This window comes from Mustela lutreola, chromosome 8 (genome assembly GCF_030435805.1).
Source record: "Mustela lutreola isolate mMusLut2 chromosome 8, mMusLut2.pri, whole genome shotgun sequence".
NCBI lineage: Eukaryota > Metazoa > Chordata > Mammalia > Carnivora > Mustelidae > Mustela > Mustela lutreola.
Genome location: NC_081297.1, coordinates 140300567 through 140370629, shown reverse-complemented (window position 1 = coordinate 140370629; position 70063 = coordinate 140300567). Strand labels below are relative to the sequence as shown.

Genomic DNA, 70063 nt, shown 5'->3' with positions numbered 1-70063 from the left:
CCTCTCTCCCATCTCCCAGAGTTGCTCTGCCTCTCTCCTTGTCTTAACTCTCCCCGATGGAAGTCTTGAAAACCAGACTACATTTTTTTTTTCCGTAGGACAGTCCTTTAGAGTCCATTGCTTCTGCCTAACACACTGGCAAGGGGCTAACAGAGGGAAGGCTCAAAGCTCGCCATGAAAGATGAAGAGGATTCTCACGGGCTCCTTGACCACAGACACGCGACTCACTTGTCTCCTGCTTGGCCCACGGCAAGACCTCATCATTTTAGGAAGTGAATAAAGGTGAACGGGATTGAAGTGAACTTAGTTGGGTTGGACTGGATTGGCCTCAGCTGAACTGTAAGGCTGACTGGAGGGAGGATGAGTGGGTAGGGAGATGGACAGATGGATAGGTGGACAGTCGTTGGTTGGACAGAAGGGCGGACAGATGGGTAAGATTGGATGGTGTTTAGATGAACGGTTGGTTGGATACCTGGGAAAACAGGTGAATTTTTAGATGCTAAGATGATGGATGGATGGATGTGGGTTTAGTGACTGGTACTGAGGTTGGAAACACTGAATAAATCAGTATGGCAGGGGCAGAGAGCTCATGCCAGGGAGAAATAGAAAAAGAAATTCTCCCTCCTATAGGAACAGACGGAGGTTCTGGGGAGGGTGTGATATACAAGTCACCTGCTCCGTGGCTGCTGGAAAGGGAGGAGTTAACAGCAGGATGACTCCCCCACCACCGGCGACCACGGTGACACTGACAGATTACAGCGTGTCCTCCGCACTAATAACACTGCGGCGTCCTCCTCCTGCCGCTGCCCAGCCAGTCCGGCTCCAGTGGATCGATACCAAAAGGCACACCGAAAATCCTCCGCCGACTCCCTCCAGGGCCTGGACACTTGAAAGTACAGAACTGCAGAAGGGACCTCGGAGATCAGTTCATTCCCTGGGTGCTCCCTGGGCTAGGACCGGCGTCCCATTCACCTTGGTATCCCCTCTCTCATCCTCGGTTTGGGCAAAAGGACCGGGAGGATTTCAAAAGTTTGCTGAGTGAATAAATCAACCTCCCGGCCTCACAGAAACCTATCTGTGCCAATGGTCCCTCTACCCCTCTGCCTCTACTTACATACTTCTAGCCACAGGAGGCTCTCCACCTTTCCCAAGCAAACAGAACTTTCCTTTGTTGGACAGATCTGACCGTTAAAATCATCTTCCCAATTTGGAACTACCTGCCCCCCCCCATTTATTTGTCCACAAACATCTATTTCCCAGTTTCTTCCTCTTCCCTAGTCACCTCCCTTCCCTCGTCCCAAACCATGCAGCAATCCGGTCCTGGCCTCCTGGGATGCTGAAGTCCCGTGGTCGAGGAGGGATGAGAAGGGAATTCACACTCCCTGAGCCCCTGCTCTAAGCGAGATGGGTCAGAAATCAAAGCTCGTTGTCTCCTGTCATTTTCATGCTAACAAGAGGTAAGTGCTATTGTGCCCATCTCACAGATGAGGATCCTGAGGCTCAGAGAGGGTAGGTCACATGCCCGCAGACACTCAGACACACATCAGCAGAGCTGGGGCTTGAATCCGGGTCCATGGCAGCCCAGGGGTACATAGCTGGAATATTCCCCATGTCTTTGTCCTCGGCTTCAGATGAGTCTGGAAAGGCCCTAACCAGACCTCCAGTCCCCCACCCCCAGGGGAGGTGGAAGGGGCTGCCAGACTGTGGGCTCCTCGCCCAGAACTTGCTGCTTCTCTCTGTCTCCCCAGCCCAGAGTGTGGCCTCCGACTGGCGTTTCTCATGGAAGGGACCCAGGGCTCCTCAGAGAGATGGCCGATTCCAGGACTTGGGAAGGAAAGGCACAAGATGTTCTTCCAGAAAGCCAGGAAGTTATCAAAGATGACGCAGGCTGGGTCACAAGCCTCAGTGTCAGCTTGAAGGGGCTCCCAGGAGCCACAGAGGAGACCATCTCAGCATGGAGAAGGGGAGGACACTAGAGAGACCAGCATGTTATTTTGAAAACTGGTTTCACCCCAGGAGGAGGAGACAGTCCAACAAAATAATGTATATAGTACATATGATTCCTGCATTACGCATATATTAGATGTAATGTGGAATAGTGTGTCGACACAGAGGCGCCCACCCTCCCTAGGAGAGCCCTGCAGCTGGGAACACTTGCTCAGAGGCAGCCTGGAAAGGTCCAGAGAAGGGTCCCGTGCCCCCAGCCCATTCAAGCCCGGGGTCTCTCTCGAGCCCTTCCGCTCCCCACCACGGTGAAGAATGACCGGGTAATGAACCTCTGGGAAGCGCTAACCAGCCCTGAAGCTCGGGGAGGGAAGCAGCTTGTACAGAATTCCCTGCAAGCCACTCAGGCTGGACCTCTCGAACTCCTGAGTCCATGGCCTTGCCGTCAGCCCAGGACCAGCAGCTCAGCTCTGGTGTGTGTCAGACGAGCTGGAACTGCTCCAGGAGTCATGATGAGGGACTGTCCCCGCCCCCCCATGGGCCACCGGTCTCCCTTGACGCACCCCTCCAGCCCTGCTAGCCAGCTGCCTTTGGTGGCGCCCCGCAACAATCTGCCCCCCCAGTCCCTCTTTGGGCCCCGCTGGTCCATCATTCCTTCTCCTCCTTCCCTTCCCCCCAAGCCCACCCTCTGACACCTCTCTCTCTCTCTCTCTCTCTCTCTCTCACACACACACACACACACACACACAGATACACCTTGCCACGTGCCCCTCTCCCTCCAAGCCCTCCTGCCCCTTGCTCAAACCCTAATTTAGGGATAAGACTCTTCACAATCACCTGAAAAAGTCAGGATTCAATCCCCCACGGGCTGCTCCCAGAGCCCAGGTGTGTGAATAGCATGCACTTGGCTTTTCTTACCCTTCGGGCTTCAGCCTGGGTAGAACATCTCTAAAAGAAAACACCAGTAACTACAAAGAGTGGTCCCTCTCTGGGGAGGGCAGGCTAGAAGGGGTTGTAAGCAAGAGCACCTTCACTGGGCACCTTCTAAATTTTGTACAAACGCATGAAAAATCTATATAAAATTAACGACTTAGCTTTCGTAAAGGTGACCGTTGAAAAGCAAAAAAAAGGCAAGTCCTGGCTCTAATTCTGTGATCTCAGACAAGTCGCTGAAGCATATCCAGCCTCCGATTACTCATCTGCAAAATGGGAAGGATAACAGCACCCGCCTTGTGAGGTCAATAACAAGCCAGCGCCAGGGAAGGAGTTAGCATCACGCATGGCAAACCGGCGGCGCTCCGTAAAGGTGAGCCAGGGTCTTCTCTTTGACCACGTTCTCCAGGATGTTCTAAGCTCCTGATGGCAAGAACCACAGCGCTCAACTCTGGGTCTCAAGTCCAGCACGGCTCCTGGCGTGACTGTTAAAAGTCTTAAAATGTTTTCTTTTGTCCATGAGAGGGCAATCCACTGTCCTTGGGATGGCTTCGAGGCCCCTCTGTGGCTGCCCCACGGTCTTTCTGGCTGCATCTCCTCCTGGTCCCCAAATGCACGATGACTTTGACAACTCTTGCTTCTGTACTATGCACAGCATAGTACAGAGGATCTCTGATCCTCCCTTCCCTCCGCCTGCAGGCTCCTTTGGCCGGTTTAATATGCAAACGTGTCTCATCCTTCGAGATCCCTTGAAAGGCTCCATCCCCTGGGTAGCCTGCTCCCTCGGCCCTGGTAGACCCCCCATGAACTTAGAACAGACCTCCAAGCCACACCAGCCAAACTCTAGTGTTCACTATTTGCCCTCCCTCTTCCCCATGGCTCTGAAAGTCCCAGGAGGACAGGGGCTGTGTTTTGCGTCTCTGTGTCCCTCGTGGTGGGCACATAGTGGGCTCTTAGGGAGGGCTTGTTGAATGAATAAATGCGTGAATGGATGAATGAATCATTCCCCACCGCTCGGTCACCTGGCAGCCTTCGGGGGCCAAATTATGGTGAGTCACTCACACACTGCCCATGCCTCGTGGTGAAAGCGGTGACCTCTCCTTGCGGTCTCCTCACAGGCTCCAACCCAGACACTGCACCTCTCAGCCTGAGAATCCGGAGAGCCTTCCAGGCCTGGCCTGGAAGATGCAGCTGGCGCGCTGTTGGGCTCTGCAGCTTCGGGGAGGCTGAGTGGCCTGAGGGAGCCCGCCTGCCTCTCCTCTCCCTGCTACAGACGCCCGCTGAAGCCCTCGGCAAGCGGACCAGGGATGGGTGCAGACAAAGAACCCAATACGGCAGCCCCGTCCTCACAGACCTAGACTGGCAAGGGAGACGTGTCTGGTCTCCCCCGTTCAGGCTACCACCTATGATTCATTGAGTCCCCAGCGTGGACTCTGAGCCTTTATGCAAGCCCTGGCACCTCTCTGAGCCTCAGTTTCCTCCTCGGATATGGTTGGACTGACTTTCCACAGCCGATATATCAGGGTTATTTAGCGAATGGAACCAGGTAATCTATGTTCCGGCAGCACTGGTTTTGTTGCTGTTGTTGTTGTTCATGTATCTTAATAAGACAATAGTGACTAACTGAAGCCGTCTTCTCAGTGACCGCGGTGACTTAGCACCCAGTAGGTGCTTAATTGATATCTGAGCCTTTGAAATGCCGTCCTGGTGAGGGGCTGGACTTTTCATGGCTTGGGGAGCAGCGCCACCCTGTGGCCAGAACTCGAAACACATGCACCTTCTGGTAAACGGGATCAGGCTGGGAGGGGGCTGCTGGGACCCCTCCCCCCCAGGTGGTTCTAGGACACAGACCAGGAAAAGTCAGTCTGACACCACAGCACAAGGAGAAGTTTCTACACACACACACACACACACACACACACACACACACAAACACACACACACACAAACACACACACCCAGAGGTGGCATAGGCTCAGAGTATAAATATAACAAGGATTTGAAGCAATGCTCCAGATTATTTTTCCATAAAGCGGTCTTTAGAAGAACCGGAGTGGCCAAGGAGCTGCCCAAATACATAAGCAGGTGGTCTGGCCTGGCCCTGTAGATGACACTGCACACCCTTCATCTGAGAAGTCTTGAACTGGCTCTCCCATTCACGTGCTGTGTGACCTGGAGCAGACTGCTACCCTCTCTGGGCTCCAGTGTTCTCACCTGTGCAATGAGGTCATAATCCCTGTACAAAGAGTTGTGAGGGTCGAATGGGATAAGAAAGGCACAACCAGTTCGTAAATGCTTAAATGCTGCACAAACATGACATGTGGTTTTTATGACTATTTCCAATAACAATTATATTTGGCACTTATGGAGCCACTCACTATGCCAAGCCCTTCACCATATAATTTCACTTACTTCCCACAAAGCCCTACAAAAGAGGTACTTTTAGGAAGCCTATTTTGCAGATGAAGGCACTGAGGTTTAGAGAAGTTTAAAACTGTGTTCAAAAGCACACTCAGCTAACAAGGAGGAAAGTCAATATTTGAACTCAGGACAGTGGAACCCCCAGATCAAGGTAGTCAATCACAATGCTATGTTGTGTCAATAGTTTAAGCCACTGAACAGAGATTTAAAGATAGCCCCTAGGGGCGCTTGGCTGGCTCAGTCTGGTAGAGCAAGACTCTCGATCTCGGGGTCATGAATCCAAGCCCCACACTGGGCACTGAGCTTATTTTAAAAAATAAAAGATAAAAAATAAATAGGGGTGCCTGGGTGTCTTGGTCCCGTAAGTGTCCAACTCTTCATTTCCGCTCAGATCATGATCTCAGGGTCATGAGATCAAGCCCCGCAGCAGGGGGGATGTCTGCTTGAGATTCCTTTCCTTTCCCTCTCCCTCTGCCCTTCACCCCTGCTCATGCTTGTTCCCTCATAAACAAACAAACAAACAAAATAACAGTGGCCCCCGATATGCAATGGTAGATGTCTTAAAGAAAATACTTATTGACATTTATCATCTTTTCCCCAGGGAATTTGGCTTCATTCTCATCCCGATCTCAGCATCTCCTTTGACCTTGGAGCCTCCTGAAAGAGGGGAGCCCTTAGGCTCTGCACCTGGGATCCCATTCACAGTCAAGGTCAGAGAATCCCTAAACATTCCTCCTGGGTCCATGCCTGGAAAAACCCGTTCATGTTCCCACATGCAAAGGAGTGGGCAAGGGCGTGGCAAAGGAGGGGGCAGGGGAGCAGGTGTCTGAAGGGGGACCCTTCAAGTTGTCTGCTGAACTGATGTGCCAAATCTGTTGGAAGAAAGTGGCTATATCTCAACAGTCCCGATGCCCCTCACAGGTCTAGAGTCCTTTTGAACTTATGAGTGTCCCCCTATCCATTTTCTCATTATCTCGTCCCCAGAACACTCCCTTGAGGTCAGAATCCTTAGCCCTACTCCACAGGCAAGGAAACCGAGGCTTAAGGATATGAAATGAGCTACCCACGGTCACACTGCAGGTAAGTGGCAGAGACAGGATCAAGATTCCCGAGTACAAACTGCAGACTCCCAAGACCCAGGGATATTTCTGGTGGAAATTTCTGGTCCTTGTTCTAAGCTGGGTGTGCCATCAGCTGGCTGTGTCATCACACAAGCCACTGAGCCTTGGTTGCTTTATGGCAGAGATCCCCGTCAGCTCAGAGGACTTGGTGTCCTCTGTTCACATCCTTGAGCCATAAAGACAAGGGTGTTCAGCAGCATTCACAAGTAGTATAGAGAAGCAGCTGGGACGTGGCCTCCCCTGGGAAGCTTTTCCTGGCCGCTCACAGCTGAGTTATTACCCCTTGTTGTACTCCCAATGCACTCACAGCATCGCGTTGTAATTTACCTGCAAATTCCCAAAAGGCCAGGCTGCAGGCTTGAACATGAACATGAAGATGGGCAGGTAGAACGCAATAGGGAAGAGTGAGGAGTGAGGCAACGTAGAGAGACCCCAGCCTGGACAGCAGTACCTGTGCTGCTCCAGCTTCTTACCATCACGCACGAAAGCCAACCTGCTGTTGCTAGATCATAAAAGAAGCCCAAAATCTGGGTGTTTATGTGAAATCTGCTTTTGAAATGTAGACTGAAAATATTTCATTAAGCACTTTATAGGTATTGTACTCCCTGAAATGGCCATACCCGCTTTCCCACTAGACTTTAAGCTGCTTCAGAGCATACTGGTTCTTTCTCTGAACTCTGAGTGGCCAGCTTGGGGCGTGGATCCCCTAAAAGTGACCAAAGATTGCTTTTGGAATGCTGCAAGATCTTGCCTCCATCAAAGCCACCACAGGCTTCTGGTAACCATGCTAATTGGACTGGCATGGATTAAGAGTTTATTTGCATACTAGGCATTGCTTTAAGCACTTTTCACGTCATCTGACTTAATTCTCACTACCTACTTACTATAATCCCACCCATCTTACAGATGAGGAAGCTGAGACTCAAAGGGTTACATGACCTGCCCAAGGCCACGCAGCTAGTGGTAACCTGGGTTCAGATGCAGACAGTCTTGTCTCCATGGATGCCTGTTTTCATTGCCATGATACTGTATCGCCCTAAGAGACCTCCTTCAGTAACCCCCTGCAGTCACTTGGCCCCAACAAGTCTCTCTAGGCACCCACCAGGCACGGTTTCTAGTCCTAAAGCCATGGGGAGCCAGGGCAGGTAGCACGAACAGAGGAAGAGAGCAACGTCTGTGCCGTGGAAAGTGGGCCTGGGGTTCAGAGACGGGTACCTATTAGTTCAACAGCCACACTGAGCCCAAAATCGGTGTTTGCCTTTGTCCCCAGGACACTGCATCTCAGCTTCCATTTGAAGAACAAGTATAGGGCGGAGAGAAGGAGCCAGGGAGACGCCTGGTTATTGCTCACCCCAGTGAAACAATCAAGCCGTCCCGAAACCAGCTAAATGGTTCCGAAGGAAATGGGAGTCTATTTTGTCTCCTGTCACCAGAGCTGCAAATCCTGATATATCTCGGGCCCCGGCGGAGAAGCGGATGGCTCAGCACTTGGAGAGATGCCCGCACGAGGCAGGAAGTGGGGTGGCTGGTTCAACAGGTAGTTCTCCGTTCTGACAGCTGATGCTGTGATGCGAGAGTGTATCCCCCGCTGAGATAAAAAATAAATTTGAATGCAGACCATCGGACATGCAGTAAGCCTCCCTTTCTTCCTGGGGGGGGACTTGAAGCGCCCTTTGGGGCTTTCATCCCTCCAGGTTTTCTATTTTTAAAACTTTGCTGGGGCAACAAGGCTCTTCGGAGGCCGGGGTGAGATGGTGACTCAAAGGCTTCCCTTCCTCCCGGCCCCCGCTCCGACAGATGGTAAAATGCTGTGGTTCTATGGAGACGGCCTAGGGCACCCTCCGTCTTTCTCATCTGTAAAATGGGGCAGTGGTCTCTATATTCTCACTGAGACAGAAAAGGTTAGTGTGAGTCCCCAGTTTCTCATCTGAAACCCTTGGTGTTTGCATTCAAAAATGCATTTTGCAAAAATGCTCTTTGCATTCAAAAATGCATATGGAGAGTCTCTATTATGGGATATACCCAGTGAGCTCTGGGGCGTTTTAAGGGACCATGGGTACTCCATAAACTCTTTAATTTTTATGCAGCAAAATGTAAAAATGGTCATACTGGGTGGGATAAGATAAACGTTGTAAGTAACATCCTGTCCAGTTCACATCCGGTTGGCCAACCAGGGCTTGCCCCAACCTCATGAGAAAGATTCTGGTTTTCCGAGCTTGTGGGGGTCTGGGGATTGTGTCTGAGTGCCCGCTTTGGTTTCAGGCCCAGCTGGATTCTCATTCCAATTACAACTCTCCCAGCTGGCTGCCTCGTCACTGAGTCTCTATTTTCTCACCTAGAAAATGGGGCAGTAATCCCTGCGGAGGTTCATGGAAGACACACAAGGAGGGGCAGGTCGCCGGCCATGCTGCCGGATCACCACCAGGAGACCTGGGGGAATCCAACAGAATAGTTTGGGGTCTCTTTGCACACAAGGCAGGGGGCAACTCCCTTTCACCAATCTCTTGAGGCTGCCGGGTAAACAGAGGATCCATCTATTAACGGAGAGCTCAAGAAATGCAACCACTAGCAGGACAGGGCGCTTTTGTTAGGCTGCCCAGCATCCCTCCCCCCCCCCCCCAGTAAAAGCTCTTGGAGGATTCACGTCTCCTGGGGGCCTCGGGGCAGGAGGGAGACAGAACAAGGAATAGCATTATTATTCTGAAGAAGCGTTTCTCAGCAGAGGCAGCTTGAGGGGACAGCCCGGCCCAGGAAACAGGGGTGCTGTCCCAGACGGTGCGGCCAAGAACCCCCTCCCCGGACAAGGCCTGCCCCCGGCTCTGTGACTCTCCATTTCTGTGCCTCCTTCCAGCCAGATTTCATCAGAAACTCTCTAGTCACACATTTGCTGAAGACCAACCGGCGACTCAGAAAAGGCCAGTTTGGGCCGCCTGGGAGGCACACGTGGTTGAGCATCCGACTCTCAGTTTTCGCTCCGGTGGTGATCTCAGGGTCATGGGATCGAGCCCCATGTTGGGCTCCGCATTCCATGTGGACTCTGCTTGGGACTCTGTCTCACCCTCTCCCCCTGCCCCTCCTCACTGAGCGCGCTCTCTCTCTCTCAAAATAAATACATAAATCTTACAAAAAGAAAAGGCCAGTTTACAACAGTGGTGGATTTTAGGTTCCTCAGATGGTGCCGATGGTATCATTCCACACGTTCGTCCAGAACCTTATGCCTTGGCTCTGGGCAGGCCTGTGACTCGCTGGTAACCAACAGGACCGATGCTGCCTGACATCTGAGACTGGGCTCATTAGCCAGGGCTCTTGCTCTAGAAATCTTCAGCCCCGTGTACGTGGTCTGACTGCCCTGAGGCTGTCACTTCGTGAAAAAGCCCAGCTCTTGGGGCGCCTGGGTGGCTCAGTGGGTTAAGCCTCTGCCTTCAGCTTAGGTCATGATCTCAGGGTCCTGGGATCGAGCCCCACATCGGGCTCTTTGCTCGGCGAAGAGCCTGCTTCACCTTCTCTCTCTGACTGCCTCTCTGCCTACTTGTGATCTCTCTCTCTGTAAAATAAATAAATAAAATCTTTTAAAAAAAGAAAGAAAAAAAGAAAGGAAGGAAGAAAGAAAGCCCAGCTTTCTGCATGGACTTGCCACATGGGAGACCCCAACACTAAACAGAGACGGAGAGAAAGAGAAGGTTCTAATCACCCCCCAGTGACTCCAGCTCCACATGCATCCAACTAACACAGCCTAGGAGACCCCAGGCTAGAACCAGCCAACCCCCTCCCAAACTCCTGACTCGCAGAAACCAACAGAGATAACGAAAGGACTACTGTTGTTTTAAGCTGCGTGTTGTGTGACACAGCAGCAGACAACCAGAACACAGGGCCATTTTACTTCCCTCCTGCCTAGGGTCACCAAACTCTCGGTTTGCCTGGAACGATCCCAATGCATACCTTTTGTCTGGTATAATTTTTGATAGGGACCCCTTTGTCTCTCAAAAGAGCCCCCACATGGACACCAAATGATATGGTCTGGTCAAGCTCTCAAACACACCACAGATCCTGACAACTCTTCACCTCACAGTCTAGAATAATCCAAATACGAGAGACGCCTCATGTGTAGGCAGCCCTCGAGAAATTGATGCTTGCTTTCCTGTCCCTTCCCCTTGTCCCCGTTTTGTTCTGTCTGAATGCTCGGCCAAGGGATGTCTTCAGGAACAGCCCCCTCACAAGCTCCAGAGTGCCTTCCCCCCCAATAAATGGGCTTCAGGGAAAAGAGGGGATCTGCTAGCAAACGCAGCTTCAAGACAAGCCCAGGGCTCCCCCCTTTGCACCAGATTCCTGTCACTGAGCCCCTCCCATGGGAAAATTCCAGAGCTACCACCAAGATTCAAAATAGGAAGGGTATGAGCAAACTGGAGATGGCAGAGGCAAGAGACAGAGGAGGGGAGTGAGAAAGAGAAGCTTCCAAGCCTCAGGAAAGGCCTTCCCCACCACCCTGTAAGGAATGGAAACTTCTGAGTCCACAAAAGTGTTCTCAAATCCTGGCTTGGCTGATTCTCACTGGGCCAAGGACCTAACGTGCCTGAGCTTGCACCAATGCGAGGGTGGATGCCTGTCTCAGAAAGCTCTCAGGGACAATCGAAGAGATGATTAATGATACGAAGCACGAATCCATTGCCTGGCACATAGTAAGCACTCAAAAATGCTACTTCCCTTTTGAAGGTATTGGGGGTTTCTATTAGCAAATGACTTTGCCCTACCTGGCAGGGACAGGCCAGGACAGACTAGCACAAGAGGCTGGTCCTAAAAAAGGAATAAGGGTGCCTCCCCCTTCTAGACATGACATGGGGGGGGGGGGGTCGGGGGGGGGGGGTCTGCCGGTCACCTATGGCTCTCCCTTTTTCAGTTTAGGAATTGCTTTGCCAGTCACTAACTCAGTGGGACCGGAAGCTATTTGAAGACAAGAATCTCACAACCAATCATTATATACACAGAGTCCTGCTGCAAAGGGATGCCTTTCAGTGATACCCATTGAAGGAATGATCACAGACCAGTTCTGATCCTTTAATCCATTGACTTAGTCAACCAATACTAATTGGGCACCTTATTTGATGTCAAGCACAGTTCTAGCCACTGGGAATACAAGCCCTATCCCCACCTTCTCACGGTGCTCCATGCGACTGAAGAGACACGTGGATCAAATAAGTACACACATAATCATTTAATTACCACTGCCCTAAGTGTTCAGAAGGGAAAGCACAGGGAGCAGGAAGGAAGGTGTCCCCAAAGAAGAGACATTTGACCAGGAGCTGAAGGAACAGAGATGCCCTCCAAGCAGAGGCAACAGCTTTGGGGGAGACCCCGAGGAAGAAGGAATGGAGGAATCTGGGCACTGGAAAGAATGTGGGCCAGCCAAGCTCAATGAAGATGCCTGAGCCAGCCGCTGGGAAGGAGCTCATCTACCCGGGCACTGAGCAGACTCCAAGGAGATGAGGGTGCCCGGATAGTGCCAGAGAGGTCAGAGGAGAGAGAATGGGTTCATGTGCAGGAAGGGGGGTGTAGAGAAGGAAGTTAAGAAGTCCCCCAAAAGGAGGGAAGAACCAAGCAGGAATCAGAGATCCCAGAGGAAGGGAAAAGAGTGATTCCAGAAGTGGCCGTTTTGTTAGAATTCTGGCAAAGAGGAAGGCATGGGGAAATGAGGACCAAGTGGCACTAGAGGTGACACCCAGAAATAAACAAAGGAACTGGAGGGGCGCCTGCGTGGCCCAGTGGGTTAAAGCCTCTGCCTTAGGCTCGGGTCATGATCCCAGGGTCCTGGGATCGAGCCCCACATCAGGCTCTCTGCTTAGCAGGGAGCCTGCTTCCTCCTCTCTCTCTCTCTCTCTCTGCCGGCCTCTCTGCCTACTGGTGATCTCTGTCAAATAAATAATAAATAAAATCTTTTAAAAATAAAAAAAGGAACTGGAAATGTTAACCAAAAAGAAGTCCGTAGAGGGTAGAGTGGCATCAGAGAATGAGCTCCCCAGCACAGGGGACATCCAAGCGGAGGTAAGCCGTCTCCAGGCTCTTCCTCACTCGCTCCCTTTTACCCCCCAGTCTCTGCTCAAGTGTCACCTCCCCAGGGGGGGCATTCCTGAACTCCACCCTCATAAGCACTGCATGCCAGACCATTCTTGAACACAGAGCCCTGCTGCAGCATCTTCACCTACTGGTCACATCTCTATACACCTGCCCCCATTTAAAGTATCCTGCATGAGAGCAAGCCCCTCACTCAGTCTGCCGCCTGCTGCATCCCACACCCAGGCACGTGGAAGGTACTCTGCAATTTGTCTGTGGGATGAGAAAATAAAATCCCAGCTTTGCCTCTCACTGGCTGTGTGACCTTGTGTTAGTGACTGTACCTCTCTGAGCTTCATCCTATCAACTGTAAAATTTGTATTAAAATATGGTCGTCATGAGGTTCAGATGAAATTAAGGACCGTGTCACTTCTCCGTTGCAATGCTACTGTGAGCCACTGTTGCTAATGATGAAAAATTGGGCACTCAGTCACCCAAAGGCAGGGTTTGTGCCTCTCCACCATGGGAAGACACTGTGAAACCTTTTGAGAAATGGGGATCTGCCCTAAAAACCTATACTTTCTGGCAAGAATGTTAAGGTTTTTATTTTATTGCCTCTAAAAGCAGGATCCAAGGGTGCCTGGGTGGTTCAGTCATTAAGCGTCTGATCAGGTCAAGATCCCAGGGTCCTGGGATCAAGCCCCACATCGGGCTCCCTGCTCCGTGGGAAGCCTGCTTCTTCTTCTCCCACTTTCCCTGCTTATATTCCCTCTTGCAGTCTCTCTCTCTCTCTCTAATAAATAAAATATTTAAAATAAAATAAATAAAAGCAGGATCCAGAAGCCCTGGATTCATTAGGCATTTCCTGGACATGCTCTGTGTGCCAGGCCCTGTGCGGGGCCAAGAGGAGGAAAGGATCTGTCCACAGAGATCACTGAATGAGACAAGTATGACCCACCTCTCGTGAGGCTCCCATTTTTCCTAAGGAGATTAAAAAAAAAAAAACTAAACAAATAATTTTTTACAAGACAAATGTTAGTCCCCCAGTTAAACACTAACAGTGAAGCAAAAGAAGCAGGAGCCAGGTAGCATCATGAGTACGAGACCCTGGTTTCTCCAGTGCTGCTCAGCCTAGAGCACTCCTCCACAGCTCCATCTGGAAAATGGGAAGACGAGTAGGCTCGACCTCACACAGCTGTGGTGAGAATTAAATGAGCTCATGTAAATCCCCAGAGTGCCAAGCCCATGGTACAGAAAAAGCACGGTGCCGGGCTCCCGGAGGGGTGGTGAGGAAATGTCTGTTTGATGAGGACACGAGTGCATGAAGATCTAGGGGAGATGCATTCTGGGCACCAGAGGACTGCAGGTAAAGAGGTCTCTGGGCAGTGATGAGCCTGGGACCCAGAAAGGGAATGCTGCCAGTGAGAAGTGGCCATTTCAAAATCTGCAGGCCACAGAACAGAGTGCAGGATTTTATCCCCAGGCTAGAGGTAAGCTACTAAACTGTCTTGAGGAGGGAAGACGGGAGGTCGGGTCCACTTCGATTTAATGTCAAGGAGGGTCATCCCGGCTGCATGTGGACAGTGGGCTAGACAGAGAGAGGCAGCAGGGGTGTTGGTTGAGAGAAGGAGTGAAGGCAAGATCTCCCACCCAAGGCCAGGGACCCGCTACTGAGAATGAGACAGGACACTCCAAATCCTTCTCCATCTGGGGAGACGTCTGGGCCAAAATATGGGAAAGATTATTAAACTCTGACACAAGGGAGAAACGGAAGCAGATGGCCTGTGAACCCATAGCAAAAAAAAAAAGAAAGAAGACATGATCTAAGCCCTTGAGCAAAAATACATCTCCCCTTACATTTTGGAACATATCACAATTAATATTTTTTTTAAGATTTTATTTATTTATTTGACAGAGAGAAATCACAAGTAGATGGAGAGGCAGGCAGAGAGAGAGAGAGGGAAGCAGGCTCCCTGCTGAGCAGAGAGCCCGATGCGGGACTCAATCCCAGAACCCCGAGATCATGACCTGAGCCGAAGGCAGAGGCTCAACCCACTGAGCCACCCAGGCGCCCCCATATCACAATCAATATTGATCTTAATTACACTAACGTTAGTCGAGTGCTTATTTATGTGCCCAGAATAATGGGCTAAATTTACTTTCTCATTCAATTCCCTTAAAAGCCTCACGCCTTCATTCAACAATTCAGTAAATATGTATTACTGGCACTGCTCTAGGTGAGAAAAACAAAGCGTCTACTCTTATGGAGTTTATAGAGACAGAGACAGAACCCAAACAAGGAAACAAAAATATTTCAGAGTGCGATGAGAACTGGGAAGAAAACAAAGCAGGGTAAGAGGCGAAGAGGGATGTGGGAGGAGTAGCCTTTTTAGGAACAGCGGTCAGAAATCTCATGGAGGGGATAACTCTTGGAACAGAGGCATAAATGATAAGACCAAGACACCCATGGTTAAACCTGGGAAAGGGTGTTCCATGCAGAAGGCCCGGCAAGTACAGAGGCCCTGCTGGACTAGGTGTGGGGCTGATGTACTTGAAACATAGAAAAAAAGACCAAGGTAGCTACAGCACAGTGAGTAGAGAAAGGCAGGGTATAGGGGTGCTGGGCTGTAGTGTTGGTTAAGCATCTGCCTCTTGGTTTCAGGTCGTGATCTCATGGTCATGATATCAAGCCCCTGTAGGGAATCCACACTCAGCGGGGAGTCTGCTTCAGATTCTTTCTCCCTCTCCCTCTGCCCCCACCCCTGCTGTGCTCACGTGCTCTCGCTCTCTCTCTCTCTCTCTCTAACAAATTTTTTTTTAAAAAGAGAGGCTATAAAGTTGAAAGGTAGCCAGGGACCAGACAAGCCACAGAAGACATTCATGTTTCACTCTAAGCACATAGTAGGAAGGTGCTAGAAAACTGTGAACTGATTGCCTTGGGTACCACTAGGGCAGGAACACTAGAGAAGCAAGAGTGGACACTGGAAGTCTAAATAGGAGGCTGGATATGGTGGGGAAAGGGGTAGCATTCAAGATGTATTTTGAGGGGCATCTGGGTAGCTTGTTAAGCATCTGCCTTTGGCTCAGATCATGATCCCAGGGTTCTGGGATCAAGCCTAGCATCCAGCTCCCTGCTTGAGGGGGAAGCCTGCTTCTCCCTTTCCCACTCCCCCTGCTTGTGATCCCTCTCTCGCTGTGTCTCTCTCTGTCAAATAAATAAATCTTAAAAAAAAAAAAAAAAGATGTATTTTGAAAGTTGGGATGCAGTGGCTCAGTTGTTTAAGTGCCTGCCTTCAGCTCAGGTGGGATCGAGTCCCAACAGGCTCCTTGCTCTTCAAGGAATCTGCTTCCCACTCTGCCTGCTACTCCCCCTGCCTGTGCTCTCTCTCCCTCTATGAGGGAGATGAAAAAATAAATAAGATCTTTTTAAAAAAAAATGTATTTTGAAAGTAGAGCAAAGAGCATTGGATAAAGGACTTAATGTGGAAATGTGGTGGGAAAGGGAAAGGGAAAAGGGACTATTAATGATGACTACAAGGCTTTATACTGGGCACCATTAACCAAGTGCCATCAGCAAAAATTAGGAACATGAGCAGGTTGGGAGAAAATTTATGGAAACAAATGCACTTATTAAAAAAAATGTTTTAATAAAGATCTTATTTATTTATTTGACAGGGAGAGGAAGCATAAGCAGGGGGAGCTGCAGAGAGAAAGAGAGAAGCAGACTCCCTGCTGAGCAGGGAGCACATGAGGTTGGATCCCAAGACCTGAGATCCTGACCTGACAGGAAGGCTAACCCACTGAGCCACCTAAGCGCCCCCCCCCATTAACATTTTCATTTCACAGATGAATAAATAGCTTGAGAATGATCAAGTTCACACAACTGGTAAGTGGAATTACTATTGTAACATGAATTTATTTTTACCCTCATAGTGCCCAATTATTAATCATCTCCAATTTACAGATAAGGAAACAGACCCAGAGATGGGAAGCCTACACAGCTAGCAAGTGGCAGAGGCGAGCAGATATCAGATCTAACAGATTTATTTTCCAATAAAGGAGTCAGTCAGGCTGAGAGACAGATAAGGAATCCCAGCCGACCAGATAGAAAAGAACATGAAGTTTGAATAAAAAAACATCTTCAGATTCTCTTTCAATGTTTTGAAATTCCCGAATATGATTCAAGGACAAATTCCAGAGGCCAAGAACTGCGGAAAGGACAGCACCGTGGTCCTTTGTAGCAAAGTGGTTCCCCAGCCGCCACATCAGAATCACAATCGCTACCTAACGAGCAGGTTCCCGGCCTCCAGCCTAGCGGTCGCTGAGTAACCAATGGAAGTCAGACCCGGAGTCTCCATTCTACACACTAGCGCTCCAGAAATCGTCGTCGTAGGACAAGGCTTGAGAACCGTGAAGTATGCATTGAATCCCGGCTTCCACCCCTACACTACCAGCCCTGCTACTCAGGGCTCCGGGCCTCAGTTTCCAAAACGAAAAGAAGGGGCGGGAGCGGGGCAGGGGAGGGACGGAGGAATGGTAACCATAACCTCTGTCCCGGACCCTCGACCTGCCCCCAGCTGTGAGACCCGAGCCACACCACTGGCCAGTGCAAGCCGGAACCCCGGCCACGCTGCGATACAGAAGGGCCGAAGCGATACCCGTGAACCGCTACGGGACCGGGAGAGGCTGTCACCTCTCCCCGCCTCCAGCTTCCAGTGCACCGCCGCCACGTTTCAAAAATTCTGGACGCCCTCTGGGGGCGTCGCCGGATGCGCCCGTGACGTAACTGTAAACACACCCCCGGCCTCTTAGCTCCTCGAAAACCGTGTGTACACCTCTCAAAGAAGAGTGACGAATTTCCGGGTGTGCCGTCGCTTTACGACTCGTGCGCTCTGCCGTGGATTCCGCAGGAAGCTAGAAGGCAGTTTACGACAGCGCCGATTGTGTTTACGGCGCCGGCCGGTGCGCGCGCATCTTTCTTCCTTTTCCCTGTTCCTTGGAGGGTAACCGGTGCGCCGTCTTCGGCCTGGACCATCTCTCGCCATCCGGGCCCGGCAGAGGCCTTTACAGGTGAGTGGAATGTTCCCTAGGGTTCCGTGGATCTCTGGAGCCGGCTTGGGCTAGGCCCGGCCTTCGGAGGCCTCCCGGAAGAGACCTCCCGTACGTCTGCGGCCGCCTCGGGCCCCCCCGCTGGGCGGGGCGGAATCCGGACCCCAGGCCGGACACACTTAGGGATGCGGCTCACGGCCTTGTGGGTGAGGTCCCCTGGCCTTAGGCTTCGCTTTGCGGCCACGGGCTGAGGGACTTTGATAGTTACCTGTTCACCCCGTTGGGTCTCAGGGTTTTCAAAGTAGCCAGAGGCTCCCAGACTGTCTGTGAAGGAGGTATTTGGGGGGGTTCCAGGCTGAGCAGTGTTTGAGCCTAACGTGAGGAATTCACAGTCCAAAGGTTTTCTTCCCTTTTCTGTGAAATGGAAGGCTGTGGTGGCATAAGTTTGATCTCTGATCTGAAACTCTCTCCCCTCTGGAATGATGGCATCCGATCTGGAGTGGCTGTGATAGTCTGTCTACACAGCACCATGGCCTGCCAGCCACAGGGCACCTTCTGAGTGCCCTGGGGTGCCTCCGCTGCCCAGGGTGCAGCTGTCACCCCGATGCAACTGACCGGCTGTTTGTGCTTCTGGTTCCATTCTGCTCATGGGGTATGCGTTGAAGTCCAGCGAATTCTTTCCACCTGCTGGAGAAATGCATGCCAAGCCTTGGGTCTGCTTCCTCCTTGAACTGTAGCAGAACAACTGGATTTTTTTTTTTTTTACACCTTTTTGAAATATTGTTGACTGGGCTACTAGGTAGGGATACAACCCCATTTCTTCTCGGGTGGCTGCCGAGCTATAACATAATGGGAAGAATGCTGGACTTGGGGCAGACAGCCCTGGAAATCAGCTGTTTTGAAACAGTGGCCAGATCAACAGCTTAATTGGCCAAGCTGCGGACTTTTAATCTCTGAAATGTGGGGTGTGGGGGAGTTAGTGCTATTAACTCGTTTAGCACAGTGTCTGACACTCTGTAGGGGCTCAATAAGTAGTCATTGTAATGAGACTTGTCTTGAAGCTGCCATCTCTTCTCTCGGTCCTCTTCCCGTGGTATATCTTAAGTTTAGAGTCGGAGGATGAATCCCGCTGGTATGTTCCCTCTTGCTGTCACCCCGGTTCACTTCTGCAGGAAACCTCAGTCTCCCCATCGTGGGACACTGAGGAGAGCTTTCTGTGATGCTCTGGAAATATTTGTGCAACGGCTTTTCGTCTAGGAACGCACCTGAGGATTACGATGGATGATCAGTGCATAGGTTTTTGTTTTGTTTGTTTTTTAGATTTTATTTATTTGACAAACAGAACACAAGTCAGCAGGGCGGGGGCGGGGGGGTGGGAAGTAGGCTCCCTGCTGAGCAGAGAGCCCAACATGGGCCACGATCCCAGGACCCTGGGATCATGACCGGAGCCGAAGGCAGAGGCTTTAACCCACTGAGCCACCCAGGCGCCCCAAGTGCATAGGTTTTTGATAGGAACTGTCAGATGAAGATCTATTTCAGAGGAGCTATAGCATGACCAGAGCGCGGATTCCAGCCAGACTGCTTTGGTTCAAATTTTTTCATCAACTAGCATTGCAAATTTGAACAATTTCTTAGCTTCTCTGTGCTTCAGTGTTCTGATCTGAAGAGCGGGGATGATACTAGAAGCTACCTCAGGATTGTTCGGGGCATTTACTGGGTTTATGCAGGGTCGACACCAAGAACAATAACTGGTACTTGTGAACATCTACAAACATGGGACGTGTGGACACTTTTAGGACCTAGGGCTTATGGTAATCTCAGCTTTCTGACAGGCTTTTTGCTTGGCTCTGTGTCCCCTTGTTCTGCATAAGGATTTGCATTGATGACAGAAAATCAGAAGAACCAAGAAAGAAAGGTTACACATCAGGCTATACTTATGGACTTCTTTTTTCTCAGCACCCTGTGTGTAAATACATTTTTTGCAAGTCCCAGATGTAATTGTGTGGCATTTTACAGTCAAGCATTTTCATATGTATAACTACCCAGTCTTTAGCAATGATTTCGTGCTGTGAATTAAACCAGGGTCTTATTCACTTAATAGATGAAGTCTTAGAGAAGCGGATTGTATGACTTGGTGAAGGTGTTTCTGAGAACTAGAACATGGTTATTACACTGGAGAAAGGTTACTACATTCCATCAAAGCTGAGACACTACTGAATTAAAGAAGCACACGTATGTTACGTAGCACCAAGAAGGACAAACTGCCAATTAGGATAAGAGAGCCAATGAAGCATAAGGTGCAGCCTCATTTCAAAGACATTATAGTGGGGAAAGTAGGTGTCAGAGAGTCGGTGCAGTATGGTAGATCAGTTTTGTTAGTGGTCTTCCACGTCTTAAGTATTCACGATATTATCTACGAGAAAACGAACTCAGTTAGTAGGAGCTCAACAGCGGAGTGTTCCATTTTGTGTGTTGCCTTTCAGATTTTGTCATTATGTCTTAGCTTCTCATAGCAGAAGCCTGCTTGTACTCAGAGGCCTTTCTTCATGAAGCTACTCACATTATTTGTATTTTTTAGGTTTTAGAAGATGGCGAAGTTCATGACCCCCGTGATCCAGGACAACCCCTCCGGCTGGGGTCCCTGTGCCGTGCCCGAGCAGTTTCGGGATATGCCCTACCAACCGTTCAGCAAAGGGGATCGGCTAGGAAAGGTACTTGCCTGTTCATGAAAGTGAAGCTTTTAAGCTATGGCTGCAGCCCTCCGTTAACCATTTCTGGTTTGTTCTCTCCAAAGTGTAACTCCTGTGTTCCTTAGGGGGACACCAGCTGGGGAAGGCTGTAACGCCTGGGTACTTAACAGTAGTCCTAACAGAGCTAGGCACTTAAAGGCCTTATGATCCCCAGTCTCTCTTAAGTTATTCCCAGATGGCGTCTTCACTTAACAGGGGTTTCTGGGTCCGCAGAAACGTGTCTGACTGACCTGTGTGCTCTCTCCTCTGCTACTGCTCTCACAGGTTGCAGACTGGACGGGTGCCACATACCAAGATAAGAGGTACACGAGTAAGTGTTCAACGGACTGCCCAGACCAGGGCCTTGGGAGGATTGTTGCTTTTTCTAGTAACCTCCATCCAAAAGCATTCTAGGAAAGGAACAAAATGATGATGATGATAATTCGTAGTTTTTAGGGCTGTCTGAACTGTAGGAAGTATCCACTTTTTTTTTTGAATGGCCCTAAAACTTGGACTGCTCATTGAAGTGATTTAATCTGTTATAGTGGGATTTTTTTTTTTTTCCCTTCCACTTTCAGGGAGCCATGAATCTTTTTACGTATCCTTTGAACTCATTCCTGTTTTGTACTGCAGTGCCTAGGATTTTCTGAACCTAGGAAGCCAGTCAGAGGACTCCACATATTAAGATTTCGACCCAGTAAATGGGTGGTGGTGGTGGTGGTGGTTTTTCTGTGCCAGCTGAGATTGCTGGAAGGGGCTGCTTGTAACCCAAGTGACGATTATCTGAGGCCGAGGTCAGCAGTAAAGTGTAACATGACCTGTTGGACGTGTCTGCCTCAAGCACCCGGTGGTGCAGGTGTTTGCCGTTTGCATAGTGCACGCCCCATGTCTGCCCCTTCTGGGAGAGTAAAGGTGGACTCCTCTTCTTACAGACCAAGGCAGGGCATGAAATGGGCTTGACATCCTCAAACTCTGTCTTGACTTAGAAAGCTCTTTAGATCAGAGCTGTTCAGACTTGAATGTGCACGTGAATCACCTGGGGATCTTAAAACTCTGATTCTGATTTGGTGGGTGTGAGGTGAGTCCATCAGCACGCACCTCTGCTAAGGGTCCGGGGGCACAGTTTGAATAGGAAGGCTCTAGACCAGCATGTGTGTAAAGTAACTGTAGCAGCTGTTACACATCCCTGCCTTTGCTTGCAGATAAGTACTCCTCTCAGTTCGGTGGTGGAAGTCAATATGCTTATTTCCACGAGGAGGACGAAACTAGTTTCCAGCTGGTGGACACAGCACGCACACAGAAGACCGCCTACCAGCGGAATCGGATGCGATTTGCACAGGTAGGCCAGGAACCAGCAATCCGACTGTCTTGGGGCCATTACCACTGGCAGCCACCTGCTGAAAATGCTACCTTGTGTGTACTGATGAAAGCGCGTTTTCGTGGGTCTTCCAGTGATTTCCAAGTGGCTGACCATTGATACACTGTGCTGAAGTAAACTTACTGGGTCCAGGGATAGGTTTAAATGGTTTGGCTTTTTGTCATAGGCTAGGACATCGTACCTCTGTGCCAAGAGGGCGTGCTTGTGTCAGGTAAAAGGGTGCCTGTTGCCTCATTTAATCGCTGTGTGCAGGCTTTATTAAGTAGATGGTCCAGTTGGGCTGCATCTACATAAAGAGCCAAACTGCAACTCTAATAAAAGCCCGCAAACCTACTTCAATAAAAAATATGTGACTGTGTGTCCATGCGAATGCCAGGGAAAGCTCTCCCATTAAGCCTTGCCTCTTGTCCATCAGATCCCCAGGATTTTAACACGGGTGTTTTCTTCTTACTTCCCAGCGGAACCTCCGCAGAGACAAAGATCGACGGAACATGTTGCAGTTCAACCTGCAGACCCTGCCTAAGAGCGCCAAGCAGAAAGAGAGGTGAGGTTTCTTGTCCTCACCCTTCCAGGGCCGAGCGTGCTCTGAAATTACTGGGCCAGAGCATGCTCTGAAATTACTGGCCCAGCATTGCAGACAAACACAGAAACCTTCCTGACACCAGCAAAGCCACTGTTTGAGCTTGCCCTCATTCTCCGAGGGCCATCGTTGGCAGGTAGCACGGCAGGAGATTACTCGGCAGTGGCCGTGCACTGGTAAGAAATGAGGGCAGGTAAGAAGAGCTCTGGTGCTTCCCTTGGTCAGTTCTGCTGCGGCCCGAGCCCAGGGCCTCCTTCACACGGGGCCCTGGGAGCCATGTCGGCCAGCAGCCCTGCCCAGGCTGGAGCTGCTAGAGGCCAGAGTAGGGGGCAGTGCACCTCTTCTAGCACCATGTGTATACTCGTGCTCTGCTCTTTTTCACGAAGCCCCCGTTTTCTTGGTTCCAAGAAGTCAGTGACAGTGTTGCAGGTTAGCAGAAGAGGATGGCAGCTTCTGCCTTTCAAAAACCCGCTCATTTAAAGATCTGCACCCAAAGCAGTCTTCTTGTCTTTCTAGAGAGCGCATACGACTGCAGAAAAAATTCCAGAAACAATTCGGAGTGAGGCAGAAGTGGGACCAGAAGTCACAGGTAGTGTATCCACACCAGAGTTCTATCTAGAAATTCAGTTTTGTCTGCTTATTTGGTTTTATAACTGCTTTATTGGAATCTTCACGCTCTGTGCAGTCCACCCATTTCAAGTGTACAGTTCGGGGGTTCTTGGTATGTTCATGGATGCGGGCCTGCAGCCAGCAGAACAGTCTCGTCATTCTGGAAAGAACCCCATGCCCTTCAGCAGCCAGCCTTTGCTCTCTCTACACAGCCCTCGGCTACTACCAGTCTCTTCTGTCTCTAGGTTTGCCTCTTCCAGACATTTCCTATACATAGACTTCTGTGACATGCGGGCCTTTGTGTCTGGCTCCTTCCACGGAGCACGTTTTCAGGTTCATCCAGGGCCTCCTTATTGCCAAGTCTATAATACGAGTGTACCATGTTTCATTACCCGTTCCCTGGGACACAGACGTCTGGGTGGGTTCCACTTGCTGCTGGTGGGGAAATGCTGCTGTAAACGTTCGTGCACGGGTGCTTATGGGGATGCTGTGAGAGCGGGGGGCGCACGTGAGCAGGAGACGGGCTCCAGCGGCAGCAGTTAGGTTTTGCGGGATGCGATGCTTGCTGGGCTGACATCCTGTGAGACATAAAAGAAGCTGCTAGAAGTTCTATACGTGTGAAAGAGCTGGTGTGCCCTGGGTGCCAACATCACCTAGAAGGAAATTTCCTGGTTGTTTTTGACCTCTTGCCCCCTTCGGTCCTTTTCTAGACTGCAAAGCCCAGAGTCGGGGTGCTGTCTTAGAAAGCAGCCAGCGACAGGGCGCCTGGGTGGCTCAGAGGGTTAAAGCCTCTGCTTGCAGCTGGGGTCATAATCTCAGGGTCCTGGGATCGAGTCCCGCATCGGGCTCTCTGCTCGGCAGTGAGCCTGCTTCCCCCTCCCTCTCTCTCTCTCTCTACTTGTAATCTCTGTCTGTCAAATAAATAAATAAAATCTAAAAAAAAAAAAAAAAAAGAAAGAAAGAAAGCAGCCAGCGTGTGGCACAGGCTCTGGAGGGATTTATTGACTAAGAGCCCTCCACGCTGTTAACCTGTCTTCTCCTGTTACACGCTGCCTGTCGTTCTCCCTCCACTGGTTCTGCACAGAAACCCCGAGACTCTTCGGTGGAAGTCCGTAGTGACTGGGAGGTGAAGGAGGAGATGGACTTTCCTCAGTTGATGAAGATGCGCTACTTGGAAGTGTCAGAGCCACAGGACATGTAAGTCGTGTCTTCTGCCACCTCCTGCCACGCGCGTGTGTGTATGGACCAGCGAGTTGTGTGGCTCTTTCGGCAGGAAGAGAAAGACCGTAGTTCCTCAGAGGCAGAGCTTCTCCTGATGTCACAAAGAGCTATTTCCCTCGGGTAGTAGATAGAAGTCAGTCAGTGGGGGCCAGAGCGCCAGGCCAGGAACCTGCATGCCCAGATGCCTCCATAACTGCCCATGTCCCTGTCTTGGCCTTAGTCTCCCCATCATTAAAGTGGGGAGTCTGTGTCAGTCAGTTGTGTTCACGCTGTTCTGTGGAGCCATATCCAGAGCTTAGCAGACAGGGATCTGTGTGAACTCTGGGAGCTTGTCTCTCCTGTTCCCGACAGAGGAATCCTCTCTCCTTTTATAGGTGGGATTTCTGGATAAGACTTTGGATTGCACAGCTTTTTTTTTTTTTTTTCTTCCCTAAAAATTGATTTATTTCTTAGAAAGAGAAAGCAAGCACATAAGCAGAGGGAGGGGCCGGGGGAGAGGGAGAGAATGTCAGGCAGACTCCAAGTCCCCTCCGGGCGCAGAGCTGGCTGAGAGCTTGGCCTGAGCCGAAATCAAGAGTCAGGCGCTCAGCCGGCCGAGCCACGCAGGCACCGCTCTGTAGCTTTTTAAAAACGAAGACAAAAAGTTGATGGTGCCGTTTCCCTTGTCGCCTGGCCGCTGGCCTCAGCGAGTGCTGCGGGGCGCTGGAGTACTACGACAAAGCCTTCGACCGCATTACCACGAGGAGCGAGAAGCCGCTGCGGAGCATCAAGCGCATCTTCCACACTGTCACCACCACAGACGACCCTGTCATCCGAAAGGTGGGCCCCGCGGGCATCTGCATGGATTCCTAGGCCTCGGAACCCCCTCCGTCTCCGATGCTCCCAGATGGGGCAGGGGCCGCTGGGACACGGCCACCCTGCGGCCTGTGCCGTGACACGGGCGTTAAGTGGAGCTGGACCCGAACCCCAGCCCTGCCACCCTTCCTCGCGCCGCCTGCCTGAGCCCTCCTCTCCTCACCTGGGAAGCGGGGCGAGTGTGCTTAACACAAGCCACTGAGGTGAGGCGAGAGCATAGCGACATGCCGTCCTGGAATGTGGTGCATGCTCCAGTGAGCTGCAGTCCCTCATGGCGGGGTGCGGAGGAGGGCGGCAGCACGCCTGCCTGCGGGAGCTTGTGGACTACCCGCTCCAACCGCTAGCGGGGTGTGTACTTGGATGTGAGGGCGTGAGCGCTCCCTGCAGAGGGCCGGCTAGATCTGAGAGTATCCTCCCCTCTTTCTCCCCCGTCCTCTCTGCAGCTGGCGAAAACCCAGGGGAACGTGTTCGCCACAGACGCCATCCTCGCCACGCTGATGGGCTGCACGCGCTCCGTGTACTCCTGGGACATCGTCGTGCAGAGAGTCGGCTCCAAGCTCTTCTTTGACAAGAGGGACAACTCCGACTTTGGTAGGAAGCCTGTTTGGGAGCAGCACAAAGGTGTTGGCTGTCATGTTGGTTCAGAGCAAGTCCCTGGTTCTAGAGAAAGGGCGGGAAACAGTCTACTGTCTCCCCAGAGCACTGACAGCCGAGGCCAAGGCACCTCCTCGAGGCCCCAGTACCGTGCTTCCGAATGTTACTTCTTTGGAATGTAGGGGTGGCACTTTCCTGACTTCTGCCCGTGCTCCGTACCACCTTTGACGTTTACTTCGTAGTTTTCTTTAAGTTAAGGGTTTTTTTTCCTTTACTTTAATGTATTTTTTTTTTCAAAGATATTATTTATTTACTTGACAGACACAGCGAGAGAGGGAACACAAGCAGGGGGAGGGAGAGGGAGAAGCAGGCTTCCCACTGAGCAGGGTGCCTAACGCGGGGCTGGGTCCCAGGACCCGGGGATCATGACCTGAGCCGAAGGCATACTTCAGTGTATTTATTAAGGGGAAACTACTCATGCACGTGTTCAATACCACACAAACACGAATACGCAGGCCCCGAAGGGAAACCAGGTCACTAAAGCAGGATAGCAGCGAGGTAGAACGATACAATTCCATACCTAAGGCTTAGGGTCTTTTCTTAGTCAAAAAGCTAATAAAATCAGACATTCTCTTGAATCCCAAAAGATTGAAACGAGACTGGTTTCTTGAATTTAACATTAGAGGAGATGTGAAGTTACTCAGCAGCGCTCCTCGCTCCTCCCATCTGTCCCCCCCACACACACCCCGGCCCACCCCCCTGCTTGGGAGAGCCGGCTTGGCAGGTGGTGGTTCCTTGAAGGACAGGCCTGCACCCCTCCCCGTAGTGCCAGGCACGTTAATGGCTCGGTTTCGTGGGTGGGTGACCACGCTGCTGTTTTTGCAGACCTCCTGACAGTGAGTGAGACTGCCAACGAGCCCCCGCAAGATGAAGGCAATTCCTTCAATTCGCCACGCAACTTGGCCATGGAAGCGACCTACATCAACCACAACTTCTCCCAGCAGTGCTTGAGAATGGTGAGGCGGTGAGAGCCTCTGGGCCTCTGTTTCCAGAACATCTGCTTGGTGGTGGGCTCTGGGGTGGTGGGACTGAGCAGGGCAGACGGGGTCCCTGTCTGTCACAGAGGAGCCCACGCTGGGGCTTTGAGTTCAGGCTGCCTGACGGAACCCTAGACCCAGCACTTCAGAGTTCTGTGTTGTGTCGGACGTTCTCCATGAGGCTGGAGTCCTAGGAACACTTGTCTCGGCTGTAGGGATTCCTTCAGCTCTTTGACAGACTGATTACAAACACACTGTTTAGGTGCTGGAGATCTAGCAGTGAGCTGAGTTCTACTCTCAGGAGGCTTCATTCTAATGAAGGAGGAAAGACCATAAACGAAATAAACCTCTTATGACAAGTGGTGGCGTGCACTCTAGAAAAATGAAACGGGAGGGGGGTGTGGCTGCTCATTCAGACACACGAAGCACACAGACGGCCCATGCAAGCATTCGGGATCTCCCCGGGTTCATGCTCGAGGTCGGGAAGGGTAAACGGCCCCCACCCCACCCCGGAGGGCCGCAGGGGGCCGGCCACGGCTATAAGTAAGCCGAGCGCAGGGTCTGCTCAATGGGCCCGGCCGCGAGTGCTCACTGTCTCCTGACGCCTCTGTCTTTTGGCAGGGGAAGGAAAGATACAACTTCCCCAACCCAAACCCATTCGTGGAGGATGACATGGACAAGAATGAAGTCGCCTCAGTCGCCTACCGGTATGTCAGCCACCTGGGGGGGTGGGCTCTCTGAAAGCCGGGGTCTCCAGTGGCTGAACAAGCTCCTTGTTGGCTGCAGGTACCGCAGGTGGAAGCTTGGAGACGACATCGACCTTATTGTCCGTTGTGAGCACGATGGCGTCATGACCGGAGCCAACGGGGAAGTGTCCTTCATCAACATCAAGACCCTCAACGAGTGGGATTCCAGGGTGAGGCACGCTTGGTCACCCTGTCTGTGGTCCCTGCGGGCCCTGCTGTCCCTGACTAGCCTTTGTGAGCCTTGGTCTTCTGTCTCTGTGCGTCACTTACACAGCTACCAAGATTTTTGTGTGTGTGTGTGTCTTCTGAGTTTTTCCTCCCCTTAGTTCCTCATTGAGAAAGAGATCGTGCCTTTGTAGACCGTGGCTAAGGCTAGAGCTTTTCTGCTCGTGTGGCACGCAGGAGGCACACAGGAACCAGGAGTAGTGATGTTCTCACAGGACTTTGTCCCTCTCTGTTCCTCTCTGCCCTCCTGTGGGCTTCTCTCTGCGAGCGTCTGGTTTTGATCTCTCGTCATCCGGGTTGGCAGGTGTCCTATAAGCCCCGGAGCTCTTTTTTTGATCTGTTCTTTCGCTTAGAGCAGCCACAACCTTCCCTCCGACCTTCTGATTTCTTCTTCCAACTCCTTCCCTTCTTGAATTTCGAGATTCTCAGATCAGCGAAGATTTGGCTCTTCAGGAGGCCTCTTGAAAGAAATGGGCTTCCTTCATCTCTCCTCTTTCTGCTTCCCCCTCCTGCTGGTGCTGCAGGATCGTTGGGCTGCGCCCCTCTCTGAAGCTGCCTGGGCTTCAGACTCGGCTGCGGAGGGCAGTGCCCCAGGGCGCCGCTGTACCCAACAAAGGGTCCTCCACAGCAAGGACAGCTCAGGCGCACATCGAACAGCGTCTAATGAGACAGAGTCTGTGGGCCGTTGTGCTCTGCCTTCATTAGAGACTCGGGGACCCGCATTTACTGCTGCTGATTCCCACTCCCCAGGCGGCCTTGGCCTCTGCCACCTGACGAAGGAGCGCACCAGAAGCCCTGCTGCGGACTCGGCTCTGAGCCAGTGGCCTCTTCTCAGACTTTCCGCCGGTCCCCCCGATAGCATACAGCGTCACTGTCGCCGTGTGGCTTTACCCTCTGTGGTGCTCCCGGACTCCAGCCTCGCACATTTTTTCAGTCCTTCTCTTGCTTTCTCTGCTGGCTCCCCTCCTTTCTGACTTCCAGTGGAGCCGCCTTTCAGGTCAGTCCCTCCGCAGCTCTCTGTGCCACAGTTACTTCTCCATAGAGCTCTGTGTTCGTTTTCTCTTGCTCCGTAACAAAGGCTCAAAATGAATCTGAAGGTTCTGGAAGAAATATCCAGGCTCATTCTAGTTAGTAGAATTCAGAGTTCCTTGCTGTTGTGGGCTCAGTGCCCCGTTCTCATACCAGCTGTCCGCTGGGGCTTCTCGGCTCCTCGAGGTCCCCCACATCCCTTGCCCGAGGGTCCCCTCTGTCTTCAGATCAGCAACAGCTCAGCAGGTTGTTCTCGTGCATCCAGCCTCTGACTTGACTTCTCTGTGTCCGGCTTGCACCCAGGTGGTCTCCCTATCTTAAGGGACCTTAGTTACATGCGCAGAATGCCCTTGACATAGAAGGTGCCTAACCATGGGCATGACCTTTCCTCATCGGCACGGTTTCCCGCCACACAAGGGTCGGCGCCATCGGGAGTAGAATTGTGCCTAGCCCAAGCCTCAACCTTGAACTGTAAGCGTGGTTCCTCAGATCTGCTTGGGTTTCTCGGCTCTGCGGTCCGTCTTCTCCCTCAGTTCTGCTGTCATCACCCACTTCAGGATGCTGTCGATCGCGCCTTTTACTGTGCACTTGCTGGTCTAGCTGACCTCCTCCGTGCCCTCCCCGCCCCAACTCGCTTGATCTCTGCCAACTCATTGTCCAAAACACTGCTCCCACCGTGCAGCACAGCTATGTGGAGAGACTCTCGAAATGCCACAGCAAACTCGCAAGAGTGGTCTTGAGGGAATCGTATCTGTCTAAGTCTTATTCCTAAACCGTTTGGGCCCGACTACTTAAAGGACTAGTATTTGGGAAGGCCTCTGGTTGCCATGAACCAAGACAATCTGAGAATCTCTGCACATGACCTTCAGCCAGTCACTTCACTTTGGGTCCCAAGTTCCCACATCTGCGCACGAGGTAGTAGGAGCAGATGATCTCTTTGTTTGCCCGTGTATATACAGAAGGTCAGACTCTGGCTTCCTCTCTGCGGCCTCCGCCCCCACCCAGGGCTGACCCGACCTGCAGCCTGTCTTTCCCTCTGTACCTCTCCCGTCACGCCACCTCCAGCCTCTGTCAGCATCCTCCCCGGGGGAGCCATCACGTTCCCTCCGGGGAGCTCTCCCTTCCCACACCGCACACAGTGAACTCTTGCCACTGCCATTCATACGGCCCTTGTGTCACTGTGCGCGCATGGGTCCTGGTCTAGACAAGAGGGTTAGGGGTTTGCCGGGCCCCCCCTGTGCGCCCAGGGACCGTGTCTTTGCCTGTGATTTACCTGCGGACTCCCCGCTTCCAAGCCAAGCCCACAAAGGAGTCCCTTCTCTGCCGGAGGAGGTCCCAGGCCTCCGGCAGTAGGGGCCCCCCTTCACGCCTGGGCCCGGCTTGCCTCCTGCAGCACTGCAACGGTGTTGACTGGCGTCAGAAACTGGACTCGCAGCGAGGTGCCGTCATCGCCACTGAGCTGAAGAACAACAGCTACAAGCTGGCCCGGTGGACATGCTGCGCCTTGCTGGCCGGCTCTGAGTATCTCAAGCTGGGGTGAGGTTCGCGCAGGCGCCCAGAATCCACCGGCTGCAAGGGGCGGTCGGCGGGCCGGGCGGGGTGGGCCTCCCCGCTGTCCCTGGGGAAGAACTTGGGGCTGCGGGTGTGGCTGTGCCCCTGTGCGGCCTGCCCCCGCCATGGTCACCCCCTCCCCTGCTAGGTACGTGTCCCGGTACCATGTGAAGGACTCCTCGCGCCACGTCATCCTGGGCACACAGCAGTTCAAGCCCAATGAGTTCGCCAGCCAGATCAACCTGAGCGTGGAAAACGCCTGGGGCATCCTGCGCTGTGTCATCGACATCTGCATGAAGCTGGAGGAGGGCAAGTACCTCATCCTCAAGGATCCCAACAAGCAGGTCATCCGCGTCTACAGCCTGCCGGACGGCACGTTCAGCTCTGATGAGGACGATGAGGATGAAGAGGAGGAAGAGGAGGAAGAGGAAGGTGTGTGGCAGGCCTCCTTCTGAAGTCTAGGCAGGGCTGTTAGGCTAGCTAGGGACCGAGCTCCGAGGCCACTCTTCTCTGGAGCCCTGACATGGGACCAGCTGAGTGCTCCCGGAGACTCGACTCTGCAGCAGCCTGCCCTCCGGCGCCTGGAGCTGCTTCCAGAGCCTTCAGATCCCATGAGGGGTGCAGGGGGAGAGGGGCCTCCTGGAGGCCAGGGTGGGAAAGAAGCATGGAGGGAAAGGCGGAATGGTTAGCCAGTGGTCTGGAGGAGGAAAGATGCTCTGGGCTGGTTACACGGGCCCCGGGTTGCCTCTTTGCTGCTTCATTCACCATCTGATGACTGCAGGAAGTTCCTCATAGCCCCATGACGATCCAGAACGCAGTGGGGAAATCACAAGCACTTCCCCGGCGTGACATGCCTCATTTCTCTAACGTTTTCTGTCTTTCAGAGGAAGAAACTTAAACCAGATGATGACGTGAAGCCAGAGTTTGTCGTTCCACTGAGCCTGGAAGGGTTTTGGATGTGTAGTGGAATGCTGATCTGATTCGTACTGTCTGAAGTGTGACAGTGGAATAAAGTATAACTATTTAGTCTCTTACCTTTATCGTGTGCTGCACTGGGATTGGCAGCCTCTCCCCCCAGTACCTCCTGGGAGAGGGATGGTGAGATACGGCTGTGTTCTATCTGGAGTTCATAATTGGGCTCCTTCGTCTTTTACCCGTTTCATACCCCTGTTAGAGGGTGAATGTCCTAGATGTTTCTGTTCTTGGAACCACCTGACATGATCCTTCACTGGGGATGGTTGTCAGTTTTCTGAGGCACCTAACAGAGGTCCCCCGAGAGGTCTGTTTCCACAGGGGTGCCTGCTGGCCATGTGCCAGACTCAGCTCCTGCCCTTTACTAGGGACATAAATCACTAGTAAAGGGAAGGAGGGCATGGTCTCTGAAGGTTGAGGTGGGCGGGCAGCTTACCAAGGAGACTGCCCCAGGAGATGCTGATGGGTGTCTCACTGGGTGGTGAGGACTGGTTTATAAATTGTTTTCAAGCTTGGTTTGGGCCGGTGACAGAGTCCCAAGCCGGCACCCTCAAGGCAGTGTGTCGTAAATCAGCTACAGAATACTTAGGATATGTAAACTTTTTTATAAGTGAATAGCGTTCTATTCCTGATGGTTTGAGGTAATTACCCTGCCCGGTATTACGCTAAGCTTTCTATAAATATCTCATCTGAGGCTGAGGCAGAACAGGAGTGCTGGTCAGAGTGGAGTCATTGTACTGATGAGGAAATGGGCTCGGCTCTTGAGTAACATTCCTGGTTACTATTTTAATCAGAGTAATTGAGCCCAGGGGGTCATGGTGGCTCAGTGGGAAATCTGGTTGTCTCTCTGCCTTTCCTCTTGCTCATGCTCTCTTTCTCAAAATCTTTAAAAATAATAGTAGTAATTGAGCCTCAGCAACCAAACGTTTATTGGTTTCATGGAAGTTAGTTAAGACATGCAACATGCTTCTTGGGGAGTCTTCAAAATAGGTAGATTGTCCAAAAGCACACGTGAAAGTGTTAAGTGCCATGAGGTTTCGGAGTTGAGCCTGGTCCTCACCAGACTGGCTCTGCAGACCCAGGATGCAGTCCAGGGGATTAGGGGGGGATGAGTGGGCAGGTGGAAGTCAGATTCAACCTTGGGACCTAAAAACTGCACCAGCTTCCACAGGCTTCATTTGCTTTATCTGTCCACTACTTATCTCCGTCCTTCTTGGGGCCATCAAGCTGATGGCTTCAGTCCTGACTCAAACCTTCCACTGCATCCTGCTGCCTGTGAGCCCACTGTCAAGGCCTGGCCATACTTCATCAGTCCTGACTTCCCTCTGCTCACCAGATAAGACGAGCAGCTAATTCTTCATTTATCTGTACCCATTCTCACATCGTCCCAACCACCAAGAAGCAGATGTTCCTACTTTGTTTCTGGCAAGGTACTTCACATAGCCTCTACTTTCAGGGTTTATTCAACAAATGTTTACTGGTGTCTTGCTGTATCCCAGGTCCTGGAGGAAGCACAGAGGCCACCAGAGTGACTAAGATCATTTCTGCTCCATTGACCTTTTCTCTGAGGCAGACACAAGCTATAAATAGATACATGGCATTCCTTGGGGGTACTTTTGTTCTGAGAGGTCAAGGAAGACTTCTCTAGAGAAGGTCCCAGGGACAATATTTTAATAAAAAGCTCCAGCCATGCAAAGTTAGATCATGGAGTGCTCTCCATACCAGGCATGGCTGCCTTTCCATGAGAACACAGCCTTAATGCCCCTCCAAGGTTCCTGTACCTCTCAGAAAAGGACATATGTTATGCCCCTGTAAATCTGAAGCGGGATCCACGTTCCCCCTGTGCAAAGCCAGCCTTGATTATCCAGTTCACCTGAGCAGTGGCTCAGGATCATCTCCCGCCCTTCCCGTTCCCTCCCCTGCAGTCACACCCATTGCTGTGCATTCACAGCCGGTTTGTGTCTACACTGGCATACCATGGGCCACTTTGTTTACATTACCAAGAATGAAAACGTGACAAAAAACTTCTTGGAGAGACCTCATAATTTGGTGTAAGGGAGACGGGGGATTAATTCCAGGTTCCACTTAACCGTTTGGTCCCTCAGGCAAATCACAGCTAAACCTCCATTTGGCCAGTGACTACAGAATATGAGAAACAATTGCCTACCTCTCCTGGTTGGTGGGACAACCAGCCAGTCGTGCATGTTACTGAGCAAATAACAGACTGAATCACTGTGGCAAACACCTGTTTTTCCTGTCCCGACTTCGACCTGGTTTCCAGTCCCCCCAAAACTGGGTAACCAACAAGTGTCCGGCTACGTTAACGATGGAGTGTTAAGAACTAGGTTTATCTCGGGGCGCCTGGGTGGCTCAGTGGGCTAAGCCGCTGCCTTCGGCTCAGGTCATGATCTCAGGGTCCTAGGATCGAGCCCTGCATCGGGCTCTCTGCTCAGCGGGGAGCCTGCTTCCTCCTCTCTCTCTCTCTCTCTGCCTGCCTCTCTGCCTACTTGTGATCTCTGTCAAATAAAATAAATAAAATCTTTAAAAAAAAAAAAAAAAAAGAATAGGTTTATCTCCAAAAGCCATCAGCTCCCGCGCCTCCCCTGCACCTGGAGAGGCACATTTTTAACACAAGAGCCCTGCGCCCCAGCGGTACCAGCCCCCCAGCTCCCAGCCTGCAGGCAGCACGTGCGCGCTTTGCCCCGCGCCCCCGGGAGCCAGTGCCCGCCCCGCCCCTCCCGGCGTGCCGCGCGCCGCGCACGTGACCCCGCCCCCTGCCATTGGCCGGGCGGGAGGGGCGGGGTCGCCGGGGTGCCTTCAGGCCGAGCGCGGCCTCAGTCGATTGCTGGCTGTCGCCCGTGCGGCAGGGAGGTCCGCGGTCCGTGCGGAGAGGCAGGCGCTGCAGGCGTGGGCACCGCGCACGCTCGGAGAGAGGCCTCGGGGAGAGCTGCGCCGGCAAGAGTGTGGCCTTGCGTCGCGTGGCGGCAGGTGTGCTGGGCCAGCACTGTCACGCGATCGAGGAGTCCGGCGCGCAGGGCACCCGGAGGGGGCGGGGCCCCGCAGGCCACACCTCCTTCGGTCTCGAGGGCGGGGACGTAGCCCAAGAGACCTGTTTCTACGGTCTGAGCTGGGGAGGGCTCGGGAAGGCTGTCGGGCACCCCTCAAATTAGGGGAAGAATGGGGGAACACCCACCCTCATACCACCAGGGCAATAAGAAAGGGGGTGGCGCTTCTGGGAACCAAGGCCCTGGAGGAGACGGAGGCGTTCAGATTTCCTGGGGGGAGCCCTAGATCCGAGCTTGAGAGGATGAAGGCTGGCAGATGAGCTTAGAGGGCCTGGGGCTCCAGTCCTGGCTCGACCTCCGATTGCGGTGAGCGCCCAGGCGAGCCCCTGCCCCTCGCCCATCTACCCGGGCCTCGAGGGGCCATCCGGGGTGCGAGACCTCACAGCCGTGGGCTGCCACAGGATGGACCTCTGGGCCGCAGCCCGGCTGTGGGGCCCGCCGGGGCTGCTCCTGACCTGGGCCCTGCACCTGGCTCTGTGCCTGCGCTCAGCCCAGACCTCGGTACCCCCGTCCCGGGACTACTGCGTCCTGGGTGCCGGGCCCGCGGGCCTGCAGATGGCCTACTTCCTGCAGCGGGCCGGGCGGGACTATGCGGTGTTCGAGCGCGCCCCACGGCCCGGCAGCTTCTTCACGCGCTACCCGCGCCACCGCCAGCTCATCAGCATCAACAAGAGGCACACGGGCAAGGCCAATGCGGAGTTCAACTTGCGCCACGACTGGAACTCTCTGCTCAGCCACGACCCCCGGCTGCTCTTCAGACACTACTCCCGCGCTTACTTCCCCGACGCGGGAGACATGGTGCGCTACCTGGGCGACTTTGCCCAGCGCCTGGGGCTCCACGTGCTGTACAACACGACCATTACTCACGTCACTCTGCACAAGGCCCGGCAGGCCTGGAACGGCCATTACTTCATCCTGACCGACCAGATGGGTCACACACACCAGTGCAGGTAAGGAACGCCTCCCGGAGCCCACCTGCTGGCACCCCTTGGTCAGCAGGAGATGTGGAAGAAATGAGAGAATAAGATCTTTACTTTCTTTTTTCTTTTCTTTAATATTTTATCCATCTGTCACGTTCACTGTGACACCAGCATCGGGTACTCAGCATCGTCTAGGTTAAGTACCCAAAAGTCCTTCCTGAGGAACATCTCCTAGAACTAGTGTTCCTCCAGAGACATGCTGGGGGAGATGTCCAGCAGGTGTTAGACAGGCTCAGTGGAATTTCAGACTGAACTAGAGCAGGAGGCCCCACAGGCAGAGCTGCCGGCGGGCGTTCAGTTTTAGCTTGCTTTGGCTTGGGAGAAAGCTTAACACTTTGTAGACAACCCAAACTCCAAGTCACACACTGTACTGCCCGGATTCCCTCCTCACAATGACCCTGGGGGCAGTTCACTGATCCTCGAGTTACAGATGAAGAGCTCGGGCGGGAGAAGTTGAGTCACTGGTGCTGTGTCACACAGTTTGAGCCCATCTTCCTCACCCCGGAGCCTGTACTTTTTCTGTTACACCAGGCTGCCTCTCCCGCCCAGGCTATGGGGCTGCCACTTGGGTCCCAGGTAGTGCCGGGAGGTCATCTTCTCAACGCCCTTCGCTGGAGGCCCAGGCTTGTCCTTTGCTTGTTACAGCCCAGGAAAGAAGGGCCGTGCCAGCCTGGGACCCTTGCATTTTAGCCCGCCAGACAACCGCCTAGGGGAGTCAGATCTGAGCTGGGTGGGCAGGGGTCGCAAAACAAGGAGCCACAAGGGCTGCGGTGTCTTCTATAAGCCCTCCGGTTCTGTTTTCAAAACCACCTGTAATCAAATCTCAATGCATCCCTGCCCAGGACTGTAACGCCCTCCAGCATGAATCAATCGGGCTGATCTGGTTTCACATTCTGACTTGGCTATTGTAGGAACTTGGGAGGCCATAGGCCTCTAGGGCCTGTGTCCCCTCACTTGGAAAGCCAAAGAACACCAACTCAGGGCTGCTTTAGGCAGTGAGGTGATGCACAAAACACTCGGTAGGGGCCTGGGACAGAATTCCTGCTCGGCAGTCTCCTGCATTGGCCCAGCCATCAGAAAAGGGAAAGTGGACCAAAGAAAAAGGGAAGAGTCATTTTCAACAATGAGGGAGACACTTGGGCTGCCTGCTGTGTTCAACATTAGGGGAATTACTTAATTTCTTGTGTTCCCTTCTCAGAGAGTTGGATTAATCCTCATGTTTGGCATCATCCCAGGGCGTGGGAAAGGAGACCGTCCACTGGAGTGGGCCTGGGAGGGTCAAGGGGGAAAAGTCTGTCGGATATTCTGGGATAGGTCAGTAAACGGATGAATGAACGGAGCTTCTCTGGCTTTTTTAGGAGCCGGCAGCCTGGGGAAGGCGGGGTAGCCAGGTGGCAGGTGCAGGGAGTAATTTTCACGTCGGGGTCTTCCATCTGTCCCCTCCCTGCAGCGTGCTTCTCGTGGCCACCGGTTTGTCGGTCCCCAACCAGGTTGACTTCCCAGGCTCCGAGTACGTGGAGGGGTACGAGTCTGTGTCCGTGGACCCCGAGGACTTCGAGGGTCAGAATGTGCTGATCCTGGGGCGTGGGAACTCTGCCTTTGAGACGGCGGAGAACATCTTGGGTGTCACCAACTTTATCCACATGCTGAGCCGCTCCCGGGTCCGGCTGTCGTGGGCCACCCACTACGTGGGAGACCTCAGGTACGCTGCGAGCTGCTCGTGGAATCCGTTCCGCCAGCCCCCTCCAAAGCCATTCCTGACCCCACTGGAACAAGCACCCCTTCCTCTGAGTCTCCTCGCGCCCCGTTCAGACTCCTTTCTCTCTCCTGGTGTTCCCCTCGGGCCCCAGGGCCATCAACAATGGCCTGCTGGACACCTACCAGCTGAAGTCCTTGGACGGGTTGCTCGAGTCCGACCTGACGGATCTGGCCATCGTGAAGGACCGCGAGGGCAAGTTCCACGTCACCCTGAAGTTCTTCCTGGAGGAAGGCAACCCGAGTGCCGACGCCGACGCCGTCACCCTCCCCCAGGACGACAATGACAACTTTGCCATGCGTGTGGCCTATGACCGGGTCATCCGCTGCCTGGGCTGGAACTTCGACTTCTCTATTTTCAACAAGTGAGTCCACACAGGGGGGAGCTGGGGTCTCCTCGCGAACCCCTTCTGACACCTCCCCAGGGGGCAGAGAGTCCCCATCCCCTGGGCCGGCGGCAGGGCTCTCGGGACGGCGCCATCAGGGTGGACATGGATGCTGCTGGTCCCCCACCCAGGGTGGGCGCCTGCTGTGCTGACAAGGACAGGCGGCCCAGAGGCCCTCCATCCCAGAGCAGCAGCCACAGGGGCCTTCCTCTGCGCTGGGATCTTCCACCAGACAGATGGGAAAGGGAGCTCGGGCCGAATAAAGAAGGGGAACTTGCTGAGAGGCCGCGGTCGCATAGCAGCTAAGGACACAGGCTCCGAGGTCGGTCTGAGATTCTCTGCAGACCAAATCTGCGGGCTCTGGGAAAGTCACTTAACCAGACTATGCCCACTTTCTTCATCACTAAAACGGAGAGCATAGTTCTCTCTCACAGGGCTGCTGTGAGGAATAACATGGGAAAGTACTTGGTATATCTTATAGGCTTCATAAAATGGTAAGACACCAAGTTCACTTATAATTGTTTTCAACCGCTTTGCTTGACACGTTGCTGCCCCAGGACCTTGGCAAAGCTCGGTATCAAAGACTCCGTCCAGTGTGTCTCCCTTTCCTCTGGCCAAGGTGTTGGCAGATGTGGAGAAACTGGAGGGCCTGAAGCGGACCCCCCATCCCAGCATGTCCCCCAGGACCCCGCTGGAGCCCAGAGCCTAGCCTTGAGTCCGGCTTGAATCTGGCTCTGTCCCTGACTCACCACATCTTCAAGCTGAGCCTCAGGGACTCCCTCTGTCAAACAGAGATCATCATACCCAGCTCCTAGGGGCCTGGTGTGGTTTCAACACAACAAGCAGTATGAAACCTGTGCGCTGAGTTCGGTGCCGAGCACACAGTACACTCATACACAGCAGTGTACATGGCGGTGTTTTGTACACAGCAGTGATTTTTACAAAAAACCCTTTCGGCTCACAGGTCCCTCAGACTGTCTTCCGGGGGCGAGTTCAGCAAGAAGTACCCACTGATCAAAGCCAGCTATGAGTCCAAAGGAAGCCGGGGTCTCTTCGTGCTGGGCACCGCCAGCCACTCCGTGGATTACCGCAAGTCTGCGGGGGGCTTCATCCATGGTTTCCGCTACACAGGTGAGCCAGCGGAGAGAACCATCCCCGGGGCTCGTAAACAGACCGATTCACAGCAGCCTTCCCAGAAGTGCTTGTCGGTAGTCATTCATCTTAAGATCCCTGTCTGGGACGGAGGGCCGCAGGTCTCATGGGCTGAGGATAGATCTTGAGAAGCATCAGAGAAGGTGTGAGAGCCGGGCCATGTGGGCGAGGCCTGTGGCTTGCCCTAGTCCTGTGCCAGTCGAGCAGCAGGCATTGCCAAGGAGGCAGAGCCTGAAGAGGGGTCGTGGGGGTCCCTCCCCAGCAGGGCGGGCTGAGAGGTGAGCCTTCGTGACCTCTCCGGGAGCCTCTTTTGGATGCGGTGGCGTCGGAGGCATAGAAGTGAACTCTCGGCCCTCGCGGGGCTGTCGTAAGAACTAAGACGATATCTGGGGACCTTGGAGCTACAAAGCATCATGCACAGATGCTTTGGGTAGCCACAAATCCCAGTAAAAACTACAGGTTGGTTGATGTCAGTTCTGAGGGTATAAACGCTCTGCGTGCCAGACAGGCTGATGGTGGGCGCCTGTTACACGGGCCTGGTTTGATTTTGCCACAAACGCCAGAAGGGTCCTCCATCCTGCGTCCCCACATCTCTGTGTTCAATTCGATGACTCCCATTGGCTTTATACTCGTGTTTGCATTTTACTGTCCTTCCAGTTTGGCAGGGGAAAAGAGCCGTGTTTTATTTTCCAGATGATGTATTTTATGTCCGTGTGTGGTCAGAGAAGGAAACCAGAGAGAGGGTGTTACCTGTCTGTAAGCCAGGACATCCACAGATCAAATACTCATACCCCTGGAATGGAAGTGTCTGTCCCTTTAGCTGTGTCTCCCCTCTAAGAAATCCTCATCAGTGTTCCCCTCCCTGCACCTGCTGTCCTGGCAGATTCTACCCCGGCTGCCCTGCTTCCTTCTGGCCCCCCGATCTTTCTTCAGCTCCAAGACCGGATCCTCATGGCAGCTCTGTGAGGCAGGGCCTATCGTTTCTGCTCCACTTCCCAATAAGGAAACTAGGGCACAGAGAGCTTAAGTAACTTCCCCCAAATCCCCCAGCCGGTGGATGGCAGACGGGTGATTTGAATCCACGCATGTTGTCTGACCCTCAAGCTCGCAGCCAACCACTGAGCTTCGGGCACGTGGGCGACAGTCCTGGGTGTTCAGGCGCTGACCACTGTGTGGTCACTACTAGGAGCGGAGGGCCCTGCGGGGGGAGGGCCCGTGCGGCTGTGCACATCCCGCTCATCCTGCCCCAGCCTGAGAAGCCGGTCCCTGGGGAGACCAGAAGCAGCCAGTAAGGCAGAGGAAAGCCAACTAGGAAGGGCACAGACCGTAACCGTGTGGACGATTACTCCCGACCCCCAGCCCGTCCGTCCCCACGCTGTATCTGTCAGCCCGCCCGCCTCCCTCTCCTGACCCGGGCATGTTTGTCTCTCCTGACAGGTCTTCCCACTGCCAGAGGTTTCTCTGGCTTCCTATCCAGCTACATGGTCCCTGCCAAAACACCTGTTTCTTAAATTTTCCCTTTTCTCTGTTTATAGCTTAAGCCTCTCTCCACGCTCCCCGTCTCCCCCGGGACCGCTCCAGCTCCTCGGGGTGCCATGCCGAGCTTTGCCAGGCCCCGGCCAGCTCGCCTTCCCAGGCTGGTCCCTCGCCTGCTTCTCAGAATGGTCAGGCTCTCTCAGGATGGTCGCCCTTTCATCAGGAGCCTGTCCCCAGACTCCACTCGCTGTGTCCGTCCTCAACTCTGTGCAGAGGGACAGCTGTCGCTTTCCTGCCCTTACATGAGTCTGTCTTTTTGACAGTTTGGAGTTAGGCAGTGAAGGAGAGGGGACGCTGAAAGGGTCTCCAGCTGGGGCCCGGGAGGAAGGGGAACTGGGGCCAGGGGAGCCGGGTGAGAGGCCGGCACAGGGTCTGGGGCTCGCAGAGCAGCTGGGAGGGGGGGCGCCGGGGGCCGGGAGCCCGAGCCTGCCACGCCCATCCTTGCAGCTACCATCAGGGCTGCTTTCACACCGGAAGCAACTGGGGAGCCTGACCGATTAGGCAGCAGAGCCCCAAACACTATCTGTCTGGCCCATAGTGTAGGAAGCCTCCACTGACCCCGCTCCAAAGGCCTCCTCTTGTGCCACGTGTGCAAGTGTGTCTTGAGTTCCAAGAAGTCCGTGGGGACTGAACAGGCATCAGGCGGTGAAGGAGCAGATCTTAAGGGCATCCTGCGTCATGCCTTCCCTCCCTCTGGCCTTCCCAGTGCGTGCTGTGCACCGCCTGCTGGAGCACCGCCACCACGGCGTCGCCTGGCCCTCCACCGAGCTCCCCACCTCACAGCTGACCAGCGCCATCGTCCGGCGCGTGAACGAGGCTTCTGGGCTCTACCAGATGTTCAGTGTGCTGGCCGACGTCATCCTGCTGAAGGAGTGAGTAACCCGGCTTCACCGTTCTTCACCCTGTCCTAGCTCTTCTCTGCCTGTTCCAGGTGTGGAGGGGCCCCGGGGCTCCCTCTCGGGTGAAGCCTGCGGGGAGACAGGGTAGATCGATTCTAGGGGAGAACATCAGGGAAATCGACACAGGTAGACAGACAGCCCTAGATGTGCGTTGTAGCTCTGCCACTTTCGAACTGTGTGACCTGGACCAAGTCACGTAGCCTCTCTGAGCCTTTCTCTCACCCGCACAGTGGGGGTAATCACACCTGGTGGGCAGAAGTAAAAGCCACTGGGAGGTCACAGTTGGCCCCAGGTGGACAAGCAGTAAACCAAAGTGATGTGAACCCCTGGTGTGGATCGGCGGGCTCCCTCGGGCGGGGACCGGCTGGGCTCCTTATCAGTGAAGTGACAGGTGGCAGATCACAGGTGACACCAGCAGAGCAGGGAGGGAGAGGGGCTGTGGGTGAGGGTGTTCCGAGGACAGGTGGCAGGTGAGAAGCAGGGGCGATCCCTCAGTCAGAGGGGAAGCAGCCTGACCCAGAGCCAGGGAGGGCCACATGCCCCAAGTTCAGGGACACACAAGGATTTCACAGTGATGAGCGCAAGGTATCAATCCCCCTGTCTCCTCTCTTCCATTCCCATTCTCCACCTTCAGACTCCCCATAAACATAAAACTTTCAAATTACATCAAGAATATGACCGCCTTTCCCCAGTCCCAGGACCGCCGCCTTGGTCCAGAGGCCCAGCGTCTGTCTCTTGAACTAACCACAGTCTCCCACCTTGGCCCACGGCCTGCTTTCCGCACAGCAGCCTGGCAGTCCTCTCAAAACACAAGTCACACATAGTCAGCTCTGCTCAGTACTCTCCAGGGGCCAGGGGGCCGTCAGAACACACACGAGCCCTCCTCGACCTGCCCCCAAGCCCCTCTCCTGCCCCTCCGCCCGAGGCCACTCCAGCCACATCGGCCTTCTTCCTGTGCCTGGAAGACACCACAGCAGTCGCTCCCTCCCAGGGCTTCCCTGTTACTGTTCTGTCAGCCTGGGTCACCCACTCCCCAGATACATTTCAGGTTGCTCGGAGTTTTCTAGAATCTGTCCCAGTGTAAGCCAAGGCTCAGCTGTGACGGAAATGGTAAAGTGAGGTGCGTGGGGATGACCAGCGGCTGTACACTGTACAAGGGACATGCACGCACATGCTCCTCAGCTCTGTCACGGCACTGGGGGTCTGGCCCTCCTGCGCTGCCATTGTCCCCAGGAACGCCATGGCATTTGAGTACCTGGAGGAGTTCCCCGTGCAGATGCTGGCCCAGCTGGAGACCATCACGGGAAGGAAGGCCAGGCACGGGCTGTTCGTCGTCAACATGGAGTACGGCAGAAACTTCTCTGGGCCCGACAAGGACGTCTTCTTTTATGACCGGTCTGTGGGGCACACGGAAGACGCCTGGCAGTCTAACTTCCTCCATCCCGTCGTCTACTACTACAGGCATCTTCCCACCGGTGAGCCAGGGCGCTGCTCTTCCCCGAGTGCAGGCTTCCTTCCGGGAGCTGGGCGCTGCTCGGACCCCAGGTCTCTCTCCTGTCACACCTGTCACCTGTCACACAACTTCTCCCGGCTGGCAGAGGACACTGGGGGACTTCACCCAGAAACCCAGTGGGGCAGAAGGTCTGGGAATAAGAAACAGTGTTCCCAGGTTCAGGCGCATACCATGACCGGGGAAGGCCACACATGGAGTGTCGTGACCCCCTCCAGGCACCACACCAGCAAGAGGGACAGCCTTGCTGTGTGTGTCCGAAGGAGGGGTGAATGTGGAGGGAGAGGGGACCCAGAGACGGACTCTCAGAGGGACCGGGGAAAGGCCCTGGAGGTAGTTACCACAGGCCGGTAGCCTGAAAAGCACAGAAAAGCTGGGCAGTGTTCTCGGGCCGTGCTTTCCTTGCTGTGTGGCCTGGGACCATTCCTGGAACTCTCCGAGCCTCCGCTTCCTCATTTGGAAAGTGGGGATAACAGCAGGATTGTGTGAGGAAAAATGAGATGAAGAACACAGAATGCAGGGTGCCTGGCCGGCTCAGGTGGTGGGGCATGATTCTTGATCTTAGGTTGTGAGTTCCAGCCCCACTTTGGGGGTAGAGATTATTTAAAAGATAAATAAAATCTTCCCCAAAAGAAGCACAGCACACCAGCATGGTACCCGGAAGAGTAGCTACCAGTAGGTGAACCCCCCCCTCCTCACCCCCGGGGACACCACTCCTGCTTCAGAAACTGAAGAGCTGTCCCTTGGAAGAAGATGCCCTAAAAACAGACATAGGTGGTGTCAGCAGGTAGAAGTGACAGGAACTCGGGGTTCTTGTCAGAATTGGGAGTAGCTACTAATCAGAGCTGTCACAGTGGAACGGGTTACCCCTAGAGTCAAGTTTCCCACTACAAGGGTGGTTGAGTCCTGGCTTAATGGCCACCTGCCTGGGATGCCACGGAAGGGTCCCCACACCAGGCACAAAGCTGGCCTAGGTGAGCCCTCGGGCCCCTTTCGAGGCAGGGCCTCTGAGTCGTGTCCCAGAAAGTGCTGTTCGGAAGCGGTCACAAAGAACCTCAGTCCACGTGTGCCTTAGAAATCCCCGGGCGCGAGTCATTAGTCTTGGTTCTGCTTTCTGACACCACAAGGAACAGATCTAGTCTCTTCCTCATGCCAGCCTTGCACACACAGCGATGGCTGTGGGACAGGCCAGCAGCTGCCCAGCACAGTGTGTCGGGAAAGCCGAGCACGAGGGAGCGAGGGAAGCACCTGGAACGTGTGGGAACCTCATTGTCATCTCCGGGAAGAGAAGCCCAGCCTCCAGGCTCTGACACAACTCCCCCTCTCTGCCCCACAGAACAGGAGGTGAGGTTCCGCCCTGCCGGCTGGGCCCTGCCTCGGCCCACGGCCATCCACCATGTCGTGGAAGATTTCTTGACCGACTGGACTGCCCCGGTGGGGCATATCCTGCCTCTGAGGCGCTTCCTGGAGAACTGTTTGGACACCGATTTGCGAAGCTTCTATGCAGGTAACCTAAGTTCCTAGAAGGACCAAAGGGACTGAGCAGGAGGTCAAAAAAAGACCTGATCAATCCGTGCCCTGCGGAGTTTTCAGGATTCATAACCAGAACCCACACCTGAGAATTCTGTTATCCACGAGGTAGAGGTGTTCAGAGAGACCCATACCAGTCCAGCAGACCTGAAGTTGCTGAGTAGAATTCATTTCTTAAAGAACTGGCAGGGGGGGAAAGGGAGCTCTGAGAACACCATAAAGCCCCTGCTGGACGTGGGATAGCTGCCAGCCATCAGCAGGAGCCAAGAGCCTGGGTCACCGAGCCGTGCTTGGGGGCAGGAAGGTGAGGCTGGGGCAGGGAGGAAGGGAGGTCTGTTCAGAGTCCTTCACCGAAGCTCAGATCTCAGTGGCTCAAAGAGGCACAACACACTCTCAAGAGGGAGATGGTGGAGACTCGGGCTTTTTGGTTCTGGGTAGAAAAGGGACAATCTCCTCCTGAGAATTTCTAACCACTAAGCCTCCCTCATGTGAGTTTGGGGCCAAACTTCACACTGTCCTCATGGTGTAAAAATCACAGAAGGAAATGCAAGTCTTCTGTGAAGAAACAAACTTTATCTTTTTTTTTTTTAAGATTTTATTTTTTTGACAGACAGAGATCACAAGTAGGCAGAGAGGCAGGCAGAGAGAGAGGAGGAAGCAGGCTTGCCACTGAATAGAGAGCCTGATGCGGGGCTCGATCCCAGGACCCTGGGATCATGACCTGAGCCAAAAGCAGAGGCTTGAACCCACTGAGCCACTCAGGCGCCCCAAGAAACAAACTTTAAAACTAGAGAAAGGAGGGGGCACCTGGCTGGCTTAGTCAGTTAAACGTCTACCTTTGGCTCAGGTCAAAATCCCAGGGCCCTGGGATCAAGGCCCAAGTCAGGCTCCTTGTTCAGTGGGGAGCCTGCTTCTCCCTCTGCCTCTGCCCCCTCCCCTTCGTGTGCACACACATACATTCACGTGCACTGTCTCTCAGATAAATAATAAAATCTTTAAAAAAAAATAAATAAAACTGGAGAAGTACATATATACATAAAAGAAAACTAGGGCTCGGTGAGCCTAGGTGGCTCAGTCAGTTAAGCGACCGAATCTTGGTTTCAGCTCAGATCATGACTCAGGGTCCTGGGATCGAGCCCCGAGTTGGGCTTCACACTCAGCATGGAATCTGCTTGTCCCTCCCTCTCTTCTTCTCCCCCTGGCCCCACTCTCTCCCTCTCTCTCTCTCGAATAAATAAATAAAAAAAAGAAAAAATTAGAGCTCAAAAAGTTTCCACAGATAAACTTCCAGGTAAGTTGAACCCACCCCCAACCCCCAAGCAAAAAGCACTTAACACATAAGGACACAAACCTCTGTGAGGGAGTGTCAGCAGGAAAAAAAAACAAAACAAACAAAAAAAAAAACTTCTGGATCAAACCAAAAAGACTACGGGAATTGGAATAGTTAAAAATAGAGGATGCAAAGTCTGCCTAAAATATGTAAAGAAATGAGAAAATAGATTATCAAAGATGTAATTGGGCAGCATTCAGGAAGAACCAAATAAAACTTGTAGAAATGAAAAAATATATAACTGGAAACAACCTAGGAGCACCTGGAGGGCTCAACCAGTTAAGCATCTGACTTGTGATTTCAGCTCAGGTCATGCTCTCAGGGTCCTGGGATTGAGCCCTGTGTCAAGGCTCTGTGCTCAGCAGGCAGTCTGCTTAGGATTCTCTCTCCCCCCCATTCCTCTCCCCTGCTCACAAGCTCACTTTCTCAAAAGCAAGTAAATAAACGTAAAAAAAAGAAAACTCAACCTAAAGATAAAGTAGCACATTAGACAGAGATGAAGAGAGAATCGGTGAACTGGAAGGTAGCTCCGACAGAAGTCTGAGGACCCGGAGGGAGAAGTGACAGAAACAGGCCCAGTTTCGGTCTTTTTTAAAACCCTCTGAATGCCTAGAATATCTGCCCTTTTCTGTTCAGCAAACGTGTTGAACACCAGTTGTATGTCAGGTACTATTCAAATAAATCAGGTATGAGATGATCAGTGTCTGTCTGGCCTGCAGGTCAGAGGGCATGTGTCCTTGTTTCAGCCCCAGGCGACATCGTCCGCCAACCTCAAAATCAAGATGTATACACTGAGAGAGCTGGCTTAAAACAGCAGTGCAGGCTGATCGTCTAAATATATGTAGATGCACAGAAGTCATTCAAAGCACAGGGCTAAGCAACTTCCAAGTGCTGGCCTTCTGCAGACCATCACCTGCCTTCGTGCTCGCCCGGGAAATGATGGGAGGCAGGTCTAGAACTCTCCACTACAAAATGGCTGCCTGTTTCTCAAGGTTTCAGGATTACTCAAAGATGGCCATGCGCCTGAGGGAGCTTGTCCCACCCTGGGTTATGGCTGCCTCAAGTACATCATCCAGACCTCGGGGCCCACTGGCAGATGGCGCAGCCGTCCATTCCCTTGGTTGATGTGCGGCCGCTAGCTCTGGCCCTGGATTCTGCTGGGCTTCTCTGCCCCCTCCCTGCCCCGCCCCGGGGCCCTGAAGAAGGGGTGACCTATGTCATCAGAAGGTGGTGCTTGCCCAAAGCCCCCCTTTCTGCCACTCTCCCAGCCTCCCCCTGCACCACGGTCCTCCCTGCTCGGGGAGGACGGTCATGCCCTGTGTTGCCAGGGGCCATCTGGACCGGAAGTCAGAACTGAGGTCGGAAGTGCCGTCCGTGTGGCCCCTTAGAGCCTGTTCACCCATGTGGGCCTCACAACATCCTTTGTTACATGCCCGAGTTTCTTGAGATCAAAGGCTCAAGACAGTTTTTGGATGTGCGCTCCTTCCCATCCTGTCTCTAAATCCCCAAGAAGACCGAGTCCCTTATCTGATTCATCTTTTCTGTTGTTTTAAGACTTTATTTATTTGACACAGAGAGAGAGAGACAGTGAGAGAGGGAACACAAGCAGGGGGAGTAGGAGAGGGAGAAGCAGGCTTCCCACTGAGCAGAGAGCCCGAGGGGCTCAATCCCAGGACCCTGAGAGCATGACCTGAGCCAAAGGCGGATGCTTAACGACTGAGCCACCCGGGCGGCCCTCTTTTCTGTTTTTTTTTTTTTTTTTTTTTTAAGTCAGAGTTACATAAGCATTCAGCTAAAAGACTTTTTCTCACTTCCACCCTCAGTCCCAGAAGGAAGTACTTCTAGCTCTTCTGGTGGTTTCTTTGTATTTCTGAATAATAAGCACCCACAGCTGTTTCCTGACAGGGCCGACTTGACCCGTGCACCAGCTTTGCACTGTTCCCCAGTGTTCTCTTCCCTCCGCCACCCCCGCACAGGGCTCACACCCGTGCTTTCCACACCATATCTGCAACCCAGAGATGGCTGAGGGAATGAAGGCTTGCAGGCAGCTCTGATCTCCCTGCCCCAGCCAGGCCAGCTTCCAGAAGGGAAGGCTGGGGGTCTGCTCCACAGTAGCTGAGCTCCCAGTGAACCGGGCCCAGATCTTGGGAGCGGAGTCATTTCTGTAGTTTGCTTTCCATCTAGAGCCTCGTTCTTCCGGAATGTCCGGGCACCGTCCTTGGAACTTCAGGGAGGGATGAGCCCCACCAAAGTCAGCTCCCGAGCTCACGGGGTGGAGGGCCCTGGGCGAGGCCCTGGGGCATCAGTACCCCCCTCCCCCCACACCTCTCCCCACACCTCTCGGTCTTACTCATCCATCTTTTGCTTTTGTGTAGAATCCTGCTTCCTGTTTGCGCTAACGCACCAGAAGCTGCCGCCCTTCTGCCAGCAGGGCTACCTGAGAGCACAGGGGCTCGTGGGGACCGAGAGCCTCCGGCGGCACGGAGTAGAGAGCGGGCTCCTGCGGGACTACACCACGGCGGACAGGCTCCATGAGGACGGGGCCCGCAGGCCACTGGGTAGCTCCCGGGCCCCGGGGCCCCCTGTCCGGCCCCCCGAGAGCAACAAGGAGGAGCTGTGACCACCAGGAGGCTCCCAGCCAGGCCCCTAGCTGGCCCCTCCGTCCCACTGACACATGGTTGCCAGAGACACTCAGACTGTCACGGTGACCAGGGTCACTGTGAGGGGTGGCCATGCGGTGGTCTCCCCTCCAGTCTGGTCCTTGGGTGCCTGGGAGACGGGATCCTGAGAAAGCCACCCTCAGCCACGTGGGAGCCGCCTTCCACAGCCAGGCTTGTCTGCAAGTGAACTGTCACTGGGCACCAGGCTGGCTCGGTTCTGTCCCCATGAGTGCCCAGCGGTCCCATTTCCTCCTGGTCTACTCATCAGGTGAACTGGGATCCCACTGCCTGCGGACTGTGTCCCCAGTTGAGCTGTCCTCATCTTCAGAAGGGTTCGAGGCAGGCACTTCAAACATCCTCAGCCATCTGGGGCAGGTGGGACTGTCACCCCTGATGAAGCGATCAGGTCAGAGAAGTTAGGTGACTCCCAGGGTCCCACCAGGCATCCCTGTCTGGGTCCCCTGAGGACCCACCACTCTGCCTTGCCCTACCCCCATCCCTGTTTCCAGAACCCCGGGGCAGGGGCCAGCCCAGCTTATCATCGTAGGCCCGCTGTCACCAGGCAGAGATGGGACAGCTCCTGCAGAGCCACCTTATCTCACTGGGCTTCTGCCCGAGCAGCAAGACTCAGAGCGGCGCCTGCCCCACAACTGCGCTCCCTGACTTCTGTCTTCAGCACATGTGCCGTCTGCTCTCCCCTCCTGCTCGGCACTTGCCGCTTGCCCTGCCCCTGCCCTCTGACATCCCAAACAGCGCCCTGGCCTCTGGTCTGCCTGAGCAAGTTGTGTAAAACTGTCCCCATGCTGGAAGGGAGGGACGGGCTCCACCTGTTGGTTCTTTTTTTTTTTTTTTTTTAAAGATTTTATTTATTTATTTGACAGACAGAGATCACAAGTAGGCAGAGAGTTAGGCAGAGAGAGAAGGGGAAGCAGGCTCCCCGCTGAGCAGAGAGCCCAATGCGGGGCTCGATCCCAGAACACTGGGATCATGACCTGAGCCGAAGGCAGCGGCCTAATCCACTGAGCCACCCAGGCGCCCCTCCACCTGTTGGTTCAAAGCGTGTGCGAGGAGGCGTTTCTAACTGCGTCTGTGTGATGACAAGGCCTCTGCTCTCTGGTTGCCCAGCAGCCCTCACTCTTCTTCCCCACCAGGAATCTGCTCCCTTCATATGTACCCGTCAGGCCACGGAAAGCATTCATACAGAAGAATAATCACGGTGATTTTTTTCAAAGCCAAGACCCAGATGATTGCTTTTTCATCCATTCTTACTGGGTCCCTGCATCCACGCAGAATTCAAGGGACGCAGGCTTTCTGGATCCACAGCCCTTTTCTGGAAACTTCCTCTTGGCCTCCACTACTGGGTCCACCTCCTGTCTGCAGATCCCTCTCTCCAGTCGTGTGCAGTTAGAGCCGTGACACTCTGCAGCCCAAGCGTGTGACAATAGTTGGCATAGCTTACCCAGGCGTGGGAACATCTAAAGATCTCTCCCTGATCCCAGAGCGTTGGGTCTGCCGTGTTTCTTACAGATGATATGTAAACCGGATTTGGGCCCCGTCAGTGCCCTCCCCAACTCTTTCTTTCCCAAGACTTTTTTTTAATCTTTTCACTAGGACTGTTCCCATATCTCAGACCCTGCCACACACATCACACCTTACCAGCTACTAAAGGCAGCTGAGTGCCTTCTCCCAATCAAAGTTCAAGGTGCTGCAACAAACAATTCACCGACGCCTGCGTCCCCTCGGCTGCTGCTCCCTCCTCTGCCAAATCATCAGTGCCCTCAGAATTTCAGCCAGCTTCGTCTGTGTTTCAGAAGACCTGGCTTCAGGGTGCAGCTGATCAGATGCCTTCCCTGGTATTCTCCATGTAAAACTGGTCAGTAATTTGGAAAAGAAAATAAATCTCACTTCAAATCCCTATTTCATACTTCAGAATTAAGTTCAGAGCAAATTTTAAAAGCCGTATGGAAACTGGAGGTGACCAGGGACTGTTACAATGAAAGCAAGGACTGTCCGACTTCAGAATAATGGGGCAGTTCCCCAGAGGAGAAGGTTTCACGTTTCCAACCCATACTTTTTTTTTTTTTAAGTTTTTATTTAAATTCCAGTTAGTTAATGTTCCAGGTGAAATTTTGTGTTTTGTTTTGTTTTGTTTTGTTTTTAACTGATCTCTACACCCAACGTGGGGCTCGAACTCCTGACTCCAAGATCAAGTATCACATTCCACTGACGGTACCAGCCAGGCGCCCTCCCTCCCATACTTAACTAATGTCGGTAATGTGACCATTTAAAGAAATGGATAAAAATTAAAAGGCAGACAGCATGGGTAAAAACAGTGACAGCAGAATACAACACACAAAAATATTATCTTTATTACACAACCAATTGGCGTTAATGAGAAAAAAAAAGACTATTTAAGTAACTGATGGGACATTCGCCCAATAAAATACCACGCGACTCTCAAAATCTCCCAGAGATAGGGAAGGGCCATGCCATAAAATATACATATGTGACCAAAACCAATCGAAAAGAAGCAGGTGATGAGAGTGTAGTTAGTTGTGAACTACTTAAAGCTGTGTAAGGCTGGAGAGCCACAGATGGGGAAGACTAGAAAGGCATGTCACAGAATGTCAACAGTAGTCCTATGAGGTTTATGGAGGCATTTTTCTTTCTCCAAATACGTGATTACACTGTAGAGTGAAATAAATACATTTATTTTTTTAAAAATCACCTTTGCTTTTGGGATTTAAATTGCTGGGGGTGATAGGAGCCGGAAGCCCTCCCAGGGGACATGCTCTGGCTGGGTCCTCGTGGCGCCCATGGTTTCATCCCTCTCCCAAGTCTGGAAGACACCACACCCAGTGTTGAGGGGGAAGATGTACACACACACACACACACACACGCAGGAAGGGAATTTTAAGTGGTGCGCACTCCTCTGCTACAGTCTTCGGACTGATCGAGTACAACAGAGGAGATCTCTGGAGAAATCCTCCCTCCCTCCCAGTGACAGAAAATGTAAAGGTAAAAAAGTCCTCATGTTGTACAGGTCCCCCGGCATAATCTCCAATCCACTGTAGAGCCCCAAATTCCTTCTGTTCCTCAAATAAAAATGAGGGTGTCACTAAAGTCTGTCTAGAAAGTAAATCACCAAGAACTGAATTTATCTAAATTACTCCTAACATCTAATCATTTACCGAGTATTTACTATGTACCCAGAACTGTCCCATGACCTGAAAGGGAAGCTCACAGATTCTCTGCTGCTTCTCCTCCAAAGAGCTGGCCCTCGTTCCCCTCCTGCTGGGTGAGAGCAGGACTGAGTGATTCACTAACGGCAAACGAGGAGAAGCCACGGGATGTCATTATCATGATTAGGTTATGAAGAGACTAGCATTCAACCGCCCAGAGACTGTTCTCTCTCATCGCTCTCGCTTCGCGGGCCATGTTGCAAAGACGTCCAAGCACCTATGGAGAGCTCCTTGGCCAGGTGGCAAGGAACTAATGCCTGCCAAGAGCCAGGTGTGTAAGTCTGGAAGCAGATCGTCCTCCAGTCCAGCCTTTAGATGGGTGCAGGGCTGGCCACCACCTTGAACACAGCCCCATGCCAGAACCCACCCAGCTCAGCCGCTCCCTGACTCCAGATTCACAGAACGTGGAGATAATACCTGTTGTTGGAAGCCCCTACATTTCAGGGGCTTTGGGGGGCGTGTTTTGTTACACAGCGATAGATAACCAATACATGCTTTAAGAAACTTACCTGCCTTACTTTGTCACCACAACTTGAAGAGACAGATAATCCTATCCCCTATTCCTACCCTGTTCTCCCCATTCTTATGCTGAGAACAATTACACAGCAGGTCGGTGGTGAGATGCTTTGAAAATCCACTTCCTTCCTGCCCTCCTCTAAATATTAAATCATTGGAGCGCCTGGGTGGCTCAGTGGGTTAAGCCCCTGCATTCAGCTCAGGTCATGATCCCAGGGTCCTGGGATCGAGCTCGGGATCGAGCTCCACATCGGGCTCACTGCTCCACGGGGAGCCTGCTTCCCCCTCCCCTCTCTGCCTGCCTCTCTGCCTACTTGTGATCTCTGTCAAATGAATAAATAAAATCTTTTAATAAATAAATAAATATTAAATCATTAATGCAGCCACATCGCCTGTGGGTTTCCTTCTTGTGAACATTGGGGAACAAGAAATTAAGGGACACAACTCTCAAACCTAAGAAACAGGAAGTCAAGTGTGCGTGGCCCCACCGGGTGGCAGGGCAATGTTGAACTGCTGATTGCACAGAAACCTACCCTCAAAAGGAGTATTCATCCATTCCACCAGCCAGACATCCGTGCAACCCAGGTGGGGGCAGGATGACTCAGATGGGACGAGGAAAGCTCTGGAATCTGGAGCATCCGCCTCCCCCAGGCTCTAGCCTCAGTTAGGATCCTCGGTCCTCCGACCAATTACACCATGAGCCCCGAAAGCTAAATTGGATTCTTCCCTGGAAAAGAAACCTGTAGGCCGCATCATTTCCCTGCAGATGCTAATTTTTTTTAATACAGTAAAAGTGCTGACTGGGGAGAAGATTTTGTCAGACTGCAGGATTTGAAGAAGCATTTAATTCAATCTGGCATCCAGACAGAATGTAAATCTGCCACCAAGGGAAGCTGACGGGCAAATGGATGAGAGGCTTTCGCCCAAGTATTTGATCCAAGTACATCACACGACTAATCCATCAACCCTGAAATAAAAAACAACAGCTGTATTTAAGCAGGGAAGAAAAGACCAGCAGAATATCCTGTCTCACTCCTTTCTCAATTCTGCATACTGATTTGCCAGCTCTTCTGGAAAGAGCCCCGAGTTTCGTGCTCATTGCAAAATGTTTCAAAAGTCTGCCGCCTGTTTTTTTTTTCCCCCATTCTCTTGGAGATATTACCATCTCAGACCAGTCTCTCGAGTCATTCCAAATCATTATAAATTAGTTAGGTGCAGAAAAGTCTCACCCCCAGAAAGAAAAGATGATGCTATCTAGCTAGAAATGTTCACCATGTGTTATAACCTGTCGTTGTAATTTGGAAATACAGCAAGTATGAAAGTATATGAGATAAGGCCCCTTCACACCAGCTCTGTTTCAGTTTCAGATCAGTCAAACAGGAAAAGGGGATGAATCCAGAAGCCTGTGCCATGAAGCACCATAGTACATTAAAGATGGCCGCAAAGGTTATGACAATTTCTATCAAGATGTGAGGTGTGTGTCCCCTCCCCTTGACTTAGGGTGGCTTCTGGAACTGTTTTGACCAAAAGAACATGGTAGCAATGATGCCACACCGATTTCTGGGTACAGGCCCAAGACGACAGGCAACTTCACTGCTTCTTGGGAACACAGCCACCCCATGGAGAAAGGCCCGTATAGACAGGAAGTGAGGCGCATGACCAGCTAATAGCCTGAACGAACTTGCAGCCATGTGGGTGTGCCGTCTTGGAAAGAGATCCTCCAGTCCCAGCTGAGCTCCCCATGCAGAGCAGAGATGAGCTATCCCCACCAAATTTCACATCTGTGCAGATGATTCTTGTCATAAGCCACTACGTGTTGGGATGGCTTGTGACACACCAACAGGTAACAGGGACAGACACCACGGAGAGTTATAAGGTGGCTTCTGTGAAAGTTCCCGTGTAAAAGCAGGTATATCATCTGTATTAGCAGTTGTTTCTTGGTTTTGGTGGGTTTTGTGGGGGGGAGCAGAGGGAGAGGTAGAATCTTTTTTTTTTTTTTTTTCTTATTTATTTGACAGAGAGAGAGAGAAATCACAAGTAGGCAGAGAGGCAGGCAGAGAGAGAAGGGGAAGCAGGCTCCCCGCTGAGCAGAGAGCCTGATGCGGGGCTCGATCCCAGGACCCTGAGATCATGACCTGAGCTGAAGACAGCGGCCTAACCCACTGAGCCACCCAGGCGCTCCGAGAGGTAGAATCTTAAGCAGGCTCCACACCCAGCACGGAGATCATGACCTGAGCCAAAATCAAGAGTCAGACACTTAACCTACTGAGCCACCCAGGGGCTCATTAACAATTAACAATTGTTAATGAGTGATTACAAAGATAATTGCAAAGCACACTCATTGAAAAACTCTTAGTAAAATATAGCTATGGTTTCGCACCATCTAGAGTATATACACTGAGGGATCAATTTAAAAGACAAGAGTGGGTTGGCTCCTTGGCTCAGTTGGAAGAGCATACGACTCTTGATCTCGGGGTTGAGTTTGAGCCCCACGTTGGATGTAAAGAGTACTTAAATAAGTAAATACTTTCTAAGAAATTATTTAAAGAAAAGTGAAAGAAAGAGAAGCACGAGCAAGTTAAAGGAAAGAAGACTTTTATACACTCAATACTTGTTCCATGGTTGCCTGAAATTAACTGGTGGAAACAAGGAGTCTGAAGTCTGTCTTTGCCTCCAGAAAACCCCAAGTAGCCTGCTAACCCTTGTACATGTGGGCGAGTCAACAAGACAAACCAGTATTTCACTGCACTCAGACACTGCACTTGAAAGGGATTTTTCACCTAAACTGGGCCAACACAAATTTTTGATCAAAGGAAACTCCTCCAGCATCAAAGTCATCCCAACTTTGTTGCGCATGAATTAATCAAAGAAGCCTATGGAAGGATTATAGGACTTGAAGCAAAGGGTCCTTAGTACAAGCATGTTTGTGATCCGCAGGCCTTCCCCTGGAGAACCCACTGAGTGTCCACCCAACTCCATGGGACCACCCACCACGGAGCAGACACAGAATGCAGACTGGCTAATCAGAGAATGAACCACAGGTGGACACGTGACCAAACAGAGCCAATCACAGCCTTTTCTGAGACTCCACATAAGGACACTGGGAGGGAAGGGGACTTCCTATTCTCAGACTGTAAACTCAAAGCTGGACTTCTTGTGGCTGGTAGCGGCCATCTTCCCCACCACATAGGGAATGAAACCAGCACACAGAGGAAAGCAAAGCAAGCGGCGGAAAGCCCACGGAGCTCTGCAACATTACGGAGTGATGATCCCCCTGTGTCTAAGCCAGCTGCATCCTGAACGTACCAGTTCCATGAGCTAACAAGTTCCTCTTCATGAGCGGGTTTGAGTTGGTTCCCAAAGGAGTCACCAAAGGGGCTTGGGCTTGTCATGAGAAGAATTCAAAGACAGACAGGCAGCACAGGGGACCAGCAACACCAGCAGGAAAGTTCGTTACAATGTTCCTGACGTCACAGAGGAGGGTATTTTGTTGGAAAAATATGGACATTGATGTCCGTGAATCAAGAAGGGATTCAAAACAGCTGGATTCTGAATATGTGAAACTTAGCAATTTCTTATTTTTTTTAAGGTTTTTGTTTATTGGGGTGCCTGAGTGGCTCAGTGGGTTAAAGCCTCTGCCTTCGGCTCTGGTCATGATCCCAGGGTCCTGGGATGGAGCCCCACATCGGGCTCTCTGCTCAGCCTCCTTCCTCCTCTTTCTCTCTCTGCCTGCTTGTGATCTCTGTCAAATACATAAATAAAATCTTAAAAAAGAAGAAGAAAGAAAAAAATGTAAGTTTAAAAAAAATAAAATAAAGATTTTTATTTATTCACGAGAGAGAGAGAGGCAGAGGCAGAAGCAAGCTCCCCGCGGAGCAGGGAGCCGGATGAGGGACTCAATCCCAGGACCCTGGGATTATGACCTGAGCTGAAGGCAGACACTTAACTGCCTGAGCCACTCAGGAGCCCTAGGTTAGAAATTTCTTATTAGGGATGCCTGAGTGGCTCATTCAGTTAAGCCTCTGCCTTTGGCTCAGATCATGGTCCCAGGGTCCTGGGATCAAGTCCCAGGTTGGGCTCTTTGCTCAGCGGGGAGCCTGCTTTTCCCTGTTCGTCTGTCTGCCACTCCCCCTGCTTACTGTACTTGCTCTCTCGCTCTCTCTGACAAAACAAGTGAATAATGTCTTTAAAATTAAAAAAAATTTTTAAAGAAATTTCTTATTAAATATACTAGTATTTTCTTTTTTATATATGCACAAGACACATATTAAATTTTTTTAAATCAAAAAGAGGGACATCTGGCTGGTTAGTCAGTAAAGCATGTGACTCTTGATCTCAGTGTTATAAGTCTGAGCCCCATTTTGGATGTATAGATTACTTAAAAATAAAACCTAGAAACTCAGTCATTCAGGGGCACCTGGGTGGTGCAGTCAGTTGTGCCTCCGACTCTTGGGTTTCAGCTCAGGTTACGATCTCGGGGTCATAAGATCAAACCCCATATGGGGCGCTGTGCTCAGCACAGAGTCCGCTTAAAACTCTCTTTCCCTTTGTCCCTCCCCCACCTCTGTCTTTCTAAAATAAATAAAATACATCTTTAAAAAAAATTCAGCCAGTCAATCAAAAAGAACTCTTTCAATAAACATAAAATAAGAATTCTAGGGGCGCCTGGGTGGCTCAGCGGGCTAAAGCCTCTGCCTTCGGCTTGGGTCATGATCCCAGAGTCCTGGGATCGAGCCCCGAGTCGGGCTCTCTGCTCGGCAGGGAGCCTGCTTCCTCCTCTTTCTCTGCCTGTCTCCCTGTCTACTTGTGATTTCTGTCTGTCAAATAAATAAGTAAAATCTTAAAAAAAAAAAAAATCTAAGTGACAAGAAACATTGTGTCATAGTGTTATAACGGACAGTTTTATTATTCCGGGTTCAAGCAGAGAAACAGAAGCCATGCAACACATTTCAAGCGAGGAAAACTAGTAAAATCTGCTATACACACACCGAGGACCGAAGAGGCAAAAGGAATGCAGAGATAACCTGGGGGTAATATGTGCAAAACCAACACCAGCCCCACCGTGGGCCATGCTACCTGTTGGGAGTCACTGGGACCCAGACCTCTGAGAAGGAGGCACTGCTTGCCATCGTGCTGGTGCCCCCCAGAGGAGGGAGGATGAATCTGGGGCTGAGGTCCCAAAGAAAGCCAGGGCTGGAGCCCGTGGCTGCTGCCTGGTGAGGAGGAGCCAGAGCTCCGGGCAGTGGTAAGAATGGGAAGCAAGGGGCGCCTGGGTGTGTCAGGTGAGCACCTGACTCTTGATTTCCGCTCAGGTCATGATCTCCGGGTGGGGAGATTGAGCCCCACAGCGGGCTCCCCGCTCAGCAGGGAGTCTGCTTCCCTTGCCCTCTCCCCCTACCCCTCCCTCTGCTCATGGGCACTGTCTCTCTAACATAAATAATTCTTTAAAAAAAGAAAGAAAAGAATGGGAAGCAAATAGGTAGGAATAATCCCTTCTCCCTCCTCCTGCCTTCTTGTTTCCCTCAAATAACCCTTGGTGGCAGAAGCTGGCCAGCAGGCAAAGGCGCCACGGCGTTCCCAGGTTTCTAGCCCTGTCATCATGAAACACAGTGTGGAAGAGAGGATCTGGAGCTGAGAAGCAGGCTGAGTAACAGGCACAGCAGTGTTTCTATTTCTTAGTGACACATGAAATAATTGCGCAATTTACATTCAATGGCCTCTTAGGTTCTACGAAGTAAGATAGCTCAGCTAGTAACGTGGAAGCTACTGCAAGGCCTCAAATCCTAGTGATGTAAAAGAAATGTTTAGTCCTCCCCAAGTAACAGGGGGCATGAGCAGTGCAGAGTGGGTATGTGGTTCCATGGGGTCAGGGACTCAAACGCCTACTTTTTTTCTCTGCCATTTTCAACATCTGACTTAAAGCCTGGGACCAAAGGAGTTACTCCAGTTCTGGCCAACACAGCCATAGTCAATTACAGAGAAAGGGATGGCACGCCCCATCCTTTTAAAGCAGATACTACCCATGGGCCAAATCTGGCCTTCTGCCTATCTGTTTGAATAAAGTTTTATTGAGACACAGATATGCCTATTTATCTATGCATTGTCTCTTTCTGCTTTTGCACTTACAGCAGAGCTGAATAGTTCCAATAGAGGCCTTAGGGCCTGCAAAGCCTAATGTATTTATCATCTGGACCTTTAAAAAAAGAGTTTGCTGACCCTGACTTTAAAGGAACAGCCTGGAGGTTGAACAAGTGACTTCCATTCCCACAGCCTAGTTACACGGCCAGAGGAAACCGTGAGAGAGACTGGAATGTGCAGTCTTTAGCTGAAAAGCCTGGGCTCAACATAAAATTCTGTTACTCTGGAAGCCAACAGCCCTTCCATAAATTCTGCCTCTGGCTTTCCTCTCTCCTGACCTCCCCATCATCTGAGCCACTAAGTGCTCTGAACCGCTCATTTGCTGATACGAGGTGCACTTTATTTTACTGTTTTCTAGAAGTTCCCGGCATTTTAAACTAATTATAATACCAACTACCTACCCAGTAGCCGTTCCCTCAAACTACCTATCCAATAGCCATTCCTTCACTCCTTCCTTGCTAGCAGTTTCCTGATTTTGTTCAGAGCGTGTGTGGCTGGAGGAGCTCCGGAAAAGTGGGCGTGGCTCCACAGAATGAACCCTGCAATTGGTCAAATCCCTTGGCCGCTTATCCGTTTAGAAGTGACCATGTCCCCTAGTACTGGTCATGGAGAAGGAAGGAGGGTTTCAGGGGAAGATTGTCCTGCCTGATTTTTTTTTTTTTTTTTTAAGATTGATTGATTGAGGGGCGCCTGGGTGGCTCAGTGGGTTAAGCCGCTGCCTTCGGCTCAGGTCATGATCTCAGGGTCCTGGGATCGAGTCCCACATCGGGCTCTCTGCTCAGCAGGGAGCCTGCTTCCTTCTCTCTCTCTCTCTGCCTGCCTCTCAGTGTACTTGTAATTTCTCTCTGTCAAATAAATAAATTAAATCTTTAAAAAAAAAAAAAAGATTGATTCATTCATTTGAGAGAGTGAGCATGCGCGCGCACACACACACGCACACACACACACACACACTCATGAGTTGGGGGAGGGGCTGAGGGCGAGCATCTTCAAGCCCACTCCCTGCTGAGCACAGAGCCGGACACAGGGCTCAATCCCACAACCCAGGAGATCATGACCTGAGCTGAAACCAAGGCACCCCTCCAACAGCTGTTTTTATAGTACAGTTATCCTGGTTCCCAAAAAGATAAAATATATATCTTTTTACTCTTGGTGAGTGTCTCAGACTGTCATAATAAAATACCTCAGACCGAGTGGCTTAAACAACAGATATTTAGATATCTAGGTCTCATTGTTATGGAGCCTGAGAAGTCCAAGGTCAAGGGCCTGGCAGGTTCAGTTCCTAGGGAGAGCTCTCTTTCTGGCTTGCAGATAGAAACCTTCTCGCTACCTTCTCATAACCTCATTTGACAGATAAAGAGTGAGAATGCTCTGGTCTCTCTTCCTCTTCTTGTAAGGACACTGGTCTGATCATGGGGACCCCACCCTTATGACTTCATCTAAATTTAATTATCTCCCAAAGGGCCCCCCCCACCAAATACCATCACACTGGGGATTAGAGCTTTGACATATGAATTTGGGGGGGACACTAACATTCAGCCCGTAACAATGGGCTCTCGGTCTTACACATACATCAGTGAATCTCTATGGTGGATGACAGCCAGTGGACCAAGCCCGGGACCCTAAAATAGAAGCAGAGTGACCTCCTCAGAAGCCAGTCACTGATTTCTTTGAGGATAATCTGTCACCTTTACAGAGAGGTAACTGTCTCCTTGGGGTCCCTTAACTCCTTAACTCACCCAGAGTAGCTGTTTCTAACTATTTTTTTTTTTTTAGATTTTATTTATTTGTTTGAGAGGGAGAGAGAGAGAACATGAACAGGGGGAGGAGCTGAGGAAGAGGGAGAGAGAGGTAGGTGCTTACCTGAGCCACACGTGTGTCCTTAGAGAACTATATATATATTTGTTGGTTTTATTTATTTATTGACAGACAGAGATCACAAGTAGGCAGAGAGGCAAGCGGGGGGTGCTGAGCAGAGAGCCGGATGCGGGGCTCAATCCCAGGACCCTGAGATCACAACCTGAGCTGAAGGCAGAGGCTCAACCTACTGAGCCACCCAGGTGCCCTGAGAACTGTATTTCTAAACATAAACACAGTTCACACTTATTCCAAGAAAGAGTAACTTTGTGCTCCAGGAGTTGGGAGTTTTGGAAAACAGAAAACAGAGGTGATATAGATCATGTGTAAGCAAACAGAAAGTAAAAATAAGGGACATGAAACCTTACCTGACCCCAGCTTCTGCTCCTTGAGGCACTCAGCTGAATAATTACTGTCTCGCAGAACAACTGAGTGCATCCTCCATGTCAGTTTTCGGGCTACTCAGTAAATATGGAAAAACTATGTTCATAGGGATGCCTGGGTGGCTCAGTCAGTTAAGCATCTGCTTTTGACTCGGGGCATGATCCCAGGGTCCTGGGATCTTCTCCCACTGTCCCTCCCCCTGCTCGTGCCCTCTCTCTCTCCCGACCCCTCTCTATTTCTCAAATAAATAAAATCTTAAAAAAGCAAAATTACCTGAAGGGGGCGTCTGGGCTGGCTCAGTCAGTATAGCATGTGACTCTTGATCTCAGGGTCATGAGTTTGAGCCTCACATTGGGCACAGAGTTTATTTAAAAGAAAAAATAAAAATGATAATTACCTGAAGACACTGGAGAGCAACCCAGGTAGGCAGAACTAGGAGAGAGTTGACACACTGAAGAAAGAAATAGCATTGCGTGAGTTATCCATTTTGTAAAGTTCTTCACTGAAGGCCAGACTCCAGCTGGCACCACACAGCTCAGCTAAAATTCCAACAGAAGCCCACAGTCTTGCTGGCTCAAGGAACCAGAGGAAAGAGTTAAAGGATACCAGAGAAGTAGGAAGTAAGGTTGGGGAAAATCCTCAAAAGAGAGCCACAGGGGCACCTGTGACTCAGTCAGAAGAGTGTGCAGCTCTTGATCTCAGGGTTGTGAGTTTAAGTCCCACACTGCATATATAGAGACTACTTAAATAAAATCTTGGGGCGCCTGGGTGGCTCAGTGGGTTAAAGCCTCTGCCTTCGGCTCAGGTCATGATCCCAGGATCCTGGGATCGAGCCCTGCATTGGGCTCTCTGCTCAGCCTGCCTCCTCCTCTCTCTGACTGCCTCTCTGCCTACTTGTGATCTCTCTCTGTCAAATAAATAAATAAAATCTTTTTTAAAAAATCTTAGAGAGAGTGCCAGAGAGATGGGGCCCAAGTTCTGCATATAAACTCTGTACAAATCTCTGGCTGATCCCTGAACTACCCATGTGAGGGGTGAATTATAAGCAGCTCCACCAAGGCAAAAAAAATGAACAGGATTCGGTCCTGCTCACCACAAAGGAGACAGAGCTTGGAGTTCAAATTGAGCCAAGTTAGCTGTCCACTAAAACAAAGCAAAAAAGAATCAACATTCTTTGGAGAAATATACAGAATTCAGAGTATCTGCAATGAATATATCAATCGCAATGTGATACAATCCAGAATTATTAGAAATATAAAGAAATAGGACCCATACTGAAGAGGAAAGCAACTAATGAAGAATGATTTGGAGTTGGGGCGCCTGGGTGGCTCAGTGGGTTAAGCCGCTGCCTTCGGCTCAGGTCGTAATCCCGGGGTCCTGGGATCGAGCCCCGCATCGGGCTCTCTGCTCAGCAGGGAGCCTGCTTCCTCCTCTCTCTCTGCCTGCCTCTCTGCCTGCTTGTGATCTCTCTCTGTCAAATAAATAAATAAAATCTTTAAAAAAAAAAAAAAAAAAGAATGATTTGGAGTTGACCCAGGTGCTGGATATATCAGACAAAGATTTTGAAGCAGTTATTATAAATATCTTCAAGGACATAAAAAATGTTCACAATAAGTAAATAAATAGAAAATTTCAATAGAGAAATAAAAACTATTTTAAAAAATGGAAATTCTAGAACTGAAAAAATATAATACTGGAAATCAAAAGCTCAGTTGACAGTTTTTTTAAGATTTTATTTATTTATTTGAGAGAGAAAGACAAAATGAGAGAGAGAGAGAGACAGCATGAGGGGGGGAAGTTGGAAGGAGCTGCAGACTCCCCACTGAGCATGGAGCCTGATGTGGGACTCAATCCCGGGACTCCAGGATCATGACCTGAGCTGAAGGCAGCCACCCAACCAACTGAGCCACCCAGACACCCCCAAAGCTTACTTGACAGTTTTAACAGCATATTGGAGATTACAGAAGATTATCAATGAATGTAAAAATAGATCAATAGAAAAAATCCAATCTAGGGCACCTAGCTGAAAAAGCATGTGACTCTTCAACTCTGGGTCATGAGTTCAAGCCCCATGTTGGGTGTAGAACTTTCTTAAATAAATAAATATTTTTTAAAAGGAAAAGAAATTAAATAACCCAATCTGAAGAACACAGTAAAAGAATCAGAAAATCAAGAATATAAGTAATTACAGGACAATACAAAAAGCTCTAATATATGTATAATTGCAGAGAAAAGAGAAAGTGGAATAAAAACAATTTTTTTTAAGATTTCATTTATTCATTTGAGAGAGAGACAGAGAGAGCACAAGCAGGGGGAGAGGCAGAGAGAGAGGGAGAAGCAGAATCCCCACTGAGCTGAGGATCCAACATGGGGCTTGATCCCAAGAACTGAAGATCATGACCTGAGCTGAAGGCAGTCACTCAACCATTTGAGCCACCAAGGCACTGCTAAAAAACAATTTTTTAAATTAATAATGTCCTGAATTTCCCCAAATTTGGTGAAATGACTAAATTTAGATTCTGGAATCTCAGTGAACCCAAGCAAGATAAACACAAAGAGAACATTACAGCATATCACGAATGCTGAAAACCAAAGATAAGCAAAAGATCTTAAAAGCAACTAGAAAAAAAACAACACATTATACACATGGAATGAATAACTGCTGACATCTCACTAGAAACTATGGAAGCCACGGGCGCCTGGGTGGCTCAGTGGGCTAAAGCCTCTGTCTTCAGCTCAGGTCATGATCCCAGGGTCCTGAGATCGAGCCCCGAATCCGGCTCTCTGCTCAGCAGGAAACCTGCTTCCCCCTCTCTCTCTGCCTGCCTCTCTGCCTACTTGTGATCTCTGTCTAATAAATAAATAAATAAAATCTTTTAAAAAATAAAAAAAGAAGAAAAAAGAAACTATGGAAGCCAGAAGACAGTTAAAGGGCATTTTTAAAATGCTAAAGAAGGGGCGCCTGGGTGGCTCAGTGGGTTAAGCCGCTGCCTTCGGCTCAGGTCATGATCTCAGGGTCCTGGGATCGAGCCCCGCTGAGCAGGGAGCCCGCTTCCCTCTCTCTCTCTCTGCCTGCCTCTCCATCTACTTGTGGTTTCTCTCTGTCAAATAAATAAATAAAATCTTTTTTAAAAAATACTAAAGAAAAGGAAGAAAGTACATCAACCAGAATTCCATGGCTTATGAAAATATTCTCTAAGAATTAAGACAAAGACATTTTTAGATAAACTAAAATGAAGAGAAAAAATCTCCAGCAGGCCTGAACTATAAGAAATGCTAAAGTAAATTCTTTGGGTTGAAAGGAAATTATATCAGATGAAAACCTGGATCTCTTTAAGAGGAATTGAAGAGCCCTGGAAAGGACAAATGTAGACGTAAATATTGGGGGCGCCTGGCTGGTTCAGTCAGTGGAGCATGGGACTCTTGATCTTGCGGTTGTGAGTTCAAGGCCCATGCTGGGCATAGAGATTACTTAAAATTAAATCTAAAAACAAATAAGTAAATATCAAAGATTGTATTTTATCTTAATTTCATTCTTATATACCAATTTAAAGCAAAAATATCAACATTCCAATCTAGGATTCTTAGCCTAGAGATATAGTGCATATGACAACATAGCATAGGGATGAGAAGAGGTGGTAAACGGACCTATCCGGTTTCAAGATTCTTACATTATTTTGTGGGCACAGTATTAACTCTAAGTGACAAGATGTCAGTCTTTTGGTAGCTGAGTAATGTAACAGTGTATCTATGTACAACCTCTTCATTATCCAGACTTCAAAATGTTCTGCTTTTGCATCCAGCTGTTTATATCACTTTGTGGTATCTTCCTGAAGCAGAGCACCTCCCCTCCACGGTATCGTCAGCAATACCCAATTCAAAACTCCATCCTCCTGCCTTCCCAATGGAGGTCATGTTTCTACTTGTAGCCTTGCAGCAATTACATGATTACACCTTTGATTGATTTCTTGAGTGTTCAGAATGATTCGATAAGTATAAATTTGTATTTGAGGGAGGAGAACAATGTAATTCTTCCCTCCAGAATTTTCTGATTGGATGCTCAACATGAAGACTATGAACCCAGTGACAGGATGGATTTTGTTGTCCCCCCTTCTATGAGAACTGAATGCCACTATAATATTGACAAGCAGGTACTTACTGGTGACACCACTTCATCCACTCTAGGTTGACATTTGTTGTGGGAAGATGTCCTACACATAATGTCTACCATTTTCTTCACTTATTTTTTTTAATTTTATTTATTTATCAGAGAGAGAGGGGGGAAGAGAGCGAGCACAGGCAGACAGAATGGCAGGCAGAGGCAGAGGGAGAATCAGGCTCCCTGCTGAGCAAGGAGCCCGATGTGGGACTCGATCCCAGGACGCTGGGATCATGACCTGAGCCGAAGGCAGCTGCTTAACCAACTGAGCCACCCAGGCGTCCCTCTCCACTTATTCTTTAAGCTTCAATGGACAGGCTGAGAGTAGCATTTTCGATGGCCATGTGGTCTGACTTAAGTCCAGCTGTGACCTTTCATGGTGTCTAATGCTCTATCTCTTCATTAATATCCATATCAGTGTTCTAACTAATGGTGCCTCTGTGTGGCAGATTAACCTTTGTAGTGTTTGAATCTTTCAGCCTCACTATGCCCATCAGTCTAAATACAACTCAAATAATAATTTTTCTTCTTAAAGGATCTTTTACCTCTTTTCCTTTTAAAACATGGTTTCCAGGTGATGATATCAGTCAGGGGTGTCACTGAGAAAGCCACCAGTAATTGGCCAGCTGACCTGCCTGATGATTGGTCACAGTATGAGGCCAATCTGAGAAATCCCTGGCGATTGGCCAGTGCACACTGGTGACAACACATGGTGGTGACATCACATGAAGAAGGCATTCTAATGTCCCAGGGCAGTTATAAAAGCTTGGCAACAGCCCAGGCTGCAGTGAGGAGAGAGATGGCGGTTCGCTCACAGCTCTTCCTGCTCTTCCTCGACTTCTATGTCCTGTTTCCTGCCCCTGCCCATGGCAAGCCCCCTGCCCACTCCTCCTGCCCCGGGCCTCTCTCCAATACGCTACACACCACCTTCATGTTAGCACCTACGTTTGTGCCCCTCTGTGGTCCGGAGAGTCTCCGAACTCGTACACGGCGACTTGCTGACCCATTGCACACTTGGAGGCTGGCCCAGGTCCTCAGGGAGACATTCTCATTTGGCACGTGGGACTGGGACACTCTCTACCAGAGTTCCATGGATTCTCAGCCAGCTGGGCCCCACACCTCTGGCATCACAAGCGTGTTCATTACAGGAAAGCTGGGTCCATGTCCTGAGGGAACACTGGGCACACTACTACCATGGAGCCCTCCAACCTGGCCCAGCACAGGGCAAATGAATGCTCTGAACATAGAGACGACCCAGATGTGCACAGTGTGGGGAATGTCTGGAGACACCAGGCAGAGAGGGAATTTTACGATACAAGTAGGTACTGGGAAAAGGAATCACCACATCTCTGTATGCAGTGTTAGTCATTGCAACAGTGGCCCTCCATCCATGGACTGTCTGGAACAGCTCAGCAGTGGACAAAATAATTCCCCAGAAACCTGGCTAACCCGGAGCCCACAGACCATCAATCCTAAAACACAGCCTAAGAAAGAGAAATTCAGGCCTGAGAACAGAGCACGTGCCAAGAACCCAGAGACTGGGAGACTTCTGATCCCATTTGACAATGGGCCGATGTGTCACACAGACACTTGGTGGACAAGGAGCCTCCATACCTCAAGTTGGCCAGCCCAAGGTAGCACAAGGCAAGTAAGCCCCGAGAACAGGTTTGCCAAGTGCCATGAAACCATGATTCCTGCATCCAAGCATTGTGTCAAGAAAGTGCTTCAATTCAACAGAAGCATGACCACTGGCCTTTGCACTGAGTGTACAAAAACTCAGCTCTCCCCTAGGCCAAGCAGGCACCTAGACATCACACTCACCAGGTGCTCTTGGACCAGGAGACCAACAACTGAGGTGTCTGACAAGCTAAGTAGGCACCTTGACAGTGGGCTCCCCATGTATGCTTGGCCCTGGACACCAACAACTCAGCTCTTTGCTTGGTCAAGCAGGCACCATGACCGTGCACTCACTATGTGCCCATTGACCTGGAGAGCCACAGCTCAGCAGTCTGATAGGCTGAAGAGGCACCTTGACACTGGGCTCAACATGTGTTCTTGGTCCTTGAGACCAACAAATCAGCTCTTTGTGTGGCCAAAGAGGCAATTTGACAGGAGGCTCACCATGTGCCCATGGACCTGGAGACCAACAAGTGAGCTGTCTGCTAAGTTCAGCGGGCACCTTGAGAGTGGGCTCACCATGGGCCTTTGGATACTGAGCCCAAGAAAGGAGCTCTTGGCTAGGCCAAGCAGACAACTGGACTTGAGACTCACCATGTGCCCTTGGACCTGGCAACCAACAATGCACCTCCATGATAAGCCAAGTAGGCTACTTAACAGCTGGCTCACCATGGGCCCATGGACCTGGAAACCACAACATCAGGTCTCTACTAGGCCAAGCATGCACCTGGACAGCTGGCTCACTATGTGCCCGTGGACATGGAGACCAACAAAGGAGCTCTGGGCCAAGCCAAGCAGACCTCTAGACATGTGGCTTACCATGTGCCCTAGATCCCTGAGACCAACAACTCAGCTCTTTGCCTGGTGCCCGTCGACCTGGAGACCAAAAATCCACCTCCGTGACCAGCCAAGGAGGCAGCTTCACAGCTGGCTCACCAGGGGCCCATGGACTGGAAGTCCAGCAACTCAGCTCTTGGCTTGGCCAAGTGGCCACCTTCACAACAGGCTTCCCATGTGTCCTTGGACCAGGAGAACAACAACAGCGCTGTCTAATGGGGTAAGCAGGCATTTTGACCATCAGTATGCCTGGTGCCCGTCAACCTGGAGACCAACAATCCACCTCTGTGACCAGCCAAGGAGGCAGCTTCACAGCTGGCTCACCAGGGGCCCGTGGACTGGGAGTCCAGCAACTCAGCTCTTGGCTTGGCCAAGTGGCCACCTTCACAACAGGCCTCCCGTGTGTCCTTGGACCAGGAGAACAACAACAGCGCTGTCTAATGGGGTAAGCAGGCAATTTGACCATCAGTATGCCTGGTGCCCGTCGACTTGGAGACCAACAATCCCCCTCTGTGACCAGCCAAGGAGGCAGCTTCACAGCTGGCTCACCAGGGGCCCGTGGACTGGGAGTCCAGCAACTCAGCTCTTGGCTTGGCCAAGTGGCCACCTTCACAACAGGCCTCCCGTGTGTCCTTGGACCAGGAGAACAACAACAGCGCTGTCTAATGGGGTAAGCACGCAATTTGACCATCAGTATGCCTGGTGCCCGTCAACCTGGAGACCAACAATCCCCCTCTGTGACCAGCCAAGGAGGCAGATTCACAGCTGGCTCACCAGGGGCCCGTGGACTGGGAGTCCAGCAACTCAGCTCTTGGCTTGGCCAAGTGGCCACCTTCACAACAGGCCTCCCGTGTGTCCTTGGACCAGGAGAACAACAACAGCGCTGTCTAATGGGGTAAGCAGGCAGTTTGACCATCAGTATGCCTGGTGCCCGTCGACTTGGAGACCAACAATCCCCCTCTGTGACCAGCCAAGGAGGCAGCTTCACAGCTGGCTCACCAGGAGCCCGTGGACATGGAAACCACAAAATCAAGTCTGTTCTAGGCCAAGCAGGCACCTGGACAGCGAGTTCAGCGTGTTTCCATGGACACAGATCCTTCCTTCTCCCCAGAAGACAGGGAACTCAAACACTGGACTTTCCAGCTGGCGTCAGATTAGGAGACCTCCAATCCTGCTCAGCATTACACCGCTTTGTCCAATGCAGCCATGGAAACCTGGAAGCCTCCAAAACATGAGCCGTCCATCCCAGGACAGCATGGGCCTAAGAAGCCACTGGCATACCACCTTGACCCCCCAATCTATGACTGCATGCTTTTCACTTCTGCAGGGAAGGGAGCATTTAAGTCTCTTCTCACTTTCAATGTCCTTCAGCCTAAGGTCCTTGTGGCCTGCTATCTCTTCATTATTCATTTTGTGGGGAGGTCTCCTCCTGATGAGAAAACTATGCCATGCCATAGAAGGTGAAACAGGCCAGTGGTTTCAAAACTTTGTTTTCAAATTCATGGCAGGAAATGAAGAAGGGCAAAGGGAGGAAGTAGTGCAGGAGACCCAGGCACTGAACTATATGGAGTCATTGGCAGAAATCCTCCAGTTGAAGGAGCAGTATTCCATCCTTGAGGGAGAGGTGCAGGCCTTAAGGCAAGAAGCCAAGCAGTACACTGAGAAGCTGGCTCAGCTCCATGAGGTGGAGAAATTCTTTATTCAAATTAAGGTCTTCCTCGACGTTTCTGCCTTACACGCAGTGCCCAAGGGTTAATCTTCGTGCAGCCACCCACTATGGCATTGAAGGGGAGTTCAGAAATAGGAGTTTATCTCCCCAATTGATGGTATGTTATGAATTTCAATATTAGGCAAATAAACCTTTTAAAATAAAAAAATTTTTTTTAATTTTTTTAAATAAAAAAATTTAAAAAGCGAGACCCAAGGGCACCTGGCCGGCTCAGTCGGTACAGCATGCGACTGTTGATCGCAGAGTTGTGAGTTCAAGCCTCTCATTGTGTTTGGAGCCTACTTGAAAAAAAACTAAAAGCAACACCCAACTATATCCTGCTATAAGAGATGCCATTATACATAAAGTCCCAGATAGACTGACAATATTTTTAGATTACTTATTTATTTATTTATTTGACAGACGAGATCACAAAAAGGCAGAGAGGCAGGCAGAGAGAGGGCGGGGGAAGCAGGCTCCCTGCTGAGCAGAGAACCCAATGTGGGGCTCCATGCCAGGACCCTGAGATCATGACCTGAGGCAGAGACTTAACCCACTGAGCCACCCAAGCACCCCTAGGCTGACAAAGGATTAAAAAACAGTGGGTTAAGCCTCTGCCTTTTTGTGATGGGTGGCTCAGTAGGTTAGGGAACTGACTCTTGGTTTTGGCTCAGGTCATGATCTCAGGGTAGTGGGATCAGGCCCCACATCAGGTTCCATACTCAGTGTGAAAGAAGAAAAGGAAAAAGCAAAGGCTCAGGAAGTGAAAGTCATTCTTACTCAACGGGACCTCATCATAATTCTTGTGACACTTTCACAAACTAAAGACATATATACTTATCGGCAGACCTAGCCCCACCATATCCCTGCAGTCAGTGGGAAGAACCCAGGACACGTAGTCAGAAGATCTGGATGTGAGCCTGCCCTCACCTCTACCTTTGTGCCTTTGGCAAGTCACATGACCGAAGACTTGATTTCCATCCATAAACAGTATCTAAGGGCCATACTGCCGGCCCCATTTTACGGATGAGGAAACCAAGGTTTACATGGGTTACGTCACATGGTGTTTAAGTGGCAGAGCCAGGATCTATTTCAGGTCCACGTGACTCCAAAGCTCACAGACCTGGGCCCCAGAGACCTAACTCCAGCACACTCGGGCTCGCTTTCCCAGCCTGGGTCTATGATCCGCACCTCCAGGGAAAAGTCCATAACTAGACCCAATGTTGATTCTGAAGGATACCTTTTCAAAGAGATTTGTACATGTTAACTCTTATTGACAGATCACGTTAAAGGTACAGGAGAGTTGAGCTGTTAAACACACACCTGCAGACTCGGAGCCACCAGACCTGCCAGGAGATCTCACCCCAACAGCGGGCAGGATCTGGAATGATCCCTGGCACCCCGCAGCCTGCACGTGTCCAACGGCGTGGGGGTGGGGGTGGGCACATGAGGGCCCACAGCATACGCCTGCCTGCATTGACAGTCACAGCACTCCAGACCAGCCATCCCAGGAAGGCACAGTGGCCAGTCGGGGAGTTAAGGGTTACGGTGCTGCTCCAATGTCCAGACTTCACGTTCAGGAAGGGGTGAGGGGACATTGAGTGACTGCTGGAAGCACAACAGAACATGAATCACCGCAGAACACGAAACCAGCTTCTCGAACTGCAAGGTGTACCTCACAGTTCTAACATTTCTGCAAAAGC

General features: G+C 51.4%; 2 protein-coding genes across 2 annotated transcripts; both read left to right on the top strand.

Moving 5' to 3' along the window:
- The first annotated feature begins 17381 nt into the window (after window positions 1-17381).
- EIF3D (eukaryotic translation initiation factor 3 subunit D) lies at window positions 17382-31101 on the top strand. The gene is made up of 15 exons (XM_059186859.1): window positions 17382-17534; window positions 20092-20224; window positions 20528-20573; window positions 21445-21581; window positions 22079-22164; window positions 22717-22789; window positions 23894-24006; window positions 24717-24849; window positions 25329-25476; window positions 26365-26495; window positions 27138-27223; window positions 27303-27432; window positions 29910-30052; window positions 30216-30499; window positions 30952-31101. The coding sequence occupies exons 2-15, from the start codon at window positions 20102-20104 to the stop codon at window positions 30963-30965; spliced, it is 1647 nt and encodes a 548-aa protein (XP_059042842.1). The 5' UTR covers window positions 17382-17534; window positions 20092-20101; the 3' UTR covers window positions 30966-31101.
- A 2733-nt stretch (window positions 31102-33834) lies between these two features.
- Window positions 33835-50569, top strand: FOXRED2 (FAD dependent oxidoreductase domain containing 2). Its single transcript, XM_059186858.1, has 8 exons — window positions 33835-35054; window positions 36535-36786; window positions 36935-37204; window positions 38190-38356; window positions 40620-40785; window positions 42046-42287; window positions 43659-43829; window positions 47558-50569. Exons 1-8 carry the CDS (start codon window positions 34507-34509, stop codon window positions 47800-47802), a joined length of 2061 nt encoding a protein of 686 aa, XP_059042841.1. The 5' UTR covers window positions 33835-34506; the 3' UTR covers window positions 47803-50569.
- The last annotated feature ends 19494 nt before the right edge of the window (window positions 50570-70063 follow it).

Bases quoted from the DNA above. Each gene is read 5' to 3' on its own strand.
- FOXRED2 (XM_059186858.1), top strand. From the start codon at position 34,507: ATGGACCTCTGGGCCGCAGCCCGGCTGTGGGGCCCGCCGGGGCTGCTC. The intron at 35,055-36,534 runs GTAAGGAACGCC...CCCTCCCTGCAG, and splicing joins GGTCACACACACCAGTGCAG to CGTGCTTCTCGTGGCCACCG. The intron at 37,205-38,189 runs GTGAGTCCACAC...TTCGGCTCACAG, and splicing joins GACTTCTCTATTTTCAACAA to GTCCCTCAGACTGTCTTCCG.
- EIF3D (XM_059186859.1), top strand. From the start codon at position 20,102: ATGGCGAAGTTCATGACCCCCGTGATCCAGGACAACCCCTCCGGCTGG. The intron at 26,496-27,137 runs GTGAGGCGGTGA...GTCTTTTGGCAG, and splicing joins CCCAGCAGTGCTTGAGAATG to GGGAAGGAAAGATACAACTT. The intron at 30,053-30,215 runs GTGAGGTTCGCG...CTCCCCTGCTAG, and splicing joins TCTGAGTATCTCAAGCTGGG to GTACGTGTCCCGGTACCATG.